General features: G+C 35.3%; 2 protein-coding genes across 2 annotated transcripts; both read left to right on the top strand.

Moving 5' to 3' along the window:
* The first annotated feature begins 3,737 nt into the window (after positions 1 to 3,737).
* Positions 3,738 to 42,795, top strand: LOC131874856 (probable glutathione S-transferase). The gene is made up of 6 exons (XM_059218782.1): positions 3,738 to 4,061; positions 4,640 to 4,957; positions 42,190 to 42,258; positions 42,366 to 42,443; positions 42,568 to 42,636; positions 42,790 to 42,795. The coding sequence occupies exons 1-6, from the start codon at positions 3,738 to 3,740 to the stop codon at positions 42,793 to 42,795; spliced, it is 864 nt and encodes a 287-aa protein (XP_059074765.1).
* A 12,186-nt stretch (positions 42,796 to 54,981) lies between these two features.
* LOC131033134 (glutathione S-transferase 3-like) lies at positions 54,982 to 57,212 on the top strand. Its single transcript, XM_057964267.2, has 2 exons — positions 54,982 to 55,302; positions 56,775 to 57,212. Exons 1-2 carry the CDS (start codon positions 54,982 to 54,984, stop codon positions 57,129 to 57,131), a joined length of 678 nt encoding a protein of 225 aa, XP_057820250.2. The 3' UTR covers positions 57,132 to 57,212.
* Positions 57,213 to 72,089: the final 14,877 nt, after the last annotated feature.

Genomic DNA, 72,089 nt, shown 5'->3' on the forward strand with positions numbered 1-72,089 from the left:
TGCCCTTAGAAAACGTCCTCAAAAGGTAGGTCCCACCATCAGTCACTGGGCCGTGATCTTTAAACGTCGAGCAGCTTCGCCTTGTGACTTAGCGACCGCCATAGATTTCCATGAAAACTACCCGCACATTAGCCATTCGCAAAAAGACTTTTAAGGAAAAGAGGGGCCGACCTTCAGTTGTTGGGTCGCGGGCTTTAAACTTCGCACAACTTCACCCAATGGGTCAATGACATCCATAGGATCAACATGAACTTGCACGTTGATTAAGGGACCCGACAAGGAACATAAAGAACTTAGGAAAGGCGGAAAAATTAAGAAAAATCATAACCCGCCTAGGATAAAACCCAAAAAGGGGCCCCTTTTTGCACGACGGACAAACCCTTCCACTTAAGTGGAAAAACAACAAGGAAATACAAGGAGAAATCTCACGATGTAGAGTTTTTTTGAAACAAAAAAACCCCCAAACCCTTAGACAAACAACCCCAGGAACAGAAAGAAACAATCAAAGCCGAACAATTGAAAGGATTGAAAGACAAAATCTCCAAAATTCTAAATAGTGATAACAGGGTTCATTAGGACTATCATACATCCATCAGGGATGTCCTAGGTTCATTAGGACTGCGCTTTTTTTCAAAATCACTCAAAGATAATTAAGATCCATTACCAAATCTCTCTCTCTACTCTCCATATCCCCTCTCATCTCTCTCTCTCTCTCTCCATTCTCTCTCTCCCTATCCCTCCATTCTCTCTCTATATAGTTTCTCCCTATCTCCTTTGACCCTATTTCTCTACCTCTCTCTCTCTCTCTTTACTTACCTCTCCCTCCCACCCTTAGGTAGAGAGAGGTAGGGAGGGGAGAAAGGGAGAGGAGAGATAAGAAGAAGTCAAGAGGAAAGGAAGGAACAGGGAGAGGGGGAGAGAGAGATGAGATTGAGATAAGAAGAGAGGAAGGGAGAGGGATGTAGAGAAATAGAGGTAGGGGGAGGGAGATGTAGGTAGAGTGAGAGAGCGAGGGTAGAGAGATATAGGTAGGGAGGGAAGGAGAGAGAAGTAGGTAGGTAGAGAGAGATAAAAAAATAGAGGGAAGGAAAGCTAGACATGGGGGAGATAGAGATAAGTAGAGATGGTAGGAGGGAGGGAGATATAGAGATAGATGGGGGAGGAGAGATAGAGAAAAGTAGAGATAGAAGAGGGGAGATATATATAAGTCTATAGAGACAGAGACAAAGACACACACACACACACACACACACACACACACACACACAGCATAACAATTATTAAAATTTTACTAAGTTTGACAAATTATAAGGTCTTCCAAAATCTAGATTTTGCATTATAACTTCTAGGGGTCTGAAACCATTCTCAAGCACCCTGAAACTATATACATGAAATATAACTTAAAGTATAAGATTTAAGTAAAACAACACCTAAATATTACTTAAAGATTTATTCATGTATAAAGTCTAAGAAAGAGGGAGAGTACTAACTATATAAGGAGGAAGAGAGACATGGGGATAGGAAGAGAGATCTATTTTTGCATCTTAGAAATGTGAGTGCATTATAAAATGCTCATGTTATAATGCACTCACATTATTTGTTTCTTTGGGTATTTGCAACCCTTAGGAATGGATTTTCTTTTGGCATCCAACCAAAAGGATTGGAATGACATTTCAACACCTAAATACATGTTTCTTTTCAAATTAAAAAAAATGGCATAATCTCAAGTGTGCATTCCATTAGGTTTGGATGTCTTTTATTTCAAGATAAAAAAAATGATATAGTAATGTCGAGATCTCTCCTAGCTTTCTAACCATTATTTTTTTCATATTTCAATTATATTTAGGTTTTTATTTTTAATTCTATTTCACTAGTGTCTCCTTTTTTTGTCAAAAACCTATGTATGGTTCTTTTGGTCTCATTTTTTACCTATTCATCAAAATTTATATCTCTCGGTGTTTTCTACATGAATTTTATTTATAAAATATAGTATGCTAGACTCTATTCTACATAATTAAAGTTTTTTCTATTTGTTTCCAAAAAGATTAAGGGGTCAAACTCTTAATGTTTTATTTTTTAAGATGTGTCCACATTGAAAATTGGTAAAAAATCAAATACATTCATAAAAAATTAATCAAAAGGTCATGCATAAGCTACATGGTATTAGCTAATTTTTTTACCAAAACAATTTTTGAAATATGAAAAAAGGTTAACATTTTAGGGGGAGCACACCAAACAATCATGATATATTTTTTTGACAAAAATAAGAGCACTTTGTGTTCTCCCCCTATTTGAACCCCTTAATCTCCACCACTTAAAAAAATAAGTTTTAGAAAGTAGATTCAAAGAACTATGACTCTTGTTCTTGTTGCATCTTCAAATTTTGAACATAAATATCTTTAGTTTCTCATCCGAGATTTTTTTCCTGATTTATTTCAAAAAAGTGGCCTCTTAAGACTCCCTTTTGTTTATCCATTTCCATGCACATACTCTCTATTTCTATTTCTCTCTATGTCTTTCTATCCTTCCATCTCTCTTTCTCTCTTTCCTCCCTACTTTGAAGAACATCACTTTGTATATTTTAATTGCCTCTTACTTAAGTTACCTTAATGCCAAGGAATCAAATTATAACGAACAATAATAAATAGAAAATAATCAATCTATTAATTCTTAGATGATGATGTGAAATAGTATGCAAAACAACTGTCATATGTAAACAATTGCATTCATAATCACTTGTTTGACTTATTCATAATCAATATTTAACCCAAGCTTGCTCACAACTTAAAAAATAATGAGGATTAAAAGAAGATGACTTAAATATCAGACTAACAACATCTAATACTTAATTATCTAGATCTCATTTTCATCTCTTGTTTGTTTTATTGCTCATTTATATTAATTATAAAAATAAGCATACTTAACGAATACTGGAGCTACTTTATTCCAGCGAATAAGGAGAAGGCAACCACCTTCTGTTTTCTGTAATTAGATATAAGAGCATAAACAACGGGCACATTAGGTATAATAATGATTTATTGTAAGATTATTTTAATTAAAACGCTAGTATGCTGTTTATTATTAGACATTAAATATAACATTAAATTTCTAATGTGTTGTTAAAGTTTGATTGTATTACTGCTCTTTCAATACAGTCATGAATTTCGACAAATAAAAATGTCATATATTTCAAAAGGATTGATGAAAGTAAAAAAAAAAAAATATTGCAAATCGAAATCAGTTTTATTTCTTTTATAAAGAAAATAGTTCTTATCATGTAGCGACTTTGTTTTATGTTCTTTTATGTTAGACTGCTACCCCGTTTAAACTTTGGAGATGTGGCTATTTTCACCCATCCATACGATTATATCTAAGGGGAGGAACTAGCACTACTGAAAATCTTACATAGAAATTTCAAATCACTCCCAGTTTTTAACAATTTACTTGACAAATCTCCTTTTTAAACTCATGATTTAAGACCATATACCTGCCCAAAGATATATAATAGTCATTATATTTCCATTTCCATTTCCATTTTACATAAGAAAGAATCAAATCAATTTTAAATTCTTCACACTGTTTAGGCAACCAACTACATAGAATACTAAATTTCACGTTGACCAACTTTTGCTTAGCAACGAAGCAAACTGAGAGTCCAAAACTACTATAAATACAGTAGATAATTGCTCTTCTCCTGCATACAAACTTGAGTGAGATTGAAGAAGAAATAGCTGAAGATGGGCAATGAAGATGAGGTTAAGCTTCTTGGCTTCTGGGCCAGTCCCTATACTCTGAGAGTGATGATTGGGCTTGAAGAAAAGGGCATCAAATATGAGTTTATAGAAGAAGATCTGTTGTCTAAAAAGAGCCCCCTGTTGCTGGAATTGAATCCTGTGCATAAGCAGGTACCTGTTCTTATTCACAATGGCAGGCCTGTAATTGATTCTTCCATTATATTGCAATATATTGATGAGGTATGGAGCAATGGCCCGACTTTCGTACCATCTGATTCATATGATCGAGTTATGGCTCGATTCTGGGTAGATTTTATAGAAAAGAAGGTATGTGACTATTCAACTTCACCAATAAATTGAAAGTGATTCTTCGCTTCATTTTATGTTTCACATTACAATATGATAAATTTTAGTAGCTCATTAGTTGTCTTTAAAGTATATTGTATCTTTCATTTTACTACTGTGATGTTTGACTTTTGCTAATTGGATGTGTTATAATATTGCATTCTAGATGATATCAGATTTCCACAATCCATAATTAGATTTGTTTCTTGTTTTCTGGATTAGATTGCGTATTAGTTTTTGAATCAATATTTTGGATCACACTCCATGATCTATCATCACGATAGTAGAAGGCTAAGAGAAACAGATCACGATGATGGATCACCAAGCTTCAGATCATTAGGATACTAGAGAGCTAAGAGACAAGGATCATGATGATGGATCATGGAGTGATCCAAAAAGTTGATTCAAAAACTTATACACAATCTAATCCAAAAACAAGAAATAAATCAATTTATAGTGCTTTTCAATTAAAAAATATTGCATTTTTTCTTTTTATATCATTCTTTTAAATTTATGTATATTTTTAATATGTATTAATAATAATATTTATTTATTTTCAGATTTTTAATTCAGGAGGAAGGAGCATAGCATTGAAAAAAGGAGAAGAACAAGAACAAGGAAAGAGAGAATTTATAGAAGGTTTAGCAATACTAGAAGAAACTCTCAAAGGAAAAGATTATTTTGGCGGAAACAATTTTGGAATAGTAGATATTGCACTAGCCCCACAAATATGTTGGCTTCATGCATACGAAATTATTGGAAATTTTAAGATTATGGCAAAACAAAAGTTTCCAAGCATTTTTGCATGGATGAAGAGATGTATGGAGAGGGAGAGCATGAAGAAAGCACTCCCACAACAAGAAAAAGTGCTAGCAATGGTAACTCAACATAGAAAGTTTCTTTTTGGGGAGGTTTAGTTAAACTTTGTTTTAAAAAAATTTAGTTTTGTAATGTATTGAGTTGTGTTACGCTTTAGTTTGTCATAGGTGTTATTATTTTAGGTGTTGTATATTTATAAATGTGGTGTTTAATAGTTTAATTAAATAATTGCTATAAGGAGCTCAAAATCAAATGAGTTTAAATAATAGTATTATTAAAATATGTTTTGAGTAAAAGAATATTTTATTATTAGGTTGTTGGTTAAGGAATAGGTGGGATTAGGTGAAGTGTTCTTCCAATTTTATAAAATTACGAGCAACTATGTAATTCTATATGTATTTCATTTCAATATTGAGTAAAATGAATTTTGATACAAAGATGGAATTTTACGTAATTTGGTATCAAAGTGAAGAGTCAAGAACCTCCTTTATCATAAGAACTTTGGTGCATAAGATTTGTAAGTGACCTTGTTATTAGTTAGAATAAAGCAATAGCTTCACATGTATGTGATAGTAGTTGGATATAAAAAGGGATGAATTTTAAATATCATTTTTTGAGGATTCCACCTTGAAATGACATCATAAATTTAATATATAATCATTGTCTTATTTTTTATTTTTTACATATATCTATGCATTATTATTATTATTTACTTGCAAAAATAATATCACAACACTTTTGTTTATTGTGTCCATGATCATAATTTAATTTGAGGGTTTTATTCTTCACATGTTTAAAAATACGATATCAAAGTATTAATTATTTTTTGTATGTAATAAAAGTTTTCTATGTGTTTTAGTGAGGTATGTTGGGAAAAGGTGTCTCAACCTCACATTTGTAATGTTCATTCTAATACTTTTTGTATTTTCTTGCTATTTAATATTCAAGTGCTTTTGTTTTCTTTTGGGGAGTTGGAATCCCACTTGGAAGCTTACTAGATGTTCTATTTTATTCAAATATATCTTTATCATGAGAAGATCTAGGCATCCCACTTTGATGTAGCATGGTTTGGCCATGTTTCAACATCTTGTGGTGTTTCTAAGATCATCATCAAGGGAGTTACATATGATAGGTTCTATGACATGTAAGAGAATGTAAGAGAAAGGTTTCATTGGAATCTTGACCAACATTATGATAGGTTGGTGTACTTGTCATGGAGCATCTTTTAAGGCTAGAATGAGGAAAAATTAATATATCTCATGGGTTTACATATGTTTTTCCTAGACAATTCATAATTTCTAGTATGTATTTTATATATTTATTTGGTGCTTAGAGTTGTAGTTTGTATGGTTGATTTATATGCTCTTGTTTCTATAGGTGCACCACCTATCACTAGTACAAAAACAAAAATATATGACTAAAAAAACTACTCAAATTTGTAGATAAATGACTAAATTTGATCGTGTGACTACTAGTAGTTTATTGTCAATCATAAATCAATTTGGTTACGTGACCACTAGTTGTTTTGATTGATCAATTTGGTCATCGATGTGGTCATCGATTTGGTCATTGATTTAGTCATATATTTAGTCACTAATTTAGTCATATATTTAATCACTAACTTAGTCATTGATTGTTGTTATCTGGTCATTTATTTAGTTGTGATAGTCACTAATTTAGTCATATATTTAATCATTGATTTAGTCATTGATTGTTGTTATCTAGTCATTTATTTAGTCATGATAGTCACTAATTTAGTCATATATTTAGTCATATATTTAATCATTGATTTAGTCATTGATTATTGTTAATTGGTCATTTATTTAGTCATTAATTGTTGTCAATTGGTAGTATATTTAGTCATTCTAATCATTATTTTACCATCAACTCGTCATATATTTAGTCATATTCCACCATCCTCCTGCATGTAAAGCAAGTGCTCTTCCATTTGAGCTAGCACCCTTTAAAGTATAGTTATATCATGTACCCTATGTTAGCCTATAAACATACATTTCTACAAATATTTGATTGTCCCATTTTTTATAAATAATATCGAATATTTGGTTCCATCTCTTCAACACGTTGTCAACTCTGTAACTTTTCCAACTGAACAACCTTAGGAAATATACAATTTTCTTGCAAGCTAAAATGATGAATGCAAAATATAGATGCCAAACCCAAATTGAATGGATGTTGATCAGCAGTAAAAATAGTAGCAATAAATTTAGGAGATTGTATCAATCGAAGTATCCAATTATGAACAGTGGATTTCACAATTAACAATGTTGATAAGAGTTTACGAACCTTCAAATGGCAAAAATTATTATGATAGCTGATCAACATTATTTATGGGGTTGATATAAGCTTTAAGATTCTTACATGGCAAAAACATGATTAATATAGAAAAAACAGATCTGAGTACTAATTGTTGATATGATTAATATAAAAAAAAATAGATCTGAGAACTAATTGTTGAGAGGTGATTGATATGTTCATTTAGAATGAATAGGTGTACTTGTAGTTTTATAGTTTTCTTTACTAGTTTTCATTCTTTTCTATTAAATATTTCTCAGGCTAGAAATTATGGTAATTTGCACTTAATCCTATGGCAACTACAATTTGACGATTCTTCCTACTGATTTTATTATGTTGCTAGAGAGGCACAATCAACACTACCCTGGTTAGGGATCACAACAGGAACAGAGTAAGCTCACCTAGATCACGGACAGTCTTATAAAAGACTAAAACAAGTATGTCATTAGATAAAAATGAGAATGATATATCGAATCAATCAATCAGGTTCCTATTCTATTCCTGTTCTTATTCTATGCCGGTTCATTTTCAGCAATTAGGTGCTTATTCTCTTCCTGTTGTTATACCCTCTTTGTGACTCTCATCCACAATGTGGGAATAGGAGAAAAAGAGATCAATCTAATACCCAGTTTACAAGGATATTCACTCCCTAAAACCCATAAAAGGTAACAACTGAGACTAGCCTCCAAGATGCAATGATTCAATATCTTTTCAAAAAATAATGGAATTTAACATTAAGTTTTAACAAGCAATGCTAACTCTTGTTTAAAAAGCCTCAAGTCCTCTAAGATGAGAGTAAAGAAGTCCCCATGAAATATGGTTTGCACCTTGACTTCAATGAGATTCCAGTAGCTTTCAGCTGAGCTGTGTATCATGAAAAATTGCAACTTTCCCTGATCATCTAGTGTCTTCGAGGAGAGGCCCTTACCAGCTTAGATGGGTATTCAATAAATAACTAATCTCAACTTGTAACAAAATGCACAAAAGACCTTAAAAGAAGGGCATTTCTACCATAATAATTACTTAGAGAATCTGTTGCACCATCTGAAGCATTGCCTTAACTACCAAACTTTTTTGGAGCATTAACTATCCGAACAATTATGCTTGAAAGAAGCTCAAGACTAGATTGTTATAAAATATATATTTTGTCCAGTGCTAAACTAAAGGTGCAAAATTAATACATAGCACCAATTTTCGTCTTGTTTGTGTTGATGGAAGAAGAGTCTATTGAAGTTAGCTGTGATAAATGTGCAGGACCACTATAAATGCTCCATTTAAAACCTTTAAAAAGAACATCACTCATAAATAATGTTTGACACAAAACTCTGCATCACAAGCTATGAAGGCTTAATTCTTTGGCCCCATGAAAAAAAATCTGAATACAAAAACTAACCATTGCAAATGGCAGGAATACAATAAATCTTACTCATTGTGCTCACCCATCACAATCTACAATTCCAAAAGACAATAACTTCTTCAAAGAAACCAAACTTGCAAGTCCTTGCAATATTACAGAGGAGGAATTTCATATTAAAGTTATAAACACGCTTGCATCTATGTTATAAGTATTTCTAGATCGCAGCTTTGAAACACACAAAATTAATAATAATTGAATACATTCCATTAGCAAGCTGAAGTAAGCCATACATAAAACATAGGAGCACAAGCATCCTCAGCTACAATCAAATATCCTCTTTCAGTTTAGCTTACCCATACAGAAAATTTGACAAAAATACTGAAATAGTTTGTCTTGTGGATGAGATGAACTTAAGTGACAAAAGCATCGGGGATTTCACAGGAAAGATGTAGGTTCAAATCTCATAAAACATGATGAGTGTTCATTTTTTTGTAAAATACTGCAACGCTTATTGGGTATGGCATATCTAAGATCCAGTCCAAGCCCTTGGTGAAGATAAACCCTTAGTAATGGCAACAAAGCCGAATTTTACACACGTAAAAAAGGTAAGGCAATTTACCAAATGAAATAGAAACAAAAAAAATGACAAAATTTAATTTAAGCTACAATGGGACTCAACACCCACTAGTCAAGACTCTTTGGTCATGAAGGACAAACTTGTTATAAAAGGTAAAAGAATATAGTGAGGTCAAGTCAAGAAAATAGAGCTTTAAGGACTTTTGACTCCTTGACAGTCACAAATGTATGAGAATCAACAACATTGGCAATCATGTTCAAAGCATGTAAACCTTGCATTCGTGCAGTCCAAACAACCCTATAACAATATGAAGATCAAACGTACCTTTCAAGGATAATGATAGCAACATAATCCTTCAAAGGACATAAACATAGTATTTTGCAGCGAAATGGGGCAGCTTTAAATGGCCATAACTTTTACACTATTAAGCCAAATTCAAAACTTCAATATGTTATGGAAAGGTGGTAAGATGAAGAACAAAACCCAGAAGGATCTTAGGCATGTGCGAGCAGATTTTTCTGCAACTTAGCTTACTGTTTCACGCAGAACAGCAGTTGGAAATAGTGCAACATTAAATCTAGCTATTTATAACTTATTCCTTGGGTAGTAAACTAGTTGTATTACACTAATTGTCTTTAGAAAAATATATAAAAATGTAGGATCAAGTGTATAAAAAATGTAGAAAGTCAGTGAACATATAGCAACAGATGTTGTAATATAGCATGACATAATGCAGTGTAACAACTTTCCTAAGAGAAGTCTTATTAAAAGATAAACACTTATGATAATAATGCAGTCCACTTTGTTCTAACTTCTAATGTCCAAGGAGTATGAAATAACTTTCTGTATGTCAAGATAAAAACATCATTCAGATGCTTCCAAATCAAACAATTAGACATTCTGCTGGACAAGTAAGTAATTACTGGCAATAATGTCTGTTGGTTGTACTGAAAAGATCAAGTTGGTTCAACTTCAGTCACTCTGTGATTAGTCCACTTCCTGCAACAGCAATTGACAATCATCTGTTATTTTCCCCAGAAAACTAAGAACTTGTCTCCAGAGAAAAAAAATTGAAATCGCTTATGTTAATACAAGGTCACAAAGAAGTAGTTAATCTGACGAAATTGTTGATGAAGATAATGAAGGTGTATTTTCTAGAAAATTCAATACCTCCTTCCTTGCTGGTCTCTTGAGCTTGTTGACCACTTGCTTCTAGAAAGTGGAGCTTCAAAGTTTCTTAGATAAATGGCTGAACTACTATATTTGACATTTGCCATGTCTAATACGCTATGCAACCCCAAATCAGAAATGAATGGTTCCATGTCAAACCCCATAAGGATGTTGGTGGGCTTGAGATTTGTACTAATTTAGATGTATGAGCCTTGTTCAATTTGACTTTGTATAGAAAAACATATCTGTTATCAGCTAGTGTTGGCTAACTAAGATACTTCAATATAGTTTCAAGCCATCCTAGTTTATGACTACTTTCAAGTCCTCAAGGTCCAAACAGGAATGATGCCATAAGAAAATAAAACTGTCAAAGAACGAGCATGAGGTTCTTTTGTTTCAGTGTCCTAGTTTTGGTCAATTCACATGGTGAACTCATGATCACAAACTTTAAAAGTAAGAGAGTTTAGTAAAACTAGCTGAAGTATTGAGAATCATAATGAGACTCGGCAAGTTGACTACAAAATCGTAGTTTTGGTAGACTATACAATGTTATCAAAAAGAGGTGAGCCAAATGGACTCCAAGTATTGTTGATTTTGAGCTTCTTGGAACCCTTGCTAAGTGATATCAAGTACATCTTAAGTTTAACAAGTAGGAAGAATTAAGAAATTATCTATTAGCCCATAATTCACCAGGGATAATAGACTTTCAGTCAATTTTGTATATTGTAATATTTATTTTTATAATGATAGTGTTGGTTATGTTTAGAAGCACCATTTTCCTTTCAATTAAGAAAGGTATACTCATCCCCTCGATATGACAAGTGCCTAACATGTCTTCCTTTTTTAACAATTGAATTCTATTATCATTCACATTTAAATTGGAGACATCAACTCCTTTTAGATTTCGAACAATTTTTTTGTTTTGGCTTTTTAAGTTATGTTCAATCTCAAGAATTTGAGTATAGCCTTGTAGTTGTACATCTATGTAGAAATTTAGGTGATTGTTTCCTGAATTTATCTTTCTTTCATGATTGCTCCTTTGTTCAAATTCTCTATGAAAGGTTATAAATGATCCTGAAGCATTCTAAACTTTTCTTATTGCCTGAACATATAGAAAAGCTGAAGGTGGGCAGAAGCTTAGTTAAGTAAAACTTGCTAGTCTCATTGAAACATTGTTGCATATTTTTCTATGGAACTATTGATGTTTTTTTCATGCACATGCGAACATAGAATAAAATACCTAAAGGTACCTTATCCTCTCTTGAGCAAAGTTTCCCGACTGCTGAAGATCTCGCCGAAGGATCAGTCGAGGCAACTCCAAGGTTCTTGTATGTAGGTTCTCTACTTGTGGATAAGCTCTTTGTGGTATGATGTGATTTTGCTGGAATCACAAGGGGACTTACACTTGATGACTAAACGTCTGATTTGCTTTCAATATTGCTGAAACACAGGATTTCACTAGCCTAGATTTTTTGAAAAAAAGGAAAAAAGGATGAGGGCGAGGGAAGGATCTAATTCTAACTCTAAGAATATAGGAGCAATGAATGATCTTTTATGAAATTATAACTAAGTCTTGTTTTGACACCCCAGGACCCTCTCCACAAGATTAGTGCGATCTTCGGAGGAAAGCTTTATGATGTTCAGATCATTGCTACATGCATAGACACCATCAGACTGATGCATATAAGTGAAGAAGCGACAATTGAAGTTAAGCTTAAGTTGAATGATTCCAGTTGACTACACAAGGCAAGTCTGCAATCAACAAACTGCTAGTAGTATGGATATACAAATTTCACCATCAATCAAACACATTTCTTCCACTCATCTAATAACATGAAATCAAATATGAGAAGTATAGAGACCATGCAAATTGTTGAATCGACCCATAGATTTCACCATTTCTTCAATGAAGCTTTACAAGCCTTTTACAACAACATCTTGGCAACAATCTTTGCCTTCTCTTTCTATTCTACTCTAATTGCTATACTATTAATTGACTTATTCACTATTTCTAACTATTCACCTTCTAACTCCTGACTAATCTATTAGCTAACTATTAGCCTTTACAAATGAGGAGCCAGGGCTTATATAGCGTCCTCCATACAAATCGATGGCTCAGATCAACTTGAAATCAATGGCCGAGATCTTACAATGAAAACCCTAATTAGGGTTTGTTACAACAAACTCAATTCTAGCCAATGAAATAATTGCATTATTTGGACACGTGTCTTCTCTGGAATATTCGACCAATGGAGAACCGAGGTAGGTACATCGAAGTTTGTGCTATTTTGATGAGCCAGGTACATTGAATCTGGACACGCTGAGGTGGACCAATCCGATTGGAGGAGTGATGACTGGGATGCCACCTTGTCTGACACTTGCAACTTGGTAGATATTCAATTTGATGATGCTGAGAAGCTAACTTTAGTTAACTCTTCTGAAACTGTCTGCTTCTCCAACGAACCCTTTCTTTAACCTCCTTTGTCTTTGATGTGCAGGATGGAAGGTGTACCTTTCCTTGAAATGCTGGTCTGGAAGAGGTCGTCTTTGATGATGTTGGACTGGAGAAGGTCATCCCTGATGATGCTGGACTGGAAGAGGTCATCCCTGTCCTGGCTTGATCTTCTTTCATCTGCAAAAACAAATCAAAAGATGATTAAGGACACATAATAAATTCATTTCAACATAGTATTTCACACCTTAAATCATCAACAAAAGATATTAAAATGAAGTTAGTTCAAGACTCTTTCTAGGGACAGGCCCTATCCAGAATTTTGCTTTGGACCCTCTGGAAGGGTCAGGAGTGAATTTTTGCATTCCTAGACCTCCTTTCAACATTACCTCACAATTAGCTCCTCGCCTGGCCCCAACAAGGTGAAAAATAGCAGTTTCAAAGGATTTCGCCCTGGACCCTCTGGCAGGGTCTGGAGCGAATTTTGCTTTTTTGGACAAATCCCACTATGTCTCTACTCCAAAATGCCTTCCAAGGCAAGCATACACGATCCTTCTCCTCACCAAAGGCTAGGAATCCACAACTTGACCTTCCTGATGGGCAAACTAGGTGATTTTGGGAATTTCGCTCTGGACCCTTTGGAAGGGTCAGGAGTGAATTTCTCTCTATACTTGCCTTCCCTCACTCAACTCCATTTCTCTCACTTTCTATACTCAGAATATCATCCTTGGATCCCTCTCCCAAGCTTGCAACATTTTGTTTGACCTCAAAATGACTAGAAAAAAGCATTTCGATAGGAATCATGGCTAGGGACAGGACTTATAATGAATTTCGCACTGGACCCTTTGGAAGGGCCAGGAGCAAATTTCCTATTTTGAGCTTGTTTTGGCTACTCCATTACCTCAATCCAATATTCAAAGGCAAGAACACATCAAAGTCCATCTAACCATGCCATAAAACTCAAGAATTTGACCATCTCCAAGAAGAAAATATGAGTTTCCAAGAATTTCGCTTTGGACCCTTTGGAAGGGTCAGGAGCGAAAATATTGTTTTGAGCTTATTCCTCCATTATTTCAACTTGAATCCACCTCACAAGGCAAGAAAACACTTCTCTCCTCTCATCCAACCCAAGTTTGACTTGATTTCGCAAGGGAAAAAAGGTGATTTTAGGAATTTCGCTCTGGACCCTTTGGAAGGGTCAAGAGCGAAATTCACTTTTTGGCTCAATTCCTTCAAATTTGATAATCATTGATAAGTAAAAGTCATTCCTAAGGACCTCTCCCATCAAAACTCGCCTTAGTCAACACTAGGCTAGGCACAAAATAGGGAAAAAAAGTGGTTTAGAGAAAATTCGCTCTGGACCCTTTGGAAGGGTTAGGAGCAAATTTCTTAATTTAGGCTAAAAATAATCATTCTTTCAACTTGAAACTTCATTGCAAGGTAAAATCTCATCTCTCTTCGCCCTAGGAACAAGGTTTGAAGCCTAAGAAAGGTCAAAAAAGTAGGCTTGTAAGGAATTTCGCCCTGGACCCTTTGGAAGGTTTAGGAGCGAAATTTCCTTTCTTGGCTAAAACCCTCATTCCTCAATGCTATCAAACACTCTCAAAGGCAAGATCATGTCCATTTCTCCTTTCAACATACTTTGGACATCACAATTTGGTCAAATAGGGAAGGAAATGAGGTCTAGGAGGATTTTCACTTTGGACCCTTTGGAAGGGTCAGGAGTGAAAATCATGATTTGGGCTTGATTCTTCATTTCTCCAACTCAAAATCACCTCAAGAGGTAACTAAAGATCATTCTTCACCCAAGGGATAAGGTCTTAAGCCAAAACAAGGTCAAAAGAATAGGCTTGCAAGGAATTTCGCTCTGGACCCTTTGGAAGGGTCAGGAGCGAAATTCACCTTCTTGGCTAGAATCCTTCATTTTTTCAAGGCTTTCAAGTATTTCCAAAGTCCAAACACATCCATCCTTCCTTTCAAGATGCTCTGCAAGTCAAAATTTGGTCAAACTAGGGAAGAAATGAGCTTTAGGAAGATTTTCGCTTTGGACCCTTTGGAAGGGTCAGGAGCGAAAATCTCATTCTAGGCTTGATCACTCACTTTTCCAACTTCAAACCATCTCAAGAAGAAAACCTAGATCATTTTCCACCTAAGGGACAAGGTTTCAAGCTCAAACAAGGTAGCAAATGAAGTTTATGATGAATTTCGCTCTAGACCCTTTGGAAGGGTCAGGAGCGAAATTCTCTTTTAGGCTAAAATCTTGCTCTTCAAAATCATCCAACTCCATCTCAAGGCAAGAACATACCAATTCATTCCCCAGCATGCCTTAGAAACCAACACTTAGTCAAAATTTGAAAGGAAATGAGAGCTACAAAGATTTTCGCTCTGGACCCTTTGGAAGGGTCAAGAGCGAATATCATGTTTTGGGTTGGATCCTTGACTTTTCCTACTCTCATCCTCTTTGGGAGGCAAACATAGATCCTTTCTCATGCATCTCCACCTTGGTCTTGACTCTTACTAAAGGAAAAATGAGTGTTTTCAAGAATTTCGCTCTGGACCCTTTGGAAGGGTCAGGAGTGAAATTCCTAATCTTGGCCAAAATCCTTCACATTTTCACATCCCATCACCTCAAAACTAGAACGTTGGTCTAAACAAGGGAGAAAATGAGGTTTTCAAGAATTTCGCTCTGGACCCTTTGGGAGGGTCAGGAGCGAAATTTGCTTTGGACCCTTTGGAAGGGCCAGGAGCGAAATTTGACATTTTGGTCTCTCCGTCAGGATCATTTTATGGAATATAACATTTAAGTATAAGTGACATTTCCTTATATCTTTCTTCTTTCTTATACTTTAAGTTATATTCCATATTTACTGTCAGGATGTTTGAGAGTGGTTTCTAACCTCTAGGAGTTATATTGCAAAATCTTGTTTTTGGAGGATTCTTCAATTTTCCAGACTTAGTCAAATTTCAGGATTAGGACATTCCAGACTTAGCCAAATTTCAGGATCAAGACATTCTAGACTTAGCCAAAGTTTAGGAACAGGACATTCCAGACTTCATCACTCATCAACTTGACCTAGTCTTGGACCTTGAAGAATGATACTCACTCACCAAGCAAGACACAATTAGCAACAAGAGCAAAACCAGGCCCTAAGGAAGACTCTCAAAGAAAACCCTAATTCTGGGGGCCCGTGGACTAACCCTGGCTCAAGCAAAGCCTGCTATCCAGTGATCCCCCTGGTGACACTCAAAAAGAAAAGGCTAACAGACAAACCTCTAAAAACCCTAGAAAAAACACCCCAGAAGGCAAAAAGCAGGGGTCCCCATTTTCAATGGGGCGATGTGTGAATATGTCACAACATCTAGCACCACCTTGAATAAATGTTCCAGAACATTTCAAAGATAAAGACTCAATTGACACTTAGAAGCTCCAGAAAATTCAACCTAGCTTATCAAGAGATTGGAAAATGCACTCAAAGTTGAAGGAAAACCCTTAACCAGATCTAGACACTTAGTCTTTGATTACCCAGGTGTGTGCAAGTTTATTCATTCCTCTCGACAAGACAATTATAATCTCTGGGTTCCCTTGTGATTAGCTACATAGTTTATTTGAACCTCAAAAGCATCCTGGATAGAGCCTCGCTAGTAGTCAGACGTCCATAGTCCCGATGAGGTTATCGCCACAAGCTCACGAACATTGCTCCATTGCCAGTCGGGCGTCCATAGCCCCGATGGAGTTACTCGCATATTCCCATTAGCCAATTTTGATATTTCTTTTTCTTTTTTCTTGATTTTTCTCTTTTACTTTCTCATTCTTTCCTTTTGATATTGCTTTTTCATTCCATCAATTCCTTTGGCTCGTAAGCGGTGAAGCTTACTAGGGTTTGAGGATTGCGATGGCACTGAAGCCAGATTTTAGATTTTTCACCAATCACAGCTTTGCCTGAAAACCATAATGACTCAGAGTATATTAATGTGTGAAGATATAGTAATCAACAAATGTCAGCATCAAGATACAAAAAATTATTCCCTTCCAAGTCAAATACAGGTCCTGATCAGATGATAAAGCTGGAGAGGAACAACCTCAGATTCCAAGCACTTCATGAATAGATATCTAAGAAATGAGTCTAACATAAGATCTAGGATATTGCCAGTGTGTGAGCAACAACATAGACGCCTTTCTCACAAGATGGAGGCTCCCACTCAAGACACCTAAACTAAAGCAAACGACCGACGGACTGACCCAAGGCAAACTAAGCTAAAGCACACACCAAAAGAAAACTAAAGAAAGCAAACAACTAAACTACTTGAGCCACACTAGATCATGAGTCAAATGACTCAAGGCAAATTAAGAACAAGGCTCAAAAGACCTCTAACTAAAGACACGAAAAGAAAACCTACTCCAAAAACTATATACAAGACTCCTAGACTCAACACGACTCAAAGAAGCAACATATGTACATGATTTTACATGATTTCTCAAGTTGTGCAACAGAAGCATGGCAAATGTGATGGTTCTCAACTGAGCAAATTCATCCTTAAACACAGAAAAGCAAGCTTTCACCATGCATTTCTCATACTCAAGCAAGTTTTCACTCAAAATGATCAACTGAGGTAATTCATTAGGACAATGATCAATCCAGATGCTAGTTGTTTTCCCAAAATCCCTATAATCAAAATCATAATAACTTTCAAGGCTAGGATTAAGGAAAGAGACAACCTGGCATATTTCTAGCTCAGACGGAACTATATTGTTGGAAGCGAGGTCACCAGCTGCTTCAGGAGGTTGCCATTGATGATAAACTATTCCACGAGCATCCATAACATGTTGATCTTGATTAGGAAGTTCTTCTTGAAACAACCTTAGCGCCCCTTTGAATATCTCAACATTCTTTGTTTTCATTGAAATATCTTGCATAAGCCAGGCATGTTCATGAAATTTTGTTAGCATATCCTCAAAATTGAAGCACTCCCTAATGGATTGAGCCTCAAACGTTTCCTCTAGTTGATCAAAGATAATCTCAGGTGGCCTTTCTTCTTCAAGCATAGTCTCAGGAGGTTGGAGTTGATGATGGATCATATCACTCACAGTAACTTGCTTATCTTGAAAAAATTTGGGCAGTGATTCCACTTGTGCTTCCTCTATATGGTCCTTCAGTGCTTCCTCAAATAGTATGATGGTTATGAAATCTTTAAGCACCCCTTTGAATTGTTCTTCATACCTAGGCTCACTTATGATGATTTGTATTTCTTTGTTCAAAATCTCAACTTGATTGTCTTCTTCAATGATGCTATTTGAAACCTCCTACAATTCAATCTCAAGGATCCCCTTTTGTAGCATAAACAAGAATTCTTCAAGGAATGAGTCATCTTCTCCTTTAATTGCTTGTTCAACTCTTGGATCTTCCTTTATCATTGCTTGAGTATTTGCAACTGATTCTTCAACTTTAGTTTCATGGTATTCCTTTTCAGGTGCAAGGCATGGTGAGCTATCTATACATTGATCATCAGGTGTATTTGTATCGTCAACCTGCAACTGGTCCTTCTCACAATCAGATGTTGGAGCAATGTCCTTTTCATAGGTTCTTCTGAATTCAACTGCAAGATGTGCACCCCAAGATCTGTTAATAATACATTCTTCCTCGGACAAAGTTAGCATTCCAAACTAGTTTCTGACTTGATTGATGGCCATTTCACATACCGAGCAAGTAAATTCAAAGTGAGGTGAGTTGTGAATTCTACACCACAATGGCAGTAATATGTTTTCTAAACACATTTCACCATTCAAAATAAGCTGACTCTCGATCATCCACAAGAAGCTTAGAAGAGGATCCTTGCTCTCTGGGACACTGAAATTGTTTTCTTCTATTTCTGGCCTGGGGACATCCCAAAAGAAGATTTTTCCCTGCGTGGCCTATTCCATCCTTGATAAGTACTTCAAGCAATGCATTTCATCATGTTCCTATGTCTCATGGACTCAACACTGCCCTGGTCTTGCAAACTCAAAAAATCTGCATGGATAAAGTTGTGTATCTAATCTCCACCAAAGTTGAGAAGAATCAAATTGTTGCTCATTATGAAACTGTTGTCGCTCCATTGAGAAATCTTTTCTTTTTGATTTTTGATATATATATTTTTTTGGATTTTCAGGAATAAGAGAGATCTCGAATATCTCAGATTCAACTTGAACGTTCAACTGGTTCCAGCTTGCTTCCTTGTTCTCACAAGTCCAATTGACGACCCAACGATCACCTTTCTTCTTTGTATCACTTTCGTCGAGTGTTTGAGAAAAGGCTTTCCACTAATCTTCCTTGGATTCAAGAGTTCGTATTCGCTCACCTTTCTTCTGTTTCAATTCTATTGAGTGTGGAGGAGGGTAAAAAAAGTCCTTAAGATTACTCCTGTAAATATGAATTGATAGAATCTGAAATCTAGCTATTTAGGCATTCATCATGATCAAGCCCTCCTTCTAGCGCCAATTCTGTTGAGTGTGGGAGGAGGGACCAAAGTCCTGGATAACTCCTTGCGAGTTAGGATCTCGATTTCATCTACTCACGGCATGATAATGCTCAGCCCTCCTTCTAGCACCAATTTTGTTGATGTGTTTTTCATGCACATGCGAACACAGAATAAAATACCTAAAGGTACCTTAGCCTCTCTTGAGCAAAGTTTCCCGACTGCTGAAGATCTCGCCGAAGGATCAATCGAGGCAACTCCAAGGTTCTTGTATGTAGGTTCTCTACTTGTGGATAATCTCTTTGTGGTATGATGTGATTTTGCTGGAATCACAAGGGGACTTACACTTGATGACTAAATGTCTTATTTGCTGTAAATATTGCTGGAACATAGGATTTGACTAGCCAAGATTTTTTGAAAAAAAGGAAAAAAGGATGAGGGTGAGGGAAGGATCTAATTCTGACACTAAGAATGTAGGAGCAATGAATGATCTTTGATGAAATTATAACTAAGTCTTGTTTTGACATCCCAGGACCATCTCCACAAGATTAGTGCGATCTTTGGAGGAAAGCTTTATGATGTTTAGATCATCGCTACAGGCATAGACACCATTAGGCTGATGCATATCAGTGAAGAAGCGACAATTGAAGTTAAGCTTAAGTTGAATGATTCCGATTGACCACACAAGGCAAGTCTGCAATCAACAAACTGCTAGTAGTATGGATATACAAATTTCACCATCATTCAAACACATTTCTTCCACTCATCTAATAACATGAAATCAAATCTGAGAAGTATAGAGACCATGCGAATTATTGAATCGACCCATAGATTTCACCATTTCTTCAATGAAGTTTTACAAGCCTTTTACAACATCATCCTAGCAACAAGCTTTGCCTTCTCTTTCTATTCTACTCTAATTTCTATACTATTAACTGACTTATTCACTATTTCTAACTATTCACCTTCTAACTCCTGACTAACTATTAGCTAACTATTAGCCTTTACAAATGAGGAGCCAGGGCTTATATAGCATCCTCCATACAAATCGATGGCTCAGATCAACTTGAAATCAATGGCCAAGATTTTACAATGAAAACCCTAATTAGGGTTTGTTACAACAAACTCAATTCTGGCCAATGAAATAATTGCATTATTTGGACACATGTCTTCTCTGGAATATTTGACCAATGGAGAATCGGGGTAGGTACATCGAAGTTTGTGCCATTTTGGTGAGCCAGGTACATTGAATCTGGACATGCTAAGGTGGACCAATTCGACTGAAGGAGTGATGACTGAGATGCCACCTTGTCTGACACTTGCAACTTGGTAGATATTCAATTTGATGATGCTGAGAAGCTAACTTTAGTTAACTCTTCTGAAACTGTCTGCTTCTCCAACGAACCCTTGCTTTAACCTCCTTTGTCTTTGATGTGCAGGATGGATGGTGTACCTTTCCTTGAAATGCTGGTGTGGAAGAGGTCATCCTTGATGATGTTGGCTTGGAGAAGGTCGTCCCTGATGATGTTGGACTGGAAGAGGTCGTCCCTGTCCTGGCTTGATCTTCTTTCATCTGCAAAAACAAATCAAAAGATGATTAAGGACACATAATAAATTCATTTCAACATTGTATTTCACACCTTAAATCATCAACAACAGATATTAAAATGAAGTTAGTTCAAGACTCTTTCCAGGGACAGGCCCTATCCAGAATTTTGCTTTGGACCCTCTTGAAGTGTTAGGAGCAAATTTTGCATTCCTGGCTCATTTAGACCTCCTTTCAACATTACCTCACAATTAGCTCCTCGCTTGGCCCCAACAAGGTGAAAAATAGCAGTTTCAAAGGATTTTGCCCCAGACCCTCTGGCAAGGTCAAGAGCGAATTTTGTATTTTTGGACAAATTCCACCATTTCTCTACTCCAAAATGCCTTCCAAGGAAAGAATATGCTATCCTTCTCCTCACCAAAGGCTAGGAATCCAGAACTTGACCTTCCTCATGGGCAAACTAGGTGATTTTGGGAATTTCGCTCTGGACCCTTTGGAAGGGTCAGGAGCGAATTTCTCTCTATACTTGCCTTCCCTCACTCAACTCCATTTCTCTCACTTTCTATACTCGGAATCTCATCCTTGGATCCCTCTCCCAAGCTTGCAACATTTTGTTTGACCTCAAAATGACTAGAAAAAAGCATTTCAATAGGAATCATGGTCAGGGACAGGACCTATAATGAATTTCACCTTGGATCCTTTGGAAGGGTCAGGAGCGAATATCCTATTTTGAGCTTATTTGGCTACTCCATTACCTCAATCCAATATTCAAAGGCAAGAACACATCAAAGTCCATCTAAACATGCCATAAAACTCAAGAATTTGACCATCTCCAAGAAGAAAATATGAGTTTCCAAGAATTTCGTTCTGGACCCTTTGGAAGGGTCAGGAGCGAAAATATTGTTTTGAGCTTATTCCTTCATTATTTCAACTTGAATCCCCCTCACAAGGCAAGAAAACACTTCTCCCCTCTCATCCAACCCAAGTTTGACTTGATTTCGCAAGGGAAAAAAGGTGATTTTAGGAATTTCGCTCTAGACCCTGTGGAAGGGTCAAGAGAGAAATTCACTTTTTGGCTCAATTCCTTCAAATTTGATAATCATTGATAAGTCAAAGTCATTCCTAAGGACCTCTCCCATCAAAACTCGCCTTAGTCAGCACTAGGCTAGGCACAAAATAGGGAAAAAAAGTCGTTTAGAGAAAATTCGTTCTGGACCCTTTGGAAGGGTTAGGAGCGAATTTCTTAATTTAGGCTAAAAATAATCATTCTTTCAACTTGAAACTTCATTGCAAGGTAAAATCTCATCTCTCTTCACCCTAGGAACAAGGTTTGAAGCCTAAGAATGGTCAAAAAGTTAGGCTTGTAAGGAATTTCGCCCTGGACCCTTTGGAAGGGTTAGGAGCAAAATTTCCTTTCTTGGCTAAAACCCTCATTCCTCAATGCTATTAAACACTCTCAAAGGCAATATCATGTCCATTTCCCCTTTCAACATGCTTTGGACATCATAATTTGGTCAAATAGGGAAGGAAATGAGGTCTAAGAGGATTTTCGCTCTGGACCCTTTGGAAGGGTTAGGAGTAAAAATCATGATTTGGGCTTGATTCTTCATTTCTCCAACTCAAAATCACCTCAAGAGGTAACTAAAGATCATTCTTCACCCAAGGGATAAGGTCTTAAGCCAAAACAAGGTCAAAAGAATAGGCTTGCAAGGAATTTCGCTCTGGACCCTTTGGAAGGGTCAGGAGCGAAATTCACCTTCTTGGCTAGAATCCTTCATTTTTTCAAGGCTTTCAAACATTTCCAAAGTCCAAACACGTGCATCCCTCCTTTCAAGATGCTCTGCAAATCAAAATTTGGTCAAACTAGGGAAGAAATGAGCTTTAGGAAGATTTTCGCAGCCTTTGGAAGGGTCAGTAGCCAAAATCTCATTCTAGGCTTGATCACTCACTTTTCCAACTTCAAACCATCTCAAGAAGCAAACTTAGATCATTTTCCACCTAAGGGACAAGGTTTCAATCTCAAACAAGGTAGCAAATGAAGTTTATGATGAATTTCGCTCTGGACCCTTTGGAAGGGTCAGGAGCGAAATTCTCTTTTAGGCTAAAATCTTGCTCTTTAAAATCATCCAACTCCATCTCAAGGCAAGAACATACCAATTCATTCCCTAGCATCCCCTAGAAACCAATACTTAGTCAAAATTTGAAAGGAAATGAGAGCTACAAAGATTTTTGCTCTGGACCCTTTGGAAGGGTTAGGAGCGAAAATCATGTTTTGGGTTGGATCCTTGACTTTTCCTATTCTCATCCTCTTTGGGAGGCAAACATAGATCCTTCCTCATGCATCTCCACCTTGGTCTTGACTCTTGCTAAAGGAAAAATGAGTGTTTTCAAGAATTTCGCTCTGGACCCTTTGGAAGGGTCAGGAGCGAAATTCCTAATCTTGGCCAAAATCCTTCACATTTTCACATCCCATCACCTCAAAACTAGAACGTTGGTCTAAACAAGGGAGAAAATGAGGTTTTCAAGAATTTCGCTCTGGACCCTTTGGGAGGGTCAGGAGCGAAATTTGCTTTGGACCCTTTGGAAGGGCCAGGAGCGAAATTTGACATTTTGGTCTCTCCGTCAGGATCATTTTATGGAATATAACATTTAAGTATAAGTGACATTTCCTTATATCTTTCTTCTTTCTTATACTTTAAGTTATATTCCATATATACTATGAGGATGTTTGAGAGTGGTTTCGAACCTCTAGGAGTTATATTGCAAAATCTAGTTTTTGAAGGATTCTTCAGTTTTCCAGACTTAGTCAAATTTCAGGATCAGGACATTCCAGACTTAGCCAAATTTCAGGATCAGGACATTCTAGACTTAGCCAAATTTTAGGATCAGGACATTCCAGACTTGATCACTCATCAACTTGACCTAGTCTTGGACCTTGAAGAATGATACTCACTCACCAAGCAAGACACAATTAGCAACAAGAGCAAAACCAGACCCTAAGGAAGACTCTCAAAGAAAACCCTAATTCTAGGGCCCCGTGGACTAACCCTGGCTCAAGCAAAGCCTGCTATCCAGTGATCCTCCCGGTGACACTCAAAAAGCAAAGGCTAACAGACAAACCTCTGAAAACCCTAGAAAACACACCCCAAAAGGCAAAAAGCAAGGGCACCCATTTGCAATGGGGGGATGTGTGAATACATCACAACAGGAACATAAGCCATTAAATAAAATTGGTTTTCAACATGAATTGATGTTGTTGAGCCAAGTAGATTAACCACACCAACTTTCTCATCTCCTTAGGTAATAGTAAGGTCTTCATGAGATTTGGGTTGCCAAGGTATCTACAATGAGGGTTTGGTGGGTTGGGTGTGTTACTCACCATTAGAAGGCGGGTCTAGGGCCTCGAAGGTACCAATGCGAGCATCGGATGCCTTTTTGTGGAGAGTGCACCCCCAATTATTACTATTTTTGGGGTCGCCCATTGCTCATAGGGGTGAATACTGTATTATATGTATCAATAAATTTCTAGTGCAACACAAAAAGCATGACTACCACTATGACTACCGCTATACAGAGGATGGGGGAGTGAAACTATGTTGTGAATGGATTGAGGTAATGAGAATCAACACCAAACAATCATAAATGCAAATGATCCCTGCCTAAAATGGTGACAGGAGCTTGAAAAGGAAAGACGTTAATAGTCGATGCACAATGCATCTTCAATGATAGGATGACTATGTAGCATGGAACTGAAGGGGAAGTCTACTAGACCCAATATTTTCAAGCCTTTTGACATTAGTAAGTCCACAAATACAAAAAAGACTCTTGGTAAACTGACTGACTCCTAGAGCCCCCAAAATTGTCAAGCAATTCGACACATACCTGAACCATAAAAATTATGCAACTTATGATTCTAAATCAATAAAAAAAAAAAATTGGTATTTGAATGGTTGTGAAACATCAATAAACAATATATCATAGTTGTAACAGTCGTACTATTCAATGCTCAATTTTATATACCTAATATTGTCTTTACCATTTTCATTTAATAGGTTATCACAAATCATAGCCTACAGACTAGACAAAAGATGTGTAAGACAAAGGGTCGGAAACAACTATTATGTTTTCAAAGATGGTCAAGTAATTCACCTCTCTTTGAGCAAGCATACTCCCATAAGAAACTACACTGGCAAGATGACAAGTACAACGTATATCAAGGGCAGGGAGACCTGGATCTATGTTCTAGAGCCATGCATCATGTCTAAAGGCTTTGTGTAAATTTGCAGCAAATATAACTTGGTCACTCCATTTAACTTTTAATTCAATCATTTAGGAAAATTAAAAAGACTAAAATTTACAAGTCACTAGAATCTCAATAGAGCATTCAAGTGATCTATCTATCTTCACTACAATTCAATGTTGGAAAAAGAATGATTCTAAAACATAACAAAGAATGAGGAATTTTCATTTATTGCTCGAAAGAAAAAATTATAACAAGAATGAGGCCCAAACACTTACATCTCTAGACACATTTCTAGTGGGCTTGTATTAGCTCCAGAAATGGATAGAAGGGAGGGATCAACTACTTCTCATCCCCCTGGTTCTGGTTCCCAAAAAAAAGTCCTTATGTCTTTCTCTATCAAATCCCCCCTTTCGGGCCCCCTCAATTCCAATTATTTCTTCTTTTTGTTGATCTTTTGAGCATTTCTGTATTCGATTCATCCACAATAGAAAAGAGAAAAATGTTGGGTAGAAAGGGGTTTGCTTAAGTCAAACCCTAGTTTTGGAATTAACTGTGAAATTGAATTGAAAAGGAAAGCATGTTGATATGTAGGAGAGGCTAGATATGAGAATTGAGATGTCTTATACCTTGTTGATGTTATGCAATTTGAATATGATCAGAAAAGTTGATGCAATAACATGACTTGACGAGACTTAAAAGGAAAATCATGAACACATGCTTGCATGAAGGTTGTTGAATCTTTCCACAATGCTAGAAGAAGACCTTGGATACTTTATTTATTGAACTCTTGATGTAGAATCTCTCTCAAATTCGATAGATTAAATAGATCTCAGAATGAGGGAGGATAAATTTCTTATGTACCTCTCTCTAGGTAGCATTTCGGGGTGTAAAATGCAGAGCAGACCAACACAGGAAGAGAATTCTTGCTTAACCAAGCTAAGCATTGAGTGGTTTAAATTTGGGGCTGAATTAGTGGGATTGGGGTGCCCAAGGTGACATGCTCCCAAGAGTGGGGTGCCCAAGGCGCCTTGCTCCCTCAAATGTAGCCCCGAATAGGGACCTAGGGTCTGGAATGTTGACATCGTTGCTCACATGTGACACTTTGAGGACAATGGTGTCCTGTTCTTGTCCTGCACTTTTGAGCCCATATTTCAGACATAATTTCCTCTCTAATTCCTCATTATAGATTTGTACTTATGTCTACAAATACGATTTGAGACTATTTGCACATGTTAATTTCTATCAATTTCGCATCTTTAGCTATAGATATCACATTCAATTTACATACTTCCATAGGTAATTTTCAACTCAAACAAAGAGCCAAATATAGAAGCCAATCAACATTCAACCCCTTTTCAAACACTTGGGATTGAATATATTGGCTTCATCCCTCTTTAATTTAATGAGAGTGAGAAGTGGGATTATTCCTTGTTTACATCACTAAACTAGTGAATACCTATATTTAACCTATTACAATTACCAAATTACATGAGAAATGAAGACCTTTGTGAGGAAGAAAGAGAAATTCCAAATCCAAGACCTTCAAGAGCCCCAAAATGGTTACTTGAAATTGATGGGAACATAATTGAGAATTTTGAAGGAAAGAGGTCAAAATGAACCATTTGGTTGTGCTCTACACAACTTTTTAGTGAATACTTTAGCAATAAGACATTGACCGAACAATATCAACTTTTTCTACAATTGTTAAAGATACATAAAATGAGACCTTTGCTAGCCAAATTGAGGATACATGTAAACGTAATGTTTGTCAAAAATATTCTCAATTCTCTTTATTCTATTGGAAATACTAGAAAGAAAAGAGATAGAGCTTCTCGTAGAGTAATCACAAACTCATTAGTAAGCCATCATTTAAGAAAGACTTGTTTTTTGAGATAAGCTTGTGTTGATTTGAACCTAAATTATAATAAAACATTGTATAGAGTACTTGCAACAAGAGCAAGACTTGATAATCCTCTTCAAAATGATACATGGTTTTTTAGTGGGAGGCTTCCATGTGTTCATAAGAAGCTAACCAATAACGTAAAAGATGAAATTCAACAATTCTTGTATTGCAACTCTATAGTATCACCCAATGTAAAGGATATTTTAAAGTTAAGAATTGACAATCAAAACCACACACTGTGTCTTAAATATTTATTGGAATTTGAGCCAAAAAATGTTGTATTTGTACAAACAATTTTGTAAAACATATCCAACTTTGCAAATCTCGCAAGGGGCTTTTCCTTAAAATTCGTAATACTTGTTGTAAATTTAACATGTGGAGTTTTCAATGTATCATGAACTATTATGCTATATTCATTTTACTTTGCATATTGGCCAAATCTTGCAAGAGTGTGATGCAATGCAACTTTTGAAGTCATTCGAGCAAGGATAACTTTAAGAAACCACCCTCGGGGCAAAAGTGTAAAATCTTGGCAAATCAGACATTATTTTTTGGGGGAAATTTTCATATTGATGGCGAAATTTTTTTTCAAAGTAGGAAAAAAAATTATTTTGTATTGGTGAATTTTTCCTAGGGTACGAAAATTACATAAAATTCTAGCGAATAATACCTTGTTCTGTGGGAAAAATATATATTGTAGGAGGTGAATATTTTTCGTTTAAAGGAACAAATATATAATTGTATGGGCGAAAATTTTTAGTCTAAAGGAAAAATTATTTAAGTGTATTGACAATTTTTCTCCACCGCTTGAAAATTATTTAATTTGTTTGGCTAATATTTTGATATTTATAAAAATATATATTTTATTGGTGATTTCATGAATTCATTGCCATTAATAGACAAGGCACATCACATCACATTGAGTCCAGACTCTGCATGATGTATCGATAAGCGCAACCTTTTTGACACATGAAGGGTGACACGTACCTAAAATCCATCAATGATTTTAAACCGTTCGATGATCGTAGATCAATGGCTGAAGTTTTATTTCGGCCCAATTTTTTGAAGAGAACATAGTTCACCAGAAAGTGCCCAGAATGGAATTGGATTCAATAGAAATGTATCAAATGTCATGATCGATAATGTTGATCATTTAATATATGTCTAGTCACTAACTGCAATCCACTATGTGCCCACGACTTCCAATGTGGTATTGGTTTATAGTCATTTCCAATTTCGCACACTAGTGCATTTATGGGAAAGATTTGCAAAGATATATGAAATTTTTAAAAAAAATTAAAGGAATTAATATTGTTAGATAAGTAATTATTACAATCAAGAGCTTCAACTATTTATATACGATCTCTGCTTCTTTCATCTTCAATTAGCCTTTGCCGTTTGGTAGATAAATCGTTGGAGCTCATAGTATTTAAATTTTGCTTCTCGTTTAGGTCTATAGGCTCAGGTTGTTTAATTTGGTAATTTGATTTGTCAAGATGGACACTCCTATCCGCTTGAGAAACATTTCTACGGAGGACTAGAAGGCCTTTTAGGGCTCTGTTAAAGACCCAAACCTCCAATCAGTCTGCAAGGAGGTTGGGATGTTCACCAATGAGGCTGTGAGGATGGTGTTGGATAGAGACTTTTTGCGTAACGAAAATAGATACCGTGTTAACACAAACATTACATCCCGGTTCTTGGCGTCTCTTTTGGACCTCGAAGGAGACAAGGTCGATATGTTGATGTTGTTAAGGAAGGTGTTTAAGAAAGACTTCCTTGGAGATGACATTACTGTTGTCATCCTTGTAAAAGTAGGGGTGGGGATCCCTTGGGCGAGTGAATTAACCAAGCTTCTCCTTCCTAACCAAACAATGTGAGTGGCCAAGCAACCGTTTCTTTTGAACCTAAATGCGGAGCAGTTGACACGTCATAGGAAATGGGCGTCGATTGGCAGGGACTTTCTCCAAAAATGGTTGCTCTTGGACGAATTTCCAAACTACAGTTGGCTTGAAGAATTCTCTTAGCTTATACTGTCTGAAGAATACTACATGGAGGGAGGGCCAGATTCTTAGGGTAAACCATCCACTACCTGTGCCCTAACCTCGGCCTCCTAGTAGTTTTTTTTTTTTGGCTATGTCCTCATAACCTCATAGGCTCGGTGGCTCACTCATTTTGGCTTTAAATTTTTTGAGGGACTCAAGTCTTAGACATGTAAAAATTGTAAATTTCCGAAACATAAATATTAATGATAATTTTGCAAATTCCAGTTCGTTTCAGTTTGCCTCTTATGGATATAAAAATGCTTTCTATTTCATTTTTATTAATGATAGTTTTGCAAATTTTTTTGTCTATGAGCTACATTATTTCAATATTTTGTTAAACAATGGAAATAAATTTAATACTGTGATCTTTTTTATGTAATGCTTCTTCCTCTATATTTAATATAAAAAAAATCTAGTTCGTTCCATTAATTATTTGTACATTGATTATGGTTGATTATAATTTTATAAATATAAAAAAAAGGATGTTTATCTCACAAAAAACAAGTGAATTAAAAGTCCAACTTACTTGTTGTTGAAGTTTTGAACTAGTGCATGCGTGGGTTGGTACATGCTATGATTTATAGTTAAGATTTTGTCATTATGAAGAAATTTGAGACATTTATGAATGGTAGATGGGATCGCTTTCATGGAAGAGAACCAAGGATGTGAATATATTATTAGAATAGTTTCAAAAAATAGAATTGAGAAGCGGATATATTTTATCATTTATATGTATCAATATACAATGTGGTAATTGGTACCATTTGTTTTGTATCAAACAAAGTAAAGTAATTAATTACTTTACAAAACACCCAATGAATTAGGTATTTTATGAAGAAAGGCACGTCCGCTTATTTGGTCCTATCACTCATTTGATCTTATAATCTATCTTTGTAATAGAAAAAAAAGACTATTTAATATACTTTTGATATGATAATCGACAGCTTACCCTCTTTTTTAGTCCCTTTGGTGGGCTTGTTTTTTCCAGCAATTACAATGGTTTTTTTTTTTTTTTCTATATTCAAAATGATGAAATTTTATGAATCTGATCAATATATCATACATATATATATTGGAACGAATCGTGAGAGTATTTCTTTGATCTTTGCAGTGATATATAGTGGGTCATCAGGTGTTTCAATAGTCTCACTAGGATCAAAGGTAATGCATATTGCATAGGTCCTTAGGAGGTGTAGGTTTATCAATAAGATTCACCACATTATTAAACTCAAGGCTAAGGTCATTTGAAGAAAATTCAAGATTCTCAGACTCAATTAGAGAACAGGATTAGACTCAATTAGATCAACAGCTTAGGGTGAATTTCGGCCCAAATGTGGGAAGTAAACACATTTGTGAGAACTTCTCCCGGAATTGAATGTTTTACATTTAATTAAATATAATTAAGTCTATAAAGCTCTATTTCGGGTTGAAGTTGAATATGATTAAACAGACTTAAAAAACAGTCCGAAAAAGTAACTCAAGTGTGGTGGCGTCCCCGAAAAATGACAAAAGTCATGGGACCCACGACAACTGACAACAGATACCATCATCTATTGGATGAGCACAAATCAATAGCTTAGGGTGGATTTTGGCCCGAATGTGGGAAGTAAACATATTTGTGAGAACTTCACTTGGAATTGAACGTTTTACGTTTAATTAAAAAGAATTAAGTCTATAAAGCTCTATTTTGGGCGAAAGTTGAAAATGATTAAACAGACTTAAAAAATAGTCCGGAAAAGTGACTCGAGTGTGGTGACGTGCCCGAAAAATGGCAAAAGTCATGGGACCCATGACAACTAACAACAACCATCATTCATTGGATGAGAACAGATCAACGACTTAGAGTGGATTTCGGCTCGAATGTGGGAAGTAATCACATTTGTGAGAACTTCGCTCAGAATTGAACATTTTACATTTAATCAAATATAATTAAGTCTATAAAGCTCTATTTCGAGTAGAAGTTAAAGGATTAAAAAGACTTAAAGAATGGTCCAGAAAAGTGACTCGAGTGTGGTGACATACCCGAAAAATGGCAAAAGTCATGGGACCCATGACAGCTGACAACAGATACCATTATCTGTTGGATGAGCATAGATCAATGACTTAGGGTAGATTTTGGCCCGAATGTGGGAAGTGAACATATTTGTGAGAACTTCGCCCGGAATTGAATGTTTTACATTTAATTAAATATAATTAAGTTGATAAATCTCTATTTCGGGTGGAAGTTGAAGGATTAAAAAGACTTAAAAAACAGTCTAGAAAAGTGACTCGAGTGTGGTGACGTTCCCAAAAAATGGCAAAAGTCATGGGACCCATGACAACTGACAACAGATACCATCGTTTGTTGGATGGACACAGATCAACGACTTAGGGTGGATTTCGGCCCAAATGTGGGAAGTGAACACATTTGTGAGAACTTCGCTCGAAATTGAACATTTTATATTTAATGTCCTCAAAATTTAGACTGAAGCAATGAATGTTTTGTCCTTCAGCGGCGAATAGATATTAATAATAATTAATAAAATTACAACAGGCTTCTAGATATTTTTCCCTTTAGGTATTACTTTTGTACTTTTTAGTGTTTTCAAAATAAGTGACTCATAAATCATAATTGTATTTCATTTCATGGACAAACCATTGAATCGAGGGAGATTCAAAAATGGCTACTAGATTGAGGAATGCAAGTTGCAACAGAGACTATTTGCGCCAATCTAGTGAAATAGAAATTTCGGGTAAAATCTAGAGCATCTACATCCTGCCTTTTTTACTTTTTTTAATCTCATGGTTCAATTTGAGGGTTAGCATTTTTTAGGCTTGTATCTAGCATTATTTTGAATTATTAACAATAGCAGCAATGGGGAAAATGAGAAGCAGTAGTTCAACAGGAAGCCAAGTGAAAAAAAAATGTACCTAACTGAACTGGTTAAAACACCAGGTTTCACTGATGAATACCATGATATTTATGACCCTGCTATCCATGGTGAAAAGTGTATCATAGATATTAGATATGCATTGTCTAGTAAGGTGGTAGATCCAACCAGGGAAAAATTTACTATTTTCAACACAATGTTAAAACAAAGAACAAATAAAATCGCATTGTGGGATGCTAGATTGGGAAGCATGGTGTTACCTGAAGTATTCCCTTGCCTTGATTTTGTCATGGTCTACGCTGAAAATTATCATGAAGATAAAAAAGAAATTGTCAATAAAAATACAAAAGAGGAAATTATATCCATAAACATGGGAGAATTTGCTCGTTTGTTGAACCTAGGGTTTGAAGCACAAAACTCAAACGTCCACATTGACCTAGGAAAGCTGGAAGAGAATTATGAGAGTCTCGATCAAAGTCATAGAGATTCATTTATCAGAGCTCTAATAATGTGTGGTACTTCATTGGATCAGAATCATAAGCCTCCTTATGATTCTAATATTTTTGTTCCATGGGTTCGAGATACTATTTCCTTGCTGACATTTTTCCTGGGATTGGAAAATGATAGGGAAGTGGGTGCTAGTCTTCTTGAAATTATTTTTAATATCCATTGTGTAACTCAGCTAGTAACATATAATTTTGTTGAGCACGTTGTTCAATCCATGCAAAAAGAATTACTAATGATCAAAAAAGGTTCCTATAAGACATTTAGGTTCTCATCCTACTTGTGCTATCTCCTATCCAAGTATCATGGAATATTCGAGACTAACAATCTTCACATTATGAACTATAAGATTGATGAGAAGACTCAAAACAGAATAGAGTGTCCAATATATGAATGGACACCAAAGATAAGGATGCATGATAATAGAAAGAACTACAACCATTTTGTAGACTTCTTTTTGGCACCAATGTATAATGAAATTACAAGCACTCCAATGCCTATATTTCTTGTGTCTTGTAGAGATTGCATTCAACTCAGAATTCAAATACAATTGGCTGACTGGTTCTTCATGGAAGAATACACCATGTTAAGGTTTTACAGATCAATAGTAAAACCATACAGACTTCCAATACATGTGACAGAGAGGGTATTTGCATTGGAATATGTATGATAGTTTTGAGAGCACAGATAGGAACTTCCATGGTCCGCAAAAGAAGAGCATATTTCCTTCCTTGCCTTTCTCATGTGGAGGGTTCACATTTGAGAGAAAAGCATTCAATGTGGCACATGATTTTTTGACAGTTTTTAGGTTTGGTGATGAGGGTCTCTAGCAATATGATCCAATCGGTGTAGTTCAAAAAAGGCTTAAGAAAAATGGGAACTCTTCAGTGTTATGTCAACATGAAAGTAAACCATTGCTAGAAAAGCTTAGAAACATGGACTCCTAGGATGAGGTAAAAAAAGAGATGGAGAAAATTGTCGCTAACAATAACATTTCAACAAAAGAAATGTCATCACAAATTATGGCATTGCACACACAAAGGACAACAGAGGAGGGCCAGGGCATCCAAAATAGGAGGTCCTATAATTTCTACCAAAAATCTGCTAATCCATCTAACAAATGTATTCCCAAAACAATTTTGCAAGAATGTAAAGAAAGTTGTTGGACTCAAACCAAAATAAATGATTTTTGGACTATGAGGAAGAATCTCGGTGAACCAAAGACTAGTGTAGAATTTGAGTCCATCGATGAGAATGAGGAGTTTAGAAAATTGTGGAATATGGAGCATCCCACAACAACATATGACAGGAGTGAAGATGATAATGAGTATGAGGTTGAGCCCACTCCAATAACTACTACAGTCCCTAAAATATTAGGTGGATTCAAAGATTCCATGAAAGAAAAATATAGCAAAGGCAAAAACATTGTGGAAAAAATGGGTTTTGAAGGTGGTGGTCTAGGTCCTAGAGGAGAAGGCATTTGGTATCCACTCGAGGTACAACTTCATTCAAATTCAAAATTAAAAGCTCCTGTTAAACCAATCATTGGACTTGATTCTTCCTATTCATCACAAAAAGGTACTACTCATTACCCTCAAGGTCCACCTGCATTTGTTTCAGGTTCAAATCCACAACCACCACCACATCATGGTATTCCCATTGGTGGTGAATCAAGTGCCACTGCCACTGGTGGGGAATCTGGGGATAGTATTCCTATTAGTGTTTAGTCAAGTGCCATTGTGATTGGTGGGGTTGGCATGGGTACTACTATGGATACTAGTTGTCTTGGTGTTGGACAAAAGCAACAACAAAATATCTCTCGCAAGAGGCCACTAGTGGTAGATACTCATACTATTCAAAATCCTATATCAAGTGCCACTGACACTACAAATCTATCATTTGCAGCTTCAGATCAGACCCCTCAAAAGACTATAAAAACTACACATGAAAGTGACAGTTGGACAGAATCAGGAATGGTTGTTGGTAATCCTACTAATGCATTAGTTAAAACCACAAGTATAGGTGGAACTGGAGCCTTTGTTATTCCTATTGCACCTTTCAAACATTCAATTGCTTCAGCAAGCCTAGATTTTCAATTTCATGATTACTATGAAAAATTTGAACAAACAAAAAATGCAAATAAAGAAAAAAAGAGAGCATTTCATAGGGTTGCCTTGACTGAAGTTTTAGACGAACAACCTGAAGGAACAGGGTATTTCCAATATATGACCCACACAAAGATATGATGGAGTTCATGGTTGTTATGCCCCCAACTAAAGATAAAAATCCACCACACAGTTAGATAGATCCCTCTGAATTTCAAGTTAGCACCCTCCAAATGGGATTTTCCAAAGTACATAATGTGGACAAAATTAGTGTGTCAAAAAGGACTAACGAAGTGGTCTACACTTCACTGCTAAAGGTGGAGAGAGAAAAAAATAAACTTGAGAAAAAAATAGAAAAGTTACAAGCAAACTTGGCAAACGAAAAAACAAAGAGGAAAGCAACATATAACAAGTGCAATAATTTACAGAAAAGGATAAAAAATTTGGGCTCTACAGTAGAAATTGCAGAGCAGGAAAAGATGGATGTAGAATTGAAGGTTGGCTAAAAGGAGTAAAAAAATTGATGAGGATAGAGCCAGTTTTCAAAAATTATACAAAAGTTATGAGTCTACTGCTGCCGAAATAAGAAAAATGCAGGACCTATTGGATCATGAGAAGGAACAAAAAAAACATTTGGAAGAGGAAGTAGAGGAAGAAATAAAAAAATGCGCACAAATGAAAGAACACCTACACAGTGCAAATGATAAAATTAAAACTTTAGAGGATAGATTGAAAGATAATATGAAAAATACAACGAATTATATAGAAGAAAAAATTTGGGGGTAAATAATGCAGAGGAGTGACAAGTTGTGTGAATGATTTGAATTGAATGAAAGTCTAAGATTAATTTATATGAAAATCAAAGGGCACATTGAGAAGAGCATACGTGTTTATTCAAAAGAGGATATGGCAAAACAAATTTTGCAATTAGTCTATAGTACCAGTGATAGCTATTTGGCATCCAAGGGAATTAAGAGCTGCATTGATGCAACATTTAAGACATCATCTATCCTTCAAAAATGACAAAAACTATGGGAAACATTAGAAGTTATGGATAAATGTGGCAAAAAGATATTGAAGCTGCAAGAAAAGATAACTACTTTGACTAAACTTGGTTTGCCTAAGACCGTTGACCCATCAAATAAATTCATTGGAAAAGAAGCTTACAAAAAAAACATGGAGATAAAAATGAAGTCTGATTTAGACTTGCTTCCTAAGAACACAACTCCCCAAAGCTTTCTGGAATTCATCCAACCATTTATAACTCTAAATGCAGTATTGGGTGAAATAGTGATGTCAAGTCACTCTTCTAAATATGGATTGTTGACGAAGTTGCTGTTGGCTTTCCATAGTTTAAAGAATATTGACCTTCCATTAGACGAAGAGTGGAGAATCCTACAAAAACTGGCACAAAAATCTTAAGAATCATAGTATGTATTGCACAGTTTTCTGCTTTTATTCTTAATTTCAAGGTTTTATGTTTATTTTGTTTGGAATTTGGTATCGCTTGGAATAACTCTATTTTATGAATATGAAAAAACCAGCACTCGCTATTGATAATCTAGCCTATAAATCTATGATGCACAGTGCAAACCTTCAGCCTGTAAATTTGTATTCTCAAATTCTCCCAAGTTTTAACATTTATGCATTTCTCTATTTCTGATTACTAGGTTTTGGGCACTGCTATTATCTATATTTAATTTATCATGGCTTGAATTAATATTTAATTTTGAACTCTATTTTTTGAATAGGAGACATCAGACATGTAGCAGTTGTTAAATTGCTAATCCGACTTGTGATGGCCATGTAAATTTGTGCTGAAGCCTGAGTTTGTGATTTTGATGTTGAGTCTTCACATGTTGCAAATCGACTTGAAGTTGTTGTTGCTCCCTTGTTTCTATAAAAGGGAACTCAGGGTCATTTGCAAAGGGTTCTAAAACTTTGTATTGACTTTTGCATGGAGAATCACACAGAGTGGTGTATTGAATGAATTGTATCATATGGCTATATTTTGAAAGAATTATGAAAATCTAAGTTCTCAAACATGTCTAAATAAAAATCTATGTATCAATAAACACATTATGGTCTTTTATTATGCTATTTTAAATCTGGAAATAGAAAGTTGAAAAATACAATTACAAATCAATATTAAATTCTAATTGCAAAAAGTTGACAGACTCATAAAATATCATCAAGTTATCAACCATAATAATATGCTTTTGTAATATGAATGATGAGATATAGTAATAAGATTAATAAATACCAATCTCTTACAGTTGCCATTCATCCTCATCAAATTCAAAGGTTTCTTGATTCTTGTCTGTGTTTTCTTCACTCTGAGTGTGCATACCTTCGTTGAACTGCATCTCAATGCTACCAGTAGGTCCAGTACATGAGTCAATAGTCCCACTGGCAATTTAGTTTGAAGTGTTACCCAGACCTCTTCTTTCACATTTGGACCTCCAAATTTGCAATGCCCTATCGTAAGGAATAGTGTGGACATCATACCTAGATGTATAGAGCCTCAAGCAATTTTCCAATTTTTTGTCTAGTTTGTTTCATAGCTTTGATTTTAGGAACCCCAAAGCACTAAAAACTCTCTCATCTTCCACTAAACCCAATATCATGGTAAGACATAAATCAAAAAGCTTCAAATATTTTGGCATTGAATCATGCAACACTGCGTTCTCAGCTATATATTTCCAAAGCCTTATTACTAATCCCTCTTCGTGGGGGTTCTCCATTATGCCATATTGTTCCCTCATAGTGTATGAAAAACAAGATGATTTATCTCTAAGATGAGTTTCGTGTAATATTTCATTTATATTTACCCCATTCAATTATTTGGATATGCAAAATTGTTTTATCAAAGTCAATAGCTTACTTCGAAAATCAGCTACACTGTTGAGGCTCCAATATTAAGGAAACACAATAGACATGGCTTCGAGTAGGTTGTCAAAAGGAATCATGCTTCTAATTTGTGAGGAAAGATCATAGGCAATTTTATTCATAAAAGTAGTTACAGACTCAACAACCTTGTCGAAATATTCTCTTGTAACTCTTGCTAGTTGCTTCCTAGGGCGCTTTCCTAGTTCCTCGAGGTCGACCATGGCATAGAAGTGAATTGGTATCTCAACTCCCCGTACATTAGCACATACCTCCCCATTTTCACCAATTTGTAAAAATTTATCAGGATTGTTCAAATCTATGAGTGTCTGCCACTTAACAAATTTTTCATCAGATAGTGTTGGTTGATTTCGATAGAGATTGTCGAGGATCATGCATGTCATCTTACGCAGCATAGCATATTCTGCAATATACAAAGCTCTTTTTTGGGCAACCTTCATAATATTCCTCATTTCATCTAGCATGGGTAGAAGAGCTGCTAAAGTTAAGAGTGTCTCTAGATTACTTAACCTTCGAAGAAGGTCAGGAAATTTTGGTTGATCTGATTCATCGCAAGTTGTGTGAAATAGTCCAATCAAGAATGGATATTTCAAAAAAACTTGATGCGTTGGACCATCTAAAGAGATCCATCTAGTATCATTATCCTTGAGAAGCTTGTTCCCATCAGTTATTCCATCAGTAAACTGTTGAAATTCCATAAATTTCTTGGGACTTCGACAGAAGTGTGAGTAGAGCTCTTTGATTAAAATTTCAATTTTTTTTACCAAAGCATACTTGCTCACAATTCCAAAAGCTAGATTCATTCTTTGAGCCATGCAGTGAATTGCAGTAATGTATGGTACAAATGAAGTTTCAATCTTTGTACAAATACTGTTCCTGTGACCTTGCATTGCTGAAGCTCCATCTGTTCCAACACACACCAATTTTTTGGCAACCGTCATGTCATCCGTACCTCCATATTCAATTAAACTTCTCTTTACTAGTTGAAATAAATTTTCCATTGTCGCACTCTCCTTCATTTTAGCAACAGATAGTAGATGAGGTTGGTGGGCATGATTTTGTATATTATAAACATGCATGCATACCCATGAAGTATTGTCTACTGCCGTAACTTCGTCTAAAGAAATGCAATAAAGTTTGAGTCTCTTATTTTTTCTTTTACATCTTCTTTTTCAACCTCAGCAAAACAACTTGCCCATTCCCATCCATTGTTTACTAACCAATGTCTATTAGGATAGTTATGAACTTTCAAAAAGTGTAATAAACCATTAATTGATGGGAAATCTATCATAGCACACCCTCTTCTCAAAATATAAAAAACAATGCTTAATTGAACAACTTTTCCCAGTTGTTCTATTTGCATTGCTTTTCCAAAACTAGATTCAATAGAACCTTTAACTTCAGCAAGTTTCATCTGTATTTTCTCATGAAAATAATACTCTTCGACATTCCTCACATGCTTACATTACTCCTTTGTTTTCCATCTTATCACTAATTTTTCAACTTCGTCTATCATTTGTTTTCATAAAGTTTACCCATATGTTTTTTTATGGTGTCAAATTTTAGCTGCAATCTAATTTCCTTGTTATGTTTCCAAGTGCAAATCTTACACCTGCATTCTATTAGAGGCTCGCCTTCAATTGGATTCTCCATTGGTTCAATGAATGGATACTTTGATGCCCAATTAATTTGAAAATTCCTCACTGACATATCCCACTCCCGGTCCCTTTTTGATTGTGGTTGATCCTTTTTTGATCTGGCTTTTTTTTTCCCCTTCCGTGCATTATCATCAATGGCATTATCACCCAAGTCAATTATATCATTCTGGCTAACTTGGGCATCTACTTGATAATCTTCTTCAAGATCATCCTGATCTGAGATATCAGGCTCACCATCATCTTCAACATGCGGTGTAGGTTGTGAATTTTGTACTTGTACTTGTGATAATGTACCTTCCTGATTTTCACCACAATCTTTTCCAAAGCCAAAGTATGAAGATAACGTTCTGATTTTTGTTGGCCTCTCATGGCCTTCCCCACATTCAAGTTTCCTACCCTTCTTCCTGTTTGACATCTCCAACGAATTAAAGACTGCCAAAAAATATCAATTTATTGAAGAAGCAATAATAGACTATAAAGTATAAGATATGTTTCATTGGCCCTACGACCTACAATCTAGATGTCTGAGGTCTGAATCTCCTGGTTGACCACTTGGCACCGACGGGTCCCCACTGAATAAGAATGAACTCAATAGTGTAGACAAATATAGATAGATTCAGAATAATATTATAATACATCAAAAATATGATCGCTCACCTTTAGGTCACTAGCTGTCGCCAATGCAGTCAACAACAATGACTTTTCGTTAGTCTAAAACTTCGTTGTTGATAAGAATTTAGAGCCTAGAACCCACCAAATTATGTAAAGATAGATCTGATATTTGAATGCATTTATACCAATCCTTATATGGTGAATTCCATGGGAATTTTATATCGTATACAAATATTTGGCGAATCTCGTGTAACTATTACACAACTTATGTAATTTTTGAGGTGATTATGGGTCATCCAAATAATTGGCAAATACAATATAGTTGGCAAAAGTTGGGGTGAATGGAGACACACATCGGCAAAATGTCGAGTGAATTGGCTCCTCCTGGCTAACAAATCTTCATATGCCTTTAGGGGAATTATGGTCATCTATTAAGGCAACCTCGGAGAGTATAGGTGAAAAAATTAAATTTACCATGTGTCCATTGTATATTGTATTGGCGAAATCCTCGCATAGAAACATTTAATTACATAAAACATATGGAGATCCGGCCATGAATTTGATGGAAATTGATAATGTTCTGGCAACATGGCCACCCCTAGTCGGTACAAAATATTCTCCATTTCCCAGGTCACCGACGTGAAAAATTCACCATTGGCGAATATTCGCCACTAATGTAATCTCTGCATTCAGGGACTTGTTAAAGATTAATTTTTATGTGTTAGAGATAATGGTTGATTTTTCTATAAAATGATTGTTTAAATAAGAAGTGTTTACAATGTGGTTGTTTGTCAAAGTTCGTATTATTCCTTCACGAGGGCAACGAACATGAATTCAGAAAGAGATATTAAATGGTGAAATACAAGTTAATGAGTGGAGGTGAAGGTTCTAGATGTGAGTTGGTTACAAGAGAAGTCAATGTTATTTTAGATTTTTACAATTATGTGAGGCATAGCCATAGGTCTCGATGGTTGGATCAACAATTCATGATGTGTATGGACTCTTTCTATTACGGGTAAGTGCACCAAGATGGCAAACAAAAAAGTGGCCACCATCTAAAAAACAACAAAAATTAACATAACCCGATTAGGTTATTTAAAAAATAAAATAACTCGATCGGGTTACGATCAGGAAAATCGAAACCATAACCCAATCAGGTTATTAATATTATTACTAACCCAATCACATTTTTTTAGTTTTAATAACTCAATTGTGTTTTTCTGATTATAATTTTAAAAAAAAAGTGACTAGGACCATTCCACTTGTGGCCTCCACCAAAAACATCAAACAACCAAGCTACAATGCATGAAACCTGATCATGATTTCAGCCCTATAAGCCAAATCAAGATACCACATCATCGGAGAGGTGAGTTTACAATTCATTTATGCATTTTTATTGTTTTCTATTTCGAATTTCACTATAGGTATTTAGCTTTTGATTTATTTTATTTTATTTTGTAAATTTGATATCAAATGCTCAACAAAATAATCCCCCTCAGCAAAATGTGCCCTGTAATCCTCATAATCCTCTGATAAACCCTTCCCAAACCACATAGGAGGATTTACTAGGTGGACTGGCACAAAATAGACTAACCATTTGCAACCTAGTGTCTAGACTAAAAGCATCAGAATACCAACACCATGTAGACCTTGCCCAAGGCCTAGAAACAATGGTGGATTGTGTTGACAAAGTTCTAAAACAAGTCACTGAATGAGATGCATATAGAAACTCATGTCACAACTATTATGCACAAGGTCTCTCATATGATGTAGTAAAAAGTAAAGAAATAAGCAAAGCACAAATATGTGCTCCTTTCACTAATCCTCGAACCCAGGAGACCCTACCTCTTAATTCACACAGGTTTCCTATATATTGGTGCAATCATGTGGCCAGGAAAACACAATTTTGGGGTAGGTGGTGGATGGTCTTTGACCAACCTCCTTGCAATAACCTTGAGATGCCTTTATATTTTTTGGGAAAACTATATGAGGGAGTTCTAGGGTAGAGGTATAGGCTCTACCCAAGATAGACTAGGGTCTCAATGGGTACAAAACCCCCAGAATCGGGTTCCACTAGTTGTGAAACCCTTTGTGCATGTGACAGTTCTTGTAGCCCTGAAGGAGTCTATAGAGATGGAGACTCTTCAAGTAGTTGCCACACTTTTTGACACCATCATCTAGCATGTGACACAATTATCACATCCTCTTGGCCAAGATGATGGTGTAGGAGGTCACAATGGTGCAACAGTAGATGATGGTGTTGCGGCTAGACCATCTACTTCTAGTGTTCTTAGTGGCCATAGTGTATCACCTACTACGATGTATGATATGAGGTAGATACCATTGAATGTGTAGATGCTTCAAGCTACCATGAGTGCACACATTGTGGGGCTAGTTGTGAGGTTGGTGGAATAGATGATGTGGCCCTCACAGATGATCTAATGTAGTAGGTCTTTGCTAGTCAAGTGTTTTGATTTGAATTTATAATATTTTATTTATTAAATATTTTAAATTTTCAAATATAAATATATTTTTCATTATAGTTCAAATTAAACTAATGCAAATATTATGCATTTCAGGATGTAGCAAATTTTGGTACATCATCCACCACACCTACCACAACTCTTGCACCTATATCTTCATCAGAGGTAAAAAATTTACAATGCATGTCAAAATAGAATAAGACCTTGAACTCAAATTAATGTTTTATAATGTATATTAACTTTATAATGTATCATTTTGTGGGGTTTGACAGGTGTTAACTATGGACCAACTTTCACAGATTCATGATGCCATTGTTACGCCCATTTCATTTGGCCTGGAAAGCTATACTGTATTCTTCTTTGTACACATCTTGTTTATAGTTTGTATTGAATATGCATCTCATTTAAATTATGATTAGTTAACCTTAAGCTAACATTATATGTTTGTGTATATTAATTATGTTACTCTTTTAGGGTATGTCACATGTGGCTAAGATTTCTACTTTGCAAAGGTCATTCTTGAGAATGCCTAATCGGAAAAATGTATTTGAGCATAATTTTAATCAAGATATAATAGATTTAAGATCTTACACTTGTTATTGTAGCATGATTTTGATTTTGTTTTTTTAAATTATTATGATTACACATTCATCTAGATTGATTGAGTCTAACATCTTTTATCTTGTATATGTATAGCAATGATTAAGATCGTTTACAACAATGATGAATGCATCTGATGATGCATTGGAAGAAGAGATGTATGAGGTATAAGTTTTGTTTTATTTTCTCAATTTCATGACTATATGCACATGTACATTCATTGTATTACAATCTTATCATTTTACATACAGGGAACATCAATACCTATTTCATCAATGATGACCCCTCCAACAACATGAGAACCATCAGAGCCTCTGGTACACATTTATTCTATATTATTAATATTCGTTTAGATAGAACTAGATATATTTATAGTTTATATTTCTTTGTCAGCTATATACATACATACATACATACATACATACATATATACATATACATATACATATACATATACAATATATATATATATATATATATATATATATATATATATATATATATGATGCAGTCAAGGTAGGGAGATCCATTGAAGAACAACCCTAACACAAACACCATGCAAAATATACCAGTAACTGGTAATACAACACCAGAAACAACAGAAAGAACAATCGGTAACATAACAGAACACATGACTGGTAAACAATACGAACAATGCTTATTATAGTCTAAAGAATTACACATGCCACATGCCAGATCGTAGTCCAGGATACAAATAATGCTTACAACACAATTACAAGATCCGCAAATCATTCACATGTCAAATCGGCCTTCGGAAACAGTCATTTGAGCATAATTTTAATCAAGATATAATAGATTTATGATCTTACACTTGTTATTGTAGCATGATTTAGGTTTTGTTTTTTCAAATTATTATGATTACACATTCATCTAGATTGATCGAGTCTAACATCTTTTGTCTTGTACATGTAGAGCAATGATTAAGATCGTTTACAACAATGATGAATGCATCTGATGATGCATTGGAAGAAGAGATGTATGAGGTATAAGTTTTGTTTTATTTTCTCAATTTCATGACTATATGCACATGTACATTCATTGTATTACAATCTTATCATTTTACATACAGGGGACATCGATAGCTATTTCATCAGTGATGACCCCTCCAACAACATGAGAACCATCAGAGCCTCTGGTACACATTTATTCTATATTATTAATATTTGTTTAGATAGAAGTAGATATATTTATAGTTTATATTTCTTTGTCAGCTATGTACATACATACATACATACATACATACATACATACATATACATATATATATATATATACATATGTGTGTATATATATATGATGCAGTCAAGGTAGGGAGATCCATTGAAGGACAACCCAACCTTGTAGCCTTACACAAACACCATGCAAAATATACCGGTAACCAGTAATACAACACCAGAAATAGCAGAAAGAACAATCAGTAACATAACAGAACACATGACCGGTAAACAATACAAACAATGCTTATTACAGTCTGAAGAATTACACATGCCACATGCCAGATCGCAGACCAGGATACAAATAATTCTTACAACACAATTACAAGATCCACAGATCATTCACATGTCAAATCAGCCTTCGGAAGCAGTCTGTCGGTTCTACCCTAATCCGGACCTTAGCCTTCTAGCCTCAATCCACCATATCAGAATCTCGTCAGTTTTACATATTCACTCGATCTCTAAACTTTGTCTATGATCTTATAACTTTTGTCTTATGAAATGATTCACAAACCTCCATTTATACCACCCACAAATAATAACAACTTAATCAAGTCGGCTGAAAGACCAACTGGTTCATGAGACGTGTAATGGTAACATGTCGGCTCCAATCACCAAGAACAACTTCCAAAATGCATAAACCAATGCACAGTCCCCCAAGAATATCAGACATGACACAAGAAACATAAATCCATGATCCACAAGTTACGGAGATCAACCGCAAGCCGATCCAACTTTGCTCAACACATTGCCAGAATAACCGGTAAGAATATATCAACCGGGCCAATAGCAGAATCGATACATCACCAGGATTAAATCCAAAATCCAGTAAACACAAAAATGACAAAGACCACAAGCACAAGGGAATAAACCCAAAACCACAATGCCAAACACTAAAACAAGAAGAAATTCCACAATCTCAAGCAATTCCATTGAAAAACTGCTCAACCGGTAAGAACTAGACCAGTGCTCCTGCATCAAATTCTCGGGGTTAATTGAAAAGTGAGTCACATCACTTGATCTAGTTCGACGATCTATCAGAAGGTACTTGCAACTACTTCAGGGGGTTTGATGATCTGTCTACAGCTTTCAGTTGCTTCTCTACGACGATCTACCGGTCCAAACTGCAACCTGCCTCAATCAACAATTTGCTCAAGTCTCCACCCACTAATTGCCTCAAGCTCAAGCTCTAGGATAGGCAGTCTACCTGCAAACCTTGCTTTGCCTCAACTTTCTCTCCAACCAACTAGTGTACAATCAACACTCTGTCCAACAACAGGTTCACAAACCAACTCTGATACCACTTGATGAAGTCAAGGTATGGAGATCCAATAAAGGATAGCCCAACCTTGCAGCCTAAAAATACACCATGCAAAATATGTCAATAACTGGTAATACAACACCAGAAATAGCAGAAAGAACAATCACTAACATAACAGAACACATAACCAGTAAACAATATAAACAATGCTTATTGCAGTCTAAAGAATTACACATGCCACATGTTGGATCGCAGTCTAGGATAATTACAAGATCCACAGATCATCCACATGTCAAATTAGCCTTTGAAAATGGTCTACCGGTTCTACCCTAATCCAAAACTCAGTCTTCCAGCCTAAGTCCACCGGATCAGAATCTCGTCAGATCTACATCTTCACTTGATCTCTAAACTCTGTTTACGATCTTCTAACTTTTGTCTTCTCAAATGATTCACAAACCTCCATTTGTACCACCCGCGAATAATAACAACTTAATCAAGTTAGCCCAAAGACCAACCGGTTCATGAGAAGTGTAACGGTAACATGTTGGCTCCAATCACCAAGAACAACTTCCAAAATGTGTAAAATAATGTGCGGTCCTCTGGGAATATCAGACACGACACAAGAAACTTAAATCCACAACCCGCAAGTCACAGAGATCAACCACAACCCGATCCAACTTCACTCAACACACTGCTAGAATAACCGGTAAGAACATATCAACTGGGCCAATATTGAAATTGATAACTCACTGGGATTAAATCCAAAAGTCATTAATTATGAACATGACAAAGACCACGAGCATAGGGGAATAAACCCAAAACCACAATGCTAAACACTCAAACAAGAAGAAATGCCATGATCTCAAGCAATTCCACTGAAAACTGCTCAACCGATAAGAACTAGACTGGTGCTCCTGTGTCAAGTGGTTTTGGGTTTATTCCCTTGAGCAGTTTTCAGTGGAATCGCTTGAGATCATGGCATTTCTTCTTGTTTGAGTGTTTAGCGTTGTGGTTTTGGGTTTATTCCCTTGTGCTCATGGTCTTTGTCATGTTCGTGTTTACTGGCTTTTGGATTTAATCTCGGTGAGTTAGTGTATCCCCCTTCACGATATGAACATAACATGAATCTTGTACCTCACTGATTTGGTAGGACTCCTAAGCATCAAAGGGGACCATCATTTTCATAATGAATTTAAGAAAAAAAACCACAACATGAGGCAATCAACAATTCAATTGTAGAGAAATAATACTACAATATAGTTATTTTGTTGTTAATTTGACAACTATAAATTATTATTGACATAAGTAATCTAACCTATTGTTTGAATTGTTCTTTTGCAGACATCTATAAAGCCATGTAGTACTTCAAAGAGGCTTAATTTTGATGATCCACTACAACTATAGGATTTTTTAGAGTTATGTATTGTTAGTTGTGGTCATTGTATATCGATCTTGAGATGACATATGCCATAGTTTTGTAAAACTTGTAATGATTTGGCACATATGTCATTTCTATACATTTTATTGAGTTGGCACATATGTCATTTTTGTACATTTTGTTGAGTTGGTACATATGCAACATTTTTGTAAGACTTTTATTCTACATTGAGCTGATATTCGATCTAATTTGTTCATTGTGTGCATACCTCCATACTTTGAACATTTTATGAACATCTTAAGAATTTTTGTTATGAAAAAATTATATTAATTTGAAAAGAATGGTTATGTTTTGAACAACTTTTGAACAATGTATATTCAATGAATGGTCAAGTTTTGAATAATTTAGCATGTTATGGATTAATGGATTGAAATTCAATAGAACTTATGAATGACAATTGGTATTATCTAATTCCAAGTGTTGAATTTGGTTGCCTTGGGCAACTTTACCAAATTTTATGATCATTGAGATCAAAAGTTGTCAATTGTTGTCAAAAGTTAGACTAATAGCTGTCAAAAGTTGTCAACAGTTGTCAAAAATTGTCAATAGTTGTCAATAGTTGTCAATAGTTGTCAAAAGTTGTCAATAGTTGTTAAAAGTTGTCAATAGTTGTTAAAAGTTGTCAATAGTTGTGAGAAGTTGTAAATAGTTCTCAAAAGTTGTCAATAGTTGTCAAAAGTTGCCAATATTTGCAATGAAAAGGTGCAAGAATTGTGTTTGTTGTATTCATGAACCGTCAACATGAGCATGTTTGAGTGGGAATTTTTGTGCTAGGACTAGTCCTAGTTGGGTCCGCAAGTCGCTCGAACATTCAATGCCCTATCATCACGACACCATCTCTTAAGTGCCCTAACTTCAAAAAATTATCAAACTTTGTGGGTTGTTTCTCATAATCTTGTACATATATCAATGATCTGTTTGATCCCATAGGATCATGTGAGGTCCCTATACAATAACCTATCTCAAATTGTTAAGAAACTAAGTCATTTTCTTAGGGAAGCAATTTATCTATTGATGCAAATATCGTCAATTATGCACAATGTAAAGTTGAAAGATTGGGTAAATATTGTTCCATTTGTCGTAGCGATGAACTATTAATGCAAGAATGTCTAGGTGGGAATTTTTATGCTAGGCATGGTCTTGGTTGGGTCCCCAGGTTGCCCGAATGTGCAACACCCTACCGTCACAACACCATCTCTTGAGTGCCCTAAGTTCAAAAAATTGTCAAAATTTGATGGGTTGTTTCTTGGAATATGGGGCACATATGAATGGTCTATTTGATCCTATTGGTTCATGTGAGGCCCCTCTACAATAATATATCTCTAATTTTGAAGAAACAAAGCTATTTTTTTAGGGCAACAATTTTTCTGTTAATGCAAATATCGTTAGTCCAGTGTAATGCAAAGTTGCAAGATAGGGTAAATCTCATTTCATTTTTTGTATCCATGAACCGTCAATGCGAGCATGTTTGGGTTGGAATTTTTTATGGTAGTAATGGTCCTGGTTAGGTCCCTAGGTCACCTGAACGTTCAACGCCCTACCGTCGCAACGCCATCTCTTGAGTGCCCTAAGTTCAAAAACTTGTCAAAATTTGACGGGTGTTTCTTAGAATTTGGGGCACATACAAATGATATGTTTGATCCCACAGGGTCATGTGAGGCCTCTCTACAATAACCTATCTCATATTGTGAAAAAAAAAGCCATTTTCTTAAGGAAACAATTTTTCTGTTGATGTAAATATCGTTAGTCGACCGCAATGCAAATATGCAAGATACGATAAATCTCATTCTATTTGTTGTATTTATGAACCATTAGTGTGAGCATGTCTGAGTGGGCATTTTTACACTAGGCATGGTCCTAGTTGGGTCCCCAGGTCACCCGAACGTTCAATGCCCTACCGTCGCAATGACATCTCTCGAGTGTCCTAAGTTTAAAAAAATGCCAAACTTTGACGAGTTGTTTCTCAAACTTCAGGGCCCATACGAATGATTTGTTTGATCCCACAAGGTCATGTGAGGCCCCTATACAATAACCTATCTCAGATTTTGAATAAACAAAAGCTATTTTCTTAGGGAAATGATTTTTTTATTGATGCAAATATCATCAATCGAGAGCAATGCAAAGTTGCAAGATAGGGTAAATCTTGTTTTGTTTATCGTATCCACAAACCATTAGCGCGAGCATGTCCAAGTGGGAATTTTTTTTTAGGCATGGTCCTAATTGGGTCCCTAGGTCACTCGAATGTTTAACACCCTATCATCATGGTGCCATCTCTTGAGTGTCCTAAGCTCAAAAAATTGTCAAACTTTGATGAGCTATTTCTTAGAATCTGGGGCACATATGAAAGATTTGTTTGATCCCATAGGGTCACGTGAGGCCCTTTTAGAATAAACTATGTCATATTTTGAAGAAACAAATCTATTTTCTTAGGGCAATTTTTTTTTTATTGATGCAAATATTGTCAGTTGTGTGCAATGCAAAGTTGCAAGGTAGGGTAAATCTCATTTCGTTTGGCATATCCACAAACTGTCAGTGCGAGCATGTTTGGGTGAGCATTTTTATAATAGGAATGGTCTTGCTTGGGTCCCAAAGTTGCCTAAATGTTCAGTGCCCTATCATCGCAGCGCTATCTCTTAAGCACCATAACGTTCAATTTTTGTGTTAATGCAAATATCGTCAAAAGCATGCAAAATTTGCATATTGATAGAAGAATAACAAATGAATTACACATTGGCAAAATAAAAATGTATGAATTACTCATTGACAAAATAATAATGCATGAATTACACATTAACAAAAGTATAATGCATTAATTTCAAATAGAATCATAGATACAAAATTTATCACAAAATTTCATTTATGCATTTATAATCATTTGGTCATTTATATATACAAAATTTGGCCCCTAAATAGGTAGAAATCAACTCATGGCCATCTATATATAAAAGTTGGCTTCTAAATAGGTACAAATCAGCTCATGACCCTCTATATACATGATTTGGCCTCTAAATAGGTACAAATCAGCTCATGGCCATCTATATACAAAATTTGGCCTCTAAATAAATACAAATCAGCTCATGGCCATCTATATACAAAATTTGGCCTCTAAATACATACAAATCAGCTTATGGTAATCTATATACAAAATTTGGCCTCTAAATAGGTACAAATCAACTCATGGTCGTGTATATACAAAATTTGGACTCTAAATAGGTACAAATCAGCTCATAGCCATCTATATACAAAATTTTGCCAAGGATATAGACAAAATTTCCAAAATCATTCTACCATTTTGTAGAATCAATCTAATGAACCTTGTGGATCAGTTCTAACTCTTATTGTGTCAAGTATTGCCTCATGGTCGGACTCATGAACTTTCCATAAGTCCTTATTGAGCGGTCTACCGTGATATTTAATCAACTGAATATTTTTTTCAACAAGAAGGTTAGAGTAATGTACAATATGTTTGTGCATTTCAAAGTCCTTGAACAACCAAACATCAGATTTCTTTATAGTGTACCTTCTAAGCCATGTTCCTATTACAACAACAAACCCTATTGGGTACTCAATACCCTCTCCATCGATTATTATGGTTGTCAATTTTATTTTTGCCTCAATACAGTGATATACAAAAGTTAATCTATGCCTTCTTCATTATTTTCATCAATAATAACTGCAAAAACATGACCTGCATTTTATCAAATGATAAATTAGTACCAAAAATAGTGTAAAATGAAATAAAATTAGTTAAAATTTTCCAATAAGTAATAAGTCACAATACCTAGTCGCACTATGTCAAATACATGGTCAAAACCACAAAAAATTCGATCTGGTTCAACTGTAGTGGTTTGGGAAGTTGATATTTATCGATGGGAACTAAAGGTCTATAAGATCATCCATCAACCCACTCATGTGATTCACACTCTTCCCACAAAAAATCCATATGTGATGAGAAAAAACATGTGATCTCTCTAGTACAAATAATTGGTGAGCTTGCAGATAAGCTTCTAAATGAGTGCAAGTCACTCAATCCTATAACTATACAACAATCTACATAGTTTGCAACATCAAACTCATGTATCAACCAAAAATATCTATAAATAGTAGAATTACCTTTATTACCTAGTCCAGCTTAGCAGCACCTTCATACTTTAGTTCTTCTCTAGCAAGGGCTCTTTTTATACATGCACCCGCACCATCCTGCTCTCCCTTTTCATATCCAGGCTCACTAAAATTCCAAAAATGTCATTCCTCACATGCATCCTACTCAACCAATAGAACTTCCTTGCATTCTTGAATTATGATGTGCAGTTATCCGACCATATGATGTGTTGTGCCATTGGTTGTATCTGATATTCCTTTCCCTTAAATTCTCATAATAGAGTTGAAAGCATCCTTGCACAAACTCTATTGAATTACTATGATCATCGCTTATGTAGAAGTGATATTCTCTTCTATCTTTCTATCCTACTTTGTGCTATCATGTGCATATATAAATGCTATGTGTACAAAAATAGCAACATTTTTAGAATGGAAATATTGGGATTGCACTTCATTTTAAAGTTGTAGCATATAATTCTCTACAAAATATACAATTGATACTATGGTACCAAGAGGAAATGTATCCTTACGTATCTTGAATTTCTCATCCAACCACCGCACTCTATGTGTATGCATTATGTAGTCATAAACTAGTTTCTCTTTGAAAATAATCATAAACTTTGCTACAAGTATATCTTGACTCACCAACTCACATCTCTTCAACTCTTTTCCATCTTTAACTCCATATGTGATTGACTTGTATTTTCCATAAGAGACTAGTTGTCTTTCCAATTTCATGTGTACTCTCTAAATGTATAAATCTTTGCAACTTTTGCAAACCAACACATGTAGCACATGAACCTTTCAAACACACAATCTTATAAAAGGTGCAACCATAATCTCTTTGACACAATACACTTGAAATAAAATCTCTTGATGACTTTGGAGGTACTTGTATACCACATTCCTGCAAAACATTGTTAGTGTGCAAAGTACAACATATATGGCAATATATATCATAATGCATGGAAAATTCAATATGCATTCTACAACAACATGTAGTGCGTGCATGATTTATCTTAACATAAAAGGGTTTTGTCATTTCAAAAAACCTTTGACTAATTCTTATTTGAGGATAGGTTTGAACAATTTTTTCATAAAATTGTGTTTGATTCATGTATCCAAAAAGTGTTTCGGATGTGGCTCATGATTTCTTGATCCAATTTGTCTTCTAACAACATCTCTTTGATTGGGTGAAACTCTTGTGTTTTCATACCAATTTTTTTTAATTAATTGTCTTAATGCATCAACAACAACCTTGTCTAAATTTTGTGGAAGTCTGCCCAAAAAATGCCTAAAGAGAATTATTGTTAGGATCCTCAATTTTTTCACGCCTCCCTAAGGCATGGTGTAGTTTTGTTCTACTTATCTTTAATGACTTACTTGTTTTTCTTATTAAACAAGACTTTTTAGTTTGCTTGCTCATTATGGTTGACGTAAGAACATGTCGAGTAACATTTGCATCTTTAGAGCATGATGTTGAACCAATTGCTTGATACCCATTAAATATATTTTTTACTATAATTTTTTCATTATTATTTTCATATGATCTTAAGCCAATAATTTTCATTGTCTCTCTAAAATTCAAATTTCTGATCATTTCAACAATTAATTGGCATCATTCAATTTGATTTAAGCTCTCAAAATAATTTTTCCATACTCTATTAGCCATTCTTCAACAAGTGCATTCAAAATTTTTATCGAGCATTGGCCCTTCAAAATATTTTCATCAATTTCAATTATATTTTTTGGTTTTCTATGAATAATTCTAGGGGGTGTTAATATTGGTGCATCTTCTTGGCTTGCATTAATTATATTTGTTTGATCATTCCATTCATTCGATCTATGTAAGTGAGTTGGTGTAGATGTTGTACCTTCTCCTCCCAATTTTTTGATTTCATGTAGTCTTTTCATATGCTCCCTCTGTCTTTCCTTTGCTACCTCTTGTGATTCAATGATTCATCACTTGTTCCTTCCCATCATGAATATGAATTGTTCTAAATAACATCATATACGTTAGTAAATATTTTACAAATTAAACAAACAAAACATTTCATAAAACTATGAAAATCATTGAATTTGTCAATCAAAAGCATAAAAGAAACAAAAAAAATTGAAAAATAAACTAATTATGCATTTCAATCATTTAAAATCATATAAAACAAAAGTAATCATACACTATCCGAGAATGTCACGGGTGAAGACACAATTATAGTGGGTCCTTCACTAGAAATTATGTTTTTTGATCATTATGAAACCACCTATAGTGATAAAAACCCGATCGAGGTATTGAAACTATAGACAAAGAGAGAGAGGGAGAGTGTTGCAACATCTATACTGACAAAAATCTCATCACAGTTTCGACACTATAGACATGACCAAAACATCTTTGAAAGAGGGATTTAAATGATAGAACTAAATTACATCCAATACATCTAGAAATTCTTCTTGGAATCAACAAACCTTTGAATAAATCTACAATCCTGGTCACTTTTCACTAAAATCCTCAACTTGCTAAATTATCGATTGTCTTGACATTAATAAATTGATATACGATAACCATCTTACAAAATATAAAATACAATCAAAGTCTACTTGAAAACTAACATAAAAAATAACTCTTAAATAAATAAAATAAAAAATTATTAAATAAGTAAAAATATTTTTTAATGCTCGTGGAGGTGATGAACCTAAGGAAGTGATTGAATGCTTCCCCAAACTAGAGAAAATTGAATGGGGAAAGTGGGTTCCTGTCATTCTCGAAGGACCTAAAATGATAGAACTAAATTACATCCAAATACATTTAACAATTTTATTCAGAATCAACAAGCCTTTGAACAAATCTACCATCCTTACCATTGTTTTCACTACAACCCTCAACTTGTTGAAAGTATGAGTTGTCTTGACATTAATGAAATAATAGATAAACTAAAATACCATCAAAATATACTTATATACTAACATAAAAAATATTTCTTAAATAAATAAAATAAACAAGTATTAAATAAGTAAAAATAATTTTTTAATAAACAAAATGAATAATAAATAATAATTTTCAAATACGTATAAATCAATCAGTTACTAACTCATAAATAAATAAAATAATTTAAAAATGATGCCTGTGATTATTCTAAATGCATTTAAGATATCTATAATGATACTTGTGTCAGAATTAAAATAATAGACCAAAAATAAAATACATGCAAATACATTTGAAAATTCTACTTGGAATCAACAAGCCTTTTAATAAATCCACAACTCAACTTGCTCCAAGTATGAACTCTCTTGACATTACTAAAATGATATACAATGCCCATCTTTAAAAAAGTTAAAATAGAATAAAAATATTCTAAAAACTAACCCCCCCCCAAAAAAAACTCTTAAATAATACTAAATAAATAATTAAATAAGAAATTACAATTTTAAATAATTATAAAGCCAACAAATAAGGGATCATGCATGTGATTGTTTTATAGATCCAATGCATATAGAATACATTATATACAACAAGAATTAAGAAAAAATTAGATACATTATATAAATGCTAAATTGAATGATGGAAAACACCGACCCTTAATAAATTTTGTTTAATCACAAATGCAATGATATAAAAACATTTTCATTGTGTTAGATATGAAGGAATCTAGCACCTTAGTCAATAATTTAATTTACCCAATAAATATACTAATCTAACTACGGTGGGCCCTACCCATCTTCCATTCCACACGTTGACCAACTTTTGCTTCAAAACTAAACAAATTAGAAATATTCTAAAAACTAACCCCCCCCCCAAAAAACTCTTAAATAATACTAAATAAATAATTAAATAAGAAATTACAATTTTAAATAATTATAAAGCCAACAAATAAGGGATCATGCATGTGATTGTTTTATAGATCCAATGCATATAGAATACATTATATACAACAAGAATTAAGAAAAAATTAGATACATTATATAAATGCTAAATTGAATGATGGAAAACACCGACCCTTAATAAATTTTGTTTAATCACAAATGCAATGATATAAAAACATTTTCATTGTGTTAGATATGAAGGAATCTAGCACCTTAGTCAATAATTTAATTTACCCAATAAATATACTAATCTAACTACGGTGGGCCCTACCCATCTTCCATTCCACACGTTGACCAACTTTTGCTTCAAAACTAAACAAATTAGAGAGCCCAAAACTACTATAAATATAGGAGAGATTTTCTCTTCTCCTGCATAGAAATTTCACTGAGCTAAGATGGCCAATGAAGATGAAGTTAAGGTTCTTGGCTTTTGGGCCAGCCCATATAGTCTCAGAGTGTTGATTGGGCTTGAAGAAAAGGGCATCAAATATGAGTATGTGGAACAAAATTTGGGGTCTAAGAGCTCCCTATTGCTAGAAATGAATCCTGTCCATAAGAAGGTCCCTGTTCTTATTCATAATGGAAGGCCTGTGGTTGAGTCTATCATTATATTAGAATATATTGATGAGGTATGGAGTAATGGTTTGGCTTTCTTGTCATCTGATCTTTATGATCGAGCCATGGCTCGATTTTGGGTAGATTTTATAGATAAAAAGGTATGTGATAAAAAATGTCTTTGATATCTCATTAGAATCTATTTTTTGAAAAGATAAATATTTTCATATTTTTTACTATAAGTTTTTAGTTTAATATTGAGAATTAAGAGATATTAATTTCATTAAAATTATTCATGTAATTTTGATTTTAATATTTAGATATATAAATTATTTTACTCGATTTGATATTTAGAATTATTATAGAATTAATAATTTATATGATTACAATCTATTATAGTGTAGGGGAGAGCTTCTAAATATAATTGTGTATCATGTTTAGTAGCAACATTTCTAATCACATCCAATTATATATAATCAAGATTTTTCCTCTTTCTTCATCTTCATGATGGGTCACTCGTGTGATCCAAAAATGTTGATACTAAAACTATGTAAAAAATTGAAATAAATATAATAAATCCATAGTAAAAAAAATCACAATTAATATGTATTTCTTTAAATTGTAACGTGCGTGTACACATATATGTATATGTGTGTGTATGTATGTATGTGTGTGTGTTAAATTTCAATATTGTTTTTTATCTTTAAATTTTTTTTAAAAATATTTTATAATACTCTTATTTATTCAACAAATAAATTTAAAGATATAAACAATATGTTTCATAACACCAAATCCATCTTATTACTTAAGGTTTAATTTTCTATAATTCTTCATATTAAAATTACTAATATTAATACTTAACTTTTATAAATAAAATATTATATTTTATTTATCTCTCTCACATCCTTCACTAATTAAAAATTAAATAATTTTTAATATATTTTTAATGGAATGTGTTATAACATTATTCATTTTTAATAGATTTATAACATTTTAATTAAAAAAATTGCATTTTATTTTTATAATATATTATTTAATCTAAATTTTAGTATTCTTTTTGTTATTATTTTACTTAGCTTATTCTTTGAGGGAGGTGCATGATTTAGAATTGTGTTAAGAAAAGGTAACATCTTTAGTCACATGGAATAATACACAATCAAGACTTTTTCTCTTCTTCATCTTCATTGTGATGCACAATTAAATATACAAACAAAAAATGCACAACTAATATGTATTTTTTGTAAATAATATATAACATTTATCTTATGTAAAAAAAGTATATAAACCTTAAAATTATATTGGCGAAATTTCAACTCTATTCTATCTTTGCTATACTCATATCACATGTTCCATAACACCAAATCCAAGGTTCAATTTTGTAAAATTCTCCATTCAAAAATATTGATATAAATACTTAACTCTAAAAATTATTATATTTATGTTTACTCTCTTTCACATTCTCTATAATTAAAAACAAAAAGAATTTATAACATATTTTTAATGGAATGTGTTATAATATTATTCTTTTATATATTTATAATATTTTATTAAAAAATTATATGTAATTTTATCATATTGTATTAAATCTATGAAGTTCTAACATTTAATTATTATTTTTTATTATTTTTCTCAGCTTATTATTCCAGGGTTGTGCATAATAAAAAGTAAAGCAGAAGAACAAGAAGAAGGAAAGCGACAAGTTATAGCAAGTTTAGCAATATTAGAAGAAACTCTCAAAGGAAAAGATTATTTTGGAGGAAACAATTTTGGGATAGTAGATATTACATTTGCACCATTGATATGTTGGTTCCATACATATGAAATTCTTGGAGATTTTAAGATTACATTTGAGAATAATTTTCCAAGCATTTTTTTCTGGATGAAGAAATGTATGGAGAGGGAGAGTATCAAGAAATTACTTCCACAACAAGAAAAAGTGCTACGAATGGTAATGCGATTCACAAAGCGTTCTTCTGTTTCAGAAGCTTAGTTCCACTTTTTACTTTTTAGTGTCAATATTTTGTCTCTGGATTTTATGGGAATCATGGTCAGTGCAAGATCATGGGGTCCAAACTAGACATAAAACTTTGAACAATTTATTGTCATAATTTTGAAAAAATATGTAAGAATGAAATTTGTAGCAAATTGAATGTAGTTTTCAAGCTACTAAACAAAGGAGTAAATCTATTTGGTGAAAATTTGAAATTTCAATTAGGAAAAAGACACATGCTCAAATTTGTCACATATCTTTGTGTAATTTTTTTGCAAGTAAATAATTAGTTATGAGAGGAGAGATTAATTTCTCAACATAGTTGTGTGTGAATCACATATTTTGCCATTAGTATGCTGGTGACAAAATATTCACCCAACAGTTTTTTTGTTGGGTGAATATTTTGTCACCAGCGTACTAATGGAAAAATATGTGATTCACACACAACTATCTTGAGAAATTAATCTCTCCTCTCATCAAGGGGAGGTTCCCTTTGAAATTTCTTCTCTAATTAATAAGAAATCAAAATCTGTGGGTTGGTGTTGGGCATATAACTCTCTTTTTTCAGAGTCTATGTATTCTCCCTTCACCTTGTTACAATTTCTCTACCTCTTTAGATACTTAAAGAAAAGAACAATGAATCTAACAAACTACACTAAAACTTACAGTCAAGTGGCACAAAGTCTCTCTTGAATGTAATCTTAACTCAAACTGATTATTACAAAAGGTTAGAAATTTAACTCGTAGCTCAAAGTCTTCAAGTATGAATTCCTAATTCTTTAAACTAAAAGTAACTACAACAATACAAAGCCTACCACTAATTACTTAATTTATCAGAAAAAATTGTCAAATATGCTAGGAGCACACAGTCTACTTACACAATTCAGGAGCTCTTTAACCCACATAACAATATCTTCAAGATCAAAGAAATAAGGAACATATATAATCAATGGACATAAGAACATTAAATCATATAAACAATTTTCTTGACACAACACAAAGTTTGAGATCAACAAAATTGTTTTCTTTATTTGCTTGATAGAATTTTCACAACAAAAGCCCAAAGTATTAGTTGAGGTAAAAATTCTACAGAGTTTTGCTAAGCATGAAAAAGATAAAATATTTACAAAAAGGTCCTCCTTATATAGGAAAAGAAGTTGAGAAAAAGGTGGGCATAGTTGACTTATTCAACCGCACAGTCCCATTTTACTACAACTACTACATAAAGAAAATGTGTAGCTGCATGAAAATTGACAACATCTATCGGGGCAATTGCATGAAGAAAGAGTGCCAAAGGGGAAACTTCATTCTTGATTCTCTTCTTCATTGGATTTCTGAAAGCCTTCGAATTTAGTGAGGATGGCTTTGACCTCTGCTTCACTTGGCATCAAGGTGGAACTTGTGATGATTTGGACATGGGACATGGCATCTTGAATCTTCACTTGTTTCTTTTTAACATCCTTCAACATAGATGCAAGGACTTCAAAGTTGACTTGAATTTCTAACAGTTTATCAAATGTATCAAGCGAGAAGTCTTGTCCCGTGCATTGGTCCATCAAGGAAAGAAATTCCCATGTGACGACTTCAGCAGTGACGAGATTTTGATCGCCATCATACAAATAGCAAGGGAGATCACCTACTTTAGAAAAAATAAGGTCAACCTCATCATCACCTTCTTTCTTTTCGCGATCCAGCTCTGCAATCATTAATTTCATTGTCTCTTGTTTATGAGACAATAATGACAAGATGTGAATATACTTCTCCCTTGTGGGAATTACCTTGTTCTCAACCAAGATATCTATCCTGAAGTCCTCCATTTTGCTCCATAGGGTAGTGTTTTTCACAACTTCCTCAATTTCCTGTGATAAAGAGATTTTGAGTCTTTGCATCCGACTCTGGATCACTTCATAATCAGACAATAGTTCCACTATTGAGCTTAGAAGATGAGAGCCTTCTGACCTTAGCCGCGAGATCCATTCATCCATTACCCAGCCTTTAGCTCCTACCTGTTCAATCTTTTTGAGAGCTTGAGTATCTATTGATGATCCTATAGGTTCAACCTCTTGAGAAGATTGTGTTACCTTCAAAAGGACGTTGGTCAGCTGTTCACACTTCTACTTGAGGATATTTTTCTCATCCCTCTCTTGATCCAATCTTCTCAACAAAGAATTAAGGGCTGTTTGAGAATCTAATTTCACACTTTCATGTGTCTCCACTCCGAGCTCTACAACCTGCATGGTATAATCTTCTGATTGTATGTTGCCTTTGTCCTTGTTTGATGATAGCACCATAACTTCAGCGTATTTTCTCTTGGAAGTTGGGTCTACTACCACCCGAGATATTGTCTTTGGCTTTTTCGTTCCCTTAGGCTTTGGAGGAACTAAAAGTTCAAAGTCACATTCATTAGGAGATATTACCTATTTTTTCTTCTTAGGGGCCACTACTTCCATCCAAGGGGGTAGTTCTAGATTGGATGATGGAGTAGTAGCTCCTTGCTGACTCGGGGTTGAAGATTCAGGAGCAGGGTGACTGGAACTTGGAGTAGTTGTGAGTGTTACTGATGGTGCTGATATTGAAGCATCTAGTGGAACATTTGTTGCTGCTACCTCTTCAGTTACAGGTGGGAGAGTTGAGGGTGCCATGAGTGTAACTTCAGCACTTACCAATGAAGGTATTGTTTTGACGGTGGTAGTAATAGCGGGTAAATCTACCGAAACCTGTTCTGCAAGTGCATCTTGCAAGGTTTCATTAAAATCCACCATGGTAGACTCAAAAGTAGATGAAGGGATATCATCTACATTAGAGAAGTTGGTTATTGTAAAAAATTGACCAACGGTCTCTGATTGCATCATGCCCATACTTAGATCTCCATCTTCATGAAAATCTTGATCCTCTTCATCAGAGTCAGATTCAACAGAGTGGATGACTACTTGGGAAATAGTTGGGGCATCTACTTCAACTGGATGTGATACTTCTTCTGCCTACACTTCCTCTTGTTGAGGAATTTTAGCTTCTTCAACCTCCTTTTCCTTTCCAACTTCACTAGTAGGGGGTTGTTCTGACTCTTTCACCACTACTTCCTATGATGCGGATGATGATTCACCTTTCTTTGACCCTTTAACTGTAAATTTGATTTTGGGTCCTTTACCCTTTGATTGTACTGAAGGAGCTGAGGATAGTGCTTGTGAGTCTGCCTTGCTCTTGGTTCTTGTTTCAGTTGTCGCTGTCTTGCCCAATGGACCATCACTGTTGTCGTCATCTCTTGAACTAGTGGGAAGTTGTTTCATCCTGAGATTCCTTTTTAGCAACCAAGCATTGGTGTTTGCTAAGATAGGAGAGATACTCTATGTAATAGATTTTCTTTCCTTCTTCTACCATTGCACAAGTGGAAGTGGGGAGTCAGCAATCTTCTTCTCATAATAAACAGGGTCCACTATGTCATCTGTGTCTTCCATAGTCATTGGGATCTTAGCTAGATCCAGATTTTCAATTTGTTCTAGAGTAAGGCGGCTAAAATCCATCCTTCTTATATCCTCCTCATTCTGACAATCCACCCAAACATCCTCAAACCTATAAACATGAGTGTAAGTCCTTTTGAGCTTGCTCTTTATACCCTGAAAATTAAAATCGGTTCAAGCCTTGAATCTTCTCATGGTGTTCCACTGCATTTCCTCCTCCATATTTTTGGCTTTAGGATCGGTTAGCATGGAATACCTACCAATCGACTCTGGGAATTTTAGCCCAGTCTTATGTGCTTGTGATTGTTTCTCATGCACACTAATCAGTTGTCTATACAAATCCATAAGGATGATTTTGTCTGAAGGGTATCTTGGAAGGATGAAGGGCTCACCTGAGAAGCATCCAATTCGGATATAGGTGAATGTGGGAAATTGTATAAATACACACCCAAAATGAGACACCCTATTGTAAGCGGCTTCTGATATTCTTCTCTTCGGCAAGCCTTTATAAAAAATGCACTTCCATACAGCAAAGCATGCGTCATTAACCCTCCTATAATGATTACCTTGATTTTTTATAGTTAGCTGGTCATAGTACTCCCAAACGGGCACCACTCTTCTATCACCCTTGGTTGACAAGCTTGGATATTGCCTCATTGAAGCAGCTGCATAAACTAGGTACGAGGTCATATAAAACTTCAGTGTTACCTTGACCTCTTTCAATTGGGCGCAAAGCGCATCACTGATATGTTCTCCCCAATCAATTCTTGCAGCTCCCTTTCTGATTATATTTATGTAGTAATTCATCTAGCTTTGGAAATAATGAGAGTCTTTTAATCCTCTCACTCTAGATAACATAGTAACCATGTCATTATATTCTTCGTTAAAATCACTCCTGTGGAAGGATTTAGGCCATCGTGAGGTGAGGGAAGTTCTTGTGGCAGAGAGATAAATAGTATTGATCACCTTTTTGGATTTATCCTCATGTTTCTCGTAGTACTCTTGAGCACTTTCTTGAGAAATATCAGCTACTTCTTTAACTGATGAACCTTTGAACACACTATTGAAGAATATACTGTCTAGGGTCATGATGACATTCTGATCATCATCTTTTACTTGCCGTGTGCTTGGATCAAAGTGACCAGCCATTGCCAGTACAAATTCAGGATCGTGAGCCACAACTAGGAAAGATGCATACTTATGTAGCTCAGATTTGATTAAACTGGTTAGACGTGCAGGAGCCTTCTGAACCCGGTCAACAAATTCTTGCATGTCAACATGCCCAATTTCGGTGTCCCTGATCTCCTTAATATTTGAGTCTACTGAACTCTCTGGATACATATTCAAGTACTTGTCGTACTTGTATTTCAACTTTTTTGATGATGCTTTACTTGGAGAAGGTTGTCCTGAGGAAGACTCGGGCTTGTTATGAGAGAGATTTGACATTCGTGCATAATGAATGCATTCAACACTGATGATTAGCTATTCATCATTATCAAAAATCAATTTTTTCTCAAGTGGATCGAAAAATGGGACTCGAAACAGGCTTAGGAGTAAAACTGCCAAAAACAATAGGTTGGAGAAAAAAGTCCAATCTGCTTCTTTACAAACAAAAATTTGCACATCGGAGTTTAAAGTCCAATGTGAAAACTTGGGATAGGTTAACTACACATCGGACTTTAAACTCCGATGTGCAATCTGGAAAAAACAACCTACACACCGGACTTTAAAGTACGATGTGTAGACTAGGGAAAAACATTAGCACATCGGGATTTAAACTCCGGTGTGTAGGAAAAAACTTAAAACAAGCACATCGGACTTTAAAGTTTGATGTGCAATCTAGAAAAGATTAAAGGCACATCAGACTTTAAATTCCAATGTGCTTTTCAAAGGGGAAGGATAACTAGTTGACATGTCGGGTTTTAAAACCCGACATGTCAACCTATACCCCTCTGCATATTGGATTTTAAAGTTTGATATGCAAAGGTTAATATGTTGCATATCAAACTTTAAAGTCTGATATGTGAAGGGACAAATCTTCAGCTACACAGCGGACTTTAAAGTCTGGTATGCAGCTTTAGATAGGGGGATCCAGAGGACAATTAGGTTTTGAAGCCCGATTGTTCTCCGGAACAAAGGAGGCAATAAGCTTCAAAATTTGATTGTCCTCTGGATAGAAATCTGAAAAAGGCAAACAAAAACAAAAAGAAAAGGAAAAAATGAAAACAAGCAAATGAGAACAAATAAAAACCTGAAAACAAAAACCCTACCTCTTTCGCTATGATGATCGAAAAAAACCGAGTATGGAGCGATCCGATCGAGCCACAGAGAAGAAAATCTGAGTCGCGATGGAGAAACTGAGGAGGACGCGTGCAAGACAAATGAAAATGAAAGCTAAAAACACAAAAATTAACTTTAAAAATCTTTTAAAACAAAGCCTAATTAACAATTAATGCGGCATTAAAACGACACACAGTTGCATGTCGGGCTTTAAAGTCCGACGTGCAAGCTAGGAACACTTGCACGTCGGACTTTAAAGTCCGACATGCAAGTGATGAACAAAACACCTACAGTTTGGACTTTAAAGTCCGAACTGCAAGCAAAGACCATGTACAAATACACACCAGACTTTAAAGTGCGAAGTGTATTTGGCCAAAAGGACCCTGCAGTTCAGACTTTAAACTCCGAATTGTAGGTAAAACTGCAAACTTAAGAAATAAGGAAAACAATAAAAATGAAAAGCAAAGAATGAAACGAACTAACCAACCAAGTCGATTAAGCTCTCCCGGAGACCGTAAGGTACAAAATAGACCAATTTCATAGGGCTGCCTCATGATTTTGGCCATGCTGAAATCAAGGACAACAACTGGCTCTGACTGGGGAACAAGCTGCACCACTTGAAGCTTGTAGAATCCAGAACTCTGAGTGCCTATATTCATTGGGCTATAGAGTCAAGTGATGAAAAGACTGAAAAGAAAAGACTATACATATTTTACAAAAAGGTACAACTTCCTTTACATCGCTCTCTATTGAGTAAAGAGCTTCAAATGTTCTCCGCTATGAGGTAGCGAGAATGGGGTGCCATCTACATATGCAAGTAAGTAGCTATGCTCGCCACATACTTCATGAATAGTAAAGGGACCTCTCCATAAAGAATCAAACTTTCTGTGCAAACCCTTTGGTTCCCTCCTCTTGTCCCATAACAAGACTTGATCACCAAATGCAAAGTCATGGGAAGTTATTTTCCTATCAAACAACGCCTTCACTTGGCTTTGGTGTGCAACAATCCTATTTACCACTTCAACCTTTGTTTCTTCCAGCTGAGAGAGAAACATAATCCTCTTGTTCAGTGAATCTTGATATGTTTCATCTTCAATGGTCTTGGTGAGCTTTAGTGCTGGAAGTTCCACAGTGATTAGAATCTCAGCATTCAACCCATACAAAAGTTGAAAAGGTGACATACCGATTGCTCTTTTTGGAGTTATACGATCTGCTCATAGCGCATCATAAAGAGCTTTATGCCAAGTCCATTGTTTCTCATCAACAAGTTTCCTCATAATAGTAACCAGATTCTTGTTGCTTGACTCAGCCTGACCATTTCCTTGTGGATAATAGTTAGATGAGTGTGAAAGAGTAATACCATGATCAAAACAAAAATCAATTATCTCATAAGATGAAAAACATGAAGCATTATCAGCTACTATCTTATGAGGGACGCCAAACCTGGAGACGATGTTTTCCTTTAGGAATTGGCAAACCACTGTCGAAGTAGATTGCTTAGTTGGAATGCCTCCACCCTCTTGGTGAAATAATCTATCACTGTGAGGATATATATGTGACCTGCACTTGATGTTGGATTGACAGGTCCAATGAAGTCCAATCCCCACTATTGGAAAGGCTCTTCAATTATTACTAGATTTAGTGGGAGTGCAGCTAGTTTAGGCTTGCCAACAAATTGCTGACATTGCTCACACTTGCGAACCCAACTGTATGTATCTTTAAACAATGTTGGCTAGTAATACCTAGCACCCAAGATTTTGTGTGCAGTAACAGGGGCAAAAAAATGTCCTCCACAAGCAAGATCATGAAAAGATTGAAGTAATCTTACTTGTTGTTGTTTGTCCATGCAGCGCAAGAAATTGCCGTCTAGACCTTTCTTGTACAAACCATTATCCCATAGGACAAAATTCACTGCTTTAAGCTTTAAGGTTCGCTTTTCTTTCCTTGACAGGTGTGCAAGACAATCTCCATATGTTAAGAGATATGCCAGATCGAAATACCACTCATCAGTAGTGCTAACAAATAGAACATGAGGAAGATCTTAATGAATACCTTCATTTTCAAGTACCACTTCATCTATTGATTTGTTGTCAGCTATCAACTGACATAAACCTTTTCCATGAACCAACATAGTGGGCTTGATTTCCATATCATATTATTGAATCTTAGCAACCCAATTGCCCCTTTTAGTTCCAAACTCTTGTTGTGTCAGAATTGACTTGACGACAGCATCAGGAACAAAAGCAATGACATGTGAATTCAGAATATAAAATCTGAAATGTTTAACCGCTTTCACCATGGCAAAAGCATGCTTTTCCATTTCTGAATATTTCAACTCATGAGCCTTCAGCGGATAACTCATGAACGCGATAAGTGATTCCACACCTTCCTTATTTCTTTGCATTAGTATAGCCGAACAAGTATGATCTGACGCATAGCTATACATAATGAACTCTTTAGTATAATTTGGGCATACTAAGACTAGAGCATTTTCCATGGCTTCCTTGACTAGATGGAAAGCTTGCTTCTCTTCAAGAGTCCATTTGAAGAGAGAATTACCCTTCATCATATTGACTATATGACGAGTTTATTCAGCGAAGTTTGGAATGAATCTTCGCAAGAAATTAACTTTTTCGAAGAAAGAATGAACAACAGTCTTACTGGTTGGTAAGGAAAGGTCACAGATTGCTTTTACCCTTTCTGCATCAATTTCAATACCTTCCTTCAAAACAATATGCCAAAGTAATTTACCTTCAGTGACCCCAAAAACAGACTTCTTGGGATTGAGAGAGATTCCATGCTGATGACATTTCTCTAAGACTTGTTGTAGATGGGAAAAATGATCTTGACGTTCCTTAGAATAAATTGTCAAATCATCTAAATAGACAACAATGAACTTACCGAGAAAACTTCGAAAGGCCAAGTACATTGCATGTTGGAAAGTTACTCCCGCATTTATTAATCCAAAAGGCATCCTGCGATATGCAAAGGTACCCCAAGGTGTAGTAAAAGCGGTCTTATGCTGATCTTGCTCCAGAACTTCTACCTAGTTATAACCCAAAAATCTGTCCAACATGGACATCATTTCTACTCCACTAACAGCTTGTAGGACATGATCCATGATAGGCAAAAGATAATTATCCTTCAAGGATGCTTGATTCAAGTTTTAGAAATCTACACATATCTGAATTTTTCCATTCTTCTTACGTACAGGTACAATATTGGCTATCCAAGATGAATGGTGAATGGGGAAGATTATCCTTGTTTTCAACTTTTTTGTACTTCAGCAAAGATAGTATCGAAGATTTTTGGGTTATATTTCCTTTGCTTCTGACGAAAAGGCATAATACTTGGTTTCAATGGAATGTCATGGCGAAGCTCTTCGGGATGAAAATACTTTAGATCTTCATAGGAGTATGCTAAGACATCAACGTACTGCTGCAATAATGCAACAAATTTGTGCCTTTCTCCTTGTGAACAAAACTTTCCAATGTTGATCATTTTTGGATTATCATTAGTCCCAATGTTTACTTGTTCATATTCCATTGACCCTGTAGTTGACCTTTGCTACTTCTTAACATAGCGATCATGCTTGTCAAAAAGATTTTCTAACTAAACTAGACCCTTGGGGATCTTGTTTCCTTTTAATTGCAGAAATTTCTCTCTCATTTCTGCATCAACACTTTCAATTGCATCCTTTGAAGGGCAGTGACTACCTTCAAAGTACAAATCATCAAAATTGTCAGAAGTCTGCAAAAAATTTATTACATGATGATCATCATTAAATAACTGCCAATGATCAGAGTTGTCAGGAACGCTTGGCCGGAAAACTAACTCAACAACATAAGTTGATCCTGAGAAATCTTTGTGAGGAACCAAAGAAGTTGTTGATACTACTAATGAATCAGCCCTATCATTGAATTCACAAGAAACCATGGATATATCAAAAGCATCAAAAGTTTCTATTAAATCCTAGACAAGGTTGCGGTAGTGCCGCAACCTTTTGCTCCTTGTTTGATATATATTCCTAACCTGACAGACTATTAACTCGACATCTCCTTGAGCATGCAAGTTCTTGATTCCCTTCTTCTGAGCAACATTCATTCCCAGAAGGAGTGATTTGTACTCAACAATATTATTTATGTTATCGAACTACACTTTGAAAGAGAACGGGAAAAGATTACCCTCTGGAGAAACCAAAACAATGACGACCCCTGATTTGATAGAAGAACAACTACCTTCAAACTCCAGTGTCCAAACATCATCTGGACTACCAATGCTGATGGTATCAAAATTGAGAATTTCTTATTGTGAAGTCGAAGATCCTTTTGATTCTATAACACTACTTTCACAACTACTTTCACAATCAACTGGAATTTTTTTTAGTGGAATGCCATCTTCACTCTCAGGAGTCACCTTTGAAACATCATCAACATGAATGAAATAATTACCCATACCTAATGATTCAACAAGAATCTGGGCCCGCTGATCGTCAGACTTGACAACGGTATATTTTGATTCTTTTTCTGGAAGTAGCCTTTGGACAATTCCTTTAACAGGGATACGAGCCTCAGTCATATCCATGTTTAACTCACCCCCAACATCTCTATAGAAGTTTCTTCCTAACAATATCCCATAGGAGGCCGGTACATCAGCTACCAGGACTGTCATCTTAATTTTCTTCTCTGGGAATGAATCAAAAGAAAACTGTGCATCCTTGATTTGACCAATCAAGGGAACTTGTTTATTATCCATAGAGAAACACCTTCCAAATGTTTTGGTCAAAGTTAAACCAAGGGCATTAGCAACTTTTGACGGCATAACATTATCAGATGCCCCGGAATCAATTATATAGTTACTAAGCTTATAACCATTTATTAACAAAGAGATGTAAAATGGTTCTATCTTCTCAACAAGAGAAGGGGAAGTTACTAGGTTGTTTTTAAGTGAGTTTGACTTTGGAAGATTGCTAGGGGTAGTATCTTTTTCTTTAACAAATTTAACCAAACGGTCAAATTGATATGGGTTAGATCTCAAAAATTCAACTTCAGACATTTGTATTTTGGTTTTCTTTGCATGATCTAAAATATCAAATGACTAAAAGGGATTCATCACCAAAGATGGATTTGAATTCTTATTTTGAGAATTTAAAATATTTGGTACACTAGTCTTCGATGCATGTGTAGAAGAATTAACAGGTGCAGAAAAATTGACAGCAGTCAAATAATCACTTACATTTTTATTCTTTGTGGTGTCCATTGAGATAACATTGTCCTTTGCAGGATTTGGTATGGGAGTCCCACACTTTGCAATGGAAATTGGCAAACATTGAGAATCCTTAATCTGAATAGATTCATCACCATTCACAATGACAGGTGATTGAGCCATCTGTGCTTGTGAATGGGTGAATACTACAAAGACATCTCCATCATGTGCAACTGGCGTATCATCTTCTTGATATTGCATAAACTTGATATTAGATTTGCCCATCAACTTTGCATCACTTTCTTGATGCGAATTGACATCTTCTTCACCAAAAGGAGGAAGATCGTTTTGTTCAGCTTCATAATATCCAGTAGCTGAACTTTGGGGTGGTGCTTCCAACGCAAGCCTCTTTGGAGTAGGAGGTAATTTATTCTGATTACGCATGGTGTAATTGGAAGCATTTTTTGGGTAATTCCTTCTTGGAACATCATGATAAGAAGCATTTCCTTGTGAGGAAATTTGCTTCTTAAGCGCCAACAACTCAATTGCTAGCTTCTGTATCATGGGATCAGCTGAACTAGTTGAAGAGAAAGATGAATCTACAACTTGATTATTCCTAACCTTGTTAGGATCTTTCCTTATCTTACCCACAAGGATAAGATCGTATTCAATCGATATAGCCATTTGTTGAGCAACGGCCAAGTATTTGAGATTGTTCCTTCGCAAAAGAAAACTCACCTCTAGCAATTGGGCATTGATGAAAAAGCATTTCAAGTTCCCAACAGTGGGTCGTGAAGCAACTGGAATGAGATTGTGCTATCTGTTGAACTTTGCTACAAATTCACACATAGCTTCTTGGGGTACTTTCTTCATTTGTGTTAACTAAGCTGGCAATGCGTGATCATCTTCAGTAGATTTGAACCTTGCTTCAAACAATGTTCTGAGAGTTGCCCAATTTGTGATACAAGCGTTCATAAGATGATAGAACCAATCGACAGTAGCTCCATGCAAAGTCTCAATGAATAATCTCACCAAAACATCTTCATGTTCAATACCTAGGACTCCACATGCAATGTAGAAGGCAGAAATGTGTTCGTTCGGATGTTGAGAACCATCACCCAAAAATTTGGGTAGATTTTTTTGTGTACCTTTGGGTAATTTGTGCAAAGGTGCAGTCAAGTTCAAAGGACCAAAAGCAGTGCCCCAAGGGCCAGCAGTGGCCATCCTTAACAGATTATAGGGTGGTATTATAAAGCGGCTTACAAGTGGAACAATCGAAACTTGCAAACTTGATGCCTCACTTGGTACGAGAGATCATTGTGCAGATGGAGGAAAAATTTGTGTCTGCTGCAAAGGAGAAAGTACCCGTGGAGGTGTCACAAAAGGGAAATTCAATCACTGCAATAACGCAAAGGTAGGATCAACAATTCCTGCTAATCGCTGTCCACAAGTTTAACGTTGATCAGCCAGATTAGAATGTAGAGCAAAGCAACAATATGGAAATTACAATGAAAAAGCACTGCAACCCAAAAGACAAACCGGTTGCACATCGCTCCCCAGTAGAGTCACCAAAAAACTATTGAATCACATATTTTTCCATTAGTACGCCGGTGACAAAATATTCACCCAACACAAGTAAATTGGCCTTTGGTAAGAATTACATCTTTCAGGTCATTATCAACAATGAAGGCAACAAAATCTTGAATTGTTTTTTCTCGAGGACAAATACCACCCTTTTTTCCTTGCTAGAAGTTATTGCATTGAAGTCTCCTCCTAGTATTATATTATGATCTACATATTGTTGGATGAAGCTTGTTAGGCTATCCCATAATCTCCTTTTTTCATGAGTGGAAGTTGGTCCATAAACATTAATCAACTTAAAAGATAGATCAAACTTTTGAATGCTAGTAATTTGCCAATTGTGTCCTTCATGTAGAGGTTTTGCAAGTATTGTTTGTGGATTCCATAATGTTAGTAATCCACCAGATGCTCCTATTGATGGAACATGTGTTGATTTCCATTTGTTCCATTTGGGAACTGTCTCAAGAAAGGTTTCTTGAGAAAGTTTTGTTTCTTGTAACATAACTATATCTTCCCCTGATGAGTCAATTTATTTCTTAACTCTCTTCCTCTTGTCAGAGGCATTGATGCCTCTAACATTCCAAGAAATGATCTTCATTATTTTCTGGGAGGGCAACATGCCCTCCTTGGTCTTTTGGATGTAGAAAATTGCCCATCTAGTGTAGTCTATATGCCAGCCTCTATTTCCTTTGTTTTGGTTTTATTAGACTTTTTGCCCATTCTTGTTTTCTTTGGATTCTGAGTTTGGGAAGGGGTCTACATGATGGAGAGATTTTGGGATTAATCAAAGATCAAATCAGATGATTGTTCATTGGTATTTTGTTGGCCATTGTCTAGCTCTAACTCCATTGAGTTAATTGAGGGTAACTATTGTGAGGTGTGACCTTTTGTCAAGAGGGGGGGGTTTAAGAACATAATTTCTCCATCTTCAAATAGTCCAGAGAAAACTTTGTCATTCTGGGTTGTTGAAGTTAACTTGCCAGTGAGGATGTCCTTGATTCCCTGTCAATTGGACCCTCTGTTTCAAACTCTGCAATCATCAAATCTTTGTCCATATGTGGTGAGTGTTGTTCCTTTATATCTTTATTATCCTCATTTAGAATCTATTCTACAATTTCATCAAATAGTTGGGATACAGTTGAATCTGACAATTCTTTCGCCATCTTATTTAGATCAGGTGTGATTTTTTTTTGAACTCCCATCTAGCTGTTTAGTTTATTTTGGGGATTCACCTTGAAATTCATGGTGTGTCTATCAAACATTATATTCCTCCTAAAATCATCAAAAGAGGAAGGACCCATAAGTAGTTAACAAAATTATCATGCCATGCACTTGTTTCCAAGGGATAGTAAGGATGCCATCCTAAACCATTTCCCGAGTTAGATTCTTTTGGAGAAATAGGGAAGATCCTTGATGTCTTTAACAAACCTGATGGCATTGATTCCCTTGGGGTGATTTGTACTAATTTAACCAAATGAGGGTAAGTGTGTTTAGGTATAGTAAGAATAGTATAAATAATATTGGGAGAAATGGAGAATGATAAATTTGATGTTGCATGCTTAAGCAAAAAAGAATGTTGTTCACACTTGCTAAAGCAATGGAGCAAGTATACAGAGTAAAAGAAGAAAAGCACTTCAAGTACCTTGGAATGCAAATAATTTGATGGCTTTGAATACCTATTGTAGTTTGTAGGATTTGAACAAAGATCTTCACATACACTGATATATGCCTGCTCTACCTTTGAACATTGGGAGGAGAAGTGACCTAGATGAGGCATATGCTGACTTACAGTCAGGACCATCTATTAAAACTTCATGAGCATAGGAGACAAATCTCAAATCAATGATAATCTTCAGAGGAGTGGGCTTTGAGGTATCCAAAGGAATGCATACTCGAACTCATTTATCTGTATGCTCAAAGGGGACTAGGTCATGTTGCATAAAGATACCCAACTGGTTGGTAAATGATTCTAGTAGCTTCAGGTCTCTGTATTCGAGAGGGATTGAAGGGAATGAGATCCAAACTAGGAAGAACTTTATAACCTCATCTATGGGATTGAAGTTAGGCATCTAGAGCAAAGTGGAAAGACCAATTCCTTCGCAAAACTAGTGTTTATGTTTATGTACTCTATCTCAATCCTTTTGGGTAGAAAAATAAGCAATAAAGAAGCCCTTACCATGATCTATGTAGAAAATATCTTGCATGCCTGACCATTCTTGGAATGCCCATTTGTGTAAAGTTTCAATAGGAAGTAGGTTAATAGTGAGTTTACCTATTAGTGTTGTCCCCCTCATGATTTTGATCTAGGAAGATAAATGCTCCTCTGGGACTACAATCTTATACATGCCTTCATCATTACCTCTTCCAATATTGGAAAGTTTTGAAGGAGGCTCTGTCTGAGTAACGTTCTTGTTTGTATTTCTGACCCAGGTTT

Source organism: Cryptomeria japonica, chromosome 4 (assembly GCF_030272615.1).
Source record: "Cryptomeria japonica chromosome 4, Sugi_1.0, whole genome shotgun sequence".
Classification (NCBI taxonomy): domain Eukaryota; kingdom Viridiplantae; phylum Streptophyta; class Pinopsida; order Cupressales; family Cupressaceae; genus Cryptomeria; species Cryptomeria japonica.

Coding starts and splice junctions, on each gene's coding strand:
- LOC131033134 (XM_057964267.2), top strand. CDS start 54,982: ATGGCCAATGAAGATGAAGTTAAGGTTCTTGGCTTTTGGGCCAGCCCA. Junction 55,303..56,774: donor TAGATTTTATAGATAAAAAG/GTATGTGATAAA, acceptor TATTTTTCTCAG/CTTATTATTCCAGGGTTGTG.
- LOC131874856 (XM_059218782.1), top strand. CDS start 3,738: ATGGGCAATGAAGATGAGGTTAAGCTTCTTGGCTTCTGGGCCAGTCCC. Junction 4,958..42,189: donor AAGAAAAAGTGCTAGCAATG/GTAACTCAACAT, acceptor TATGCATTTCAG/GATGTAGCAAATTTTGGTAC. Junction 42,444..42,567: donor TTGGCCTGGAAAGCTATACT/GTATTCTTCTTT, acceptor TTACTCTTTTAG/GGTATGTCACATGTGGCTAA.